Source organism: Peromyscus leucopus, chromosome 14 (assembly GCF_004664715.2).
Source record: "Peromyscus leucopus breed LL Stock chromosome 14, UCI_PerLeu_2.1, whole genome shotgun sequence".
NCBI lineage: Eukaryota > Metazoa > Chordata > Mammalia > Rodentia > Cricetidae > Peromyscus > Peromyscus leucopus.
This window is the reverse complement of record NC_051075.1, coordinates 79,631,590-79,700,677: the sequence shown is the minus strand read 5'-3', so window position 1 is coordinate 79,700,677 and position 69,088 is coordinate 79,631,590. Positions and strand designations below refer to the sequence as shown.

General features: G+C 53.9%; 2 protein-coding genes and 1 long non-coding RNA gene across 24 annotated transcripts; 2 read left to right on the top strand and 1 right to left on the bottom strand.

Annotated features, from left to right (window-relative positions):
* Window positions 1-8,367: 8,367 nt before the first annotated feature.
* On the top strand, window positions 8,368-20,620 carry Tmem179 (transmembrane protein 179). Of its 2 annotated transcripts, XM_028883704.2 has the most exons (4): window positions 8,561-9,019; window positions 16,214-16,354; window positions 17,432-17,510; window positions 18,884-20,620. In XM_028883704.2, exons 1-4 carry the CDS (start codon window positions 8,715-8,717, stop codon window positions 19,061-19,063), a joined length of 705 nt encoding a protein of 234 aa, XP_028739537.1. In that variant the 5' UTR covers window positions 8,561-8,714; the 3' UTR covers window positions 19,064-20,620. The 2 variants fall into 2 exon arrangements, with proteins under 2 accessions (XP_037066779.1, XP_028739537.1); XM_037210884.1 differs by lacking the exon at window positions 18,884-20,620 and having other exon boundaries at window positions 8,368-9,019; window positions 17,432-18,872.
* Window positions 20,621-20,880: 260 nt separating this feature from the next.
* On the bottom strand, window positions 20,881-30,978 carry C14H14orf180 (chromosome 14 C14orf180 homolog). 20 transcript variants are annotated; one of them, XM_037210885.1, is made up of 7 exons: window positions 30,670-30,802; window positions 29,223-29,524; window positions 26,892-26,933; window positions 25,255-25,381; window positions 23,471-23,600; window positions 23,047-23,082; window positions 20,881-22,602 (listed from the first exon to the last, which is right to left on the bottom strand). In XM_037210885.1, the coding sequence occupies exons 4-7, from the start codon at window positions 25,363-25,365 to the stop codon at window positions 22,367-22,369; spliced, it is 513 nt and encodes a 170-aa protein (XP_037066780.1). In that variant the 5' UTR covers window positions 25,366-25,381; window positions 26,892-26,933; window positions 29,223-29,524; window positions 30,670-30,802; the 3' UTR covers window positions 20,881-22,366. The 20 variants fall into 20 exon arrangements, with proteins under 20 accessions (XP_037066780.1, XP_037066786.1, XP_037066784.1 ...); XM_037210891.1 differs by lacking the exons at window positions 29,223-29,524; window positions 30,670-30,802 and adding an exon at window positions 30,809-30,978 and having other exon boundaries at window positions 26,892-26,936; XM_037210889.1 differs by lacking the exons at window positions 29,223-29,524; window positions 30,670-30,802 and adding an exon at window positions 30,809-30,978.
* A 1,110-nt stretch (window positions 30,979-32,088) lies between these two features.
* Window positions 32,089-33,596, top strand: LOC114703098. Of its 2 annotated transcripts, none has more exons than XR_005092922.1 (2): window positions 32,089-32,177; window positions 32,990-33,596. It is a non-coding gene; the product is annotated as an uncharacterized LOC114703098 (long non-coding RNA). The 2 variants fall into 2 exon arrangements; XR_005092921.1 differs by having other exon boundaries at window positions 32,089-32,211.
* Window positions 33,597-69,088: the final 35,492 nt, after the last annotated feature.

Here is a 69,088-nt window from a genome sequence, read left to right as displayed (position 1 = left end):
TCAGGCCTCTATGGGCACCTGCATACGTGCGGCATATACTCATTTTATGCTGTACATAAATAAAAATAGAATAAATCAAAATTTAAAAGCCTAAAAGAACAGAACATAAAGCCCTTCACAAGTGGCCTGGGGCAGAGCAGACAGACATGGAGAGGCAGGCTGGAGATGGTGCCGGCATCCCAGTAGGAATGTGGTCCAGAGAACAGAGTTTGGGAATGCCACAGGTCGGCTGAAATGCAGAGGGTGATTTGGGCAATCCCCAGGCCCTTGAGACAAGGGCAAGGAGGAAGGGGAAATGGTACAAATAAGTTTTTATAGTTTTTTTTTTTTCCAGAAAAAAAAAAAGCCTATGTATCTGTCCCGCTGTCCCTATCCCGTTTCTGTCCTTCTGTCTGTCTCTCTCTCTCTCTGTGTTTATCTCATTACATGGCATGTGAATCCTTCTTCCACATTGTCATGTGGCAAGGAGGCCCTCCCCAGAGGCAGCTAGCTGTTCAGCACTGGACTTCATAGCATCCAGAACTGTGAAAACTACATTTCCGCTGCCTGGGTTCCCAGCCCGTGTCTTGTGTTGCAGCAGCAGAACTCTCTGAGTCTCACCACCATGCTGAGGGCCAGGTGCTGCTCAGGGTGCCGAGAGGAGGAGCCGTCCAGTGTTTGTACACTGCTGGACGAACACAGGCATCCACACGAAGGGTGTTAGTCTACAGCCGAGGATGTCTGCACCCGTCACCTTGACACTTTAGGTTTCGCTTTGAGACAGACAGACCTCTGTGCTAACTTCCGGAGGTCTGACTGCCGCTCAGTAGTGCATGATTTCCGTCCTAAGGATGCCCAGAACCTCGCCAGCCTCCTGGTTCTGGAACAGTCTAGCAATTTCCATCACTGGCTACAACGAATGGAATGAATACCCGTGCTCATGTGTTTCTACACAATGGAGCTTACACGGGCAAGGCGCCCCCCACCCCCAGAGAGGCACAGTCAGGTCAAGGGAAGGCCTTCCAGCCCAGACTGTCAGTTTATCTCCAGACCATCTTCCTGGCAATGCCTAAGAGCCCCAGCTTCCTCAGGCCAGGATTGGACAGGGCCACCCTTGCACAGCGGCTTTTGTGTGCATGTCTCAATTGAACCAGAACAGACGCCTTTTGTATTCTAGGACGCACACTCGTTCCTCTCCCTTATCAACGTGCAGAACACACTGCACAGTCGAGTGATGGGACCGCCTGTTCAGACAAGTGTAAGTGTTTTCTCTCCGCCTATTGTTCATCCTCTGCTTCTAATCATAGCGTATTCCATTTTGCCACAGAGGGCTCAGAATTTTGTAGAGCCTAATCTTTTTGTCTTTTACTTTATGGCTCTTGGTTCTGCGTCTTGTGCGGCAGGGTCACCCACATGTGACTTTACAAAGTGGTCCCATGACTTGTGAAATCTCATGGATTTCACTGGGTACACCAGACACCGGAACATACGAAGTTCATGCTTGTGGGTCTGAGGGGGGCAGCAGGTACAGTAACGTGACTGACTGGGCTGCAGTTTCCTGATATCTGGATAACACGATTCCAGCCAAGTCCAAGGCTGCTCCTGGTGAGGAGAGCAGTGGATGAAGCCACATTCAGCCCCTGATTCATTTCGAATACAAAAGTCTACTCCCCCACCTTGTTCCCATGGCAGTGGCTGGTCTCAGTTCCCCGGGTCTGTACCTGGTGTGCCTCCTTCAGCCCATCCAAATGTTTTTGGTGACCATTGTCCCTCCAGGCTCCCATGCTACAGCCTGTTTCATAGCGCCATCCCAAATCAGGTTTCTAGGAAACACCTGACTGATGTTTGTGGGCAAGGGGATTTGGGGTTGGACCAATGCTGTCGGGTCAGCTGGCAGGGCTGCCTCCCTGGTGACAGAGTGACACTCTCAAATGCAATGAGACACAGCCATCACCTAATCAGGGATGAAAGACAGTTGCCATTTTAATGTCCTATAGCCCAGTTTCTGACTCTCATAGGGACCTCAGCTGGCAATGGCCAAATGTGCCTGGTGGCTGGTATGGATGAGTTCCTCAGAGACTGATTTCTTTGGATTGCTGCAGGTTAAGCAGCCTTTGTCTCCATTTGTCAGCTTCCACAGCCCTCAGACGGATCCCTCCCATCCACATGTCCCACAGTTTTGCTCAGTTTCTTTCATTTTTCATTTAAAAGTCTTCCCTGGTTCATGCAGTTCACAGGCAAAGTATTCCCTGATTATCACGTTTCCTCCTGCACGGGTTGTTATGAAGACCTCCGATGGAGTGCTCAGTTGTGGACTTCCTCTTCTCTGGCATTAGAGGTCAGACTGGTCTTCATTGCTGCTATTTGTTCTCCCTCCTCTTTCCCCCGCTGTCCTGCCGACTCAGAGGTGAGTGTGGAGGATGCCATCCACATGCCTCCCTCCCTCATGGAGGCAAGTTCTTTCTGGGCAGGTAGCTGAGCCTCGGTTGCATGTCTTACTGTCCATCAAGACCCTACAGCTGCCGTCGTAGCCTGCTCACTTACCGTCCTGTCCCGTACTCCCACGCTCAGATCTTGCAGTACATTTTCTAGTTAATTAGGCATCGAAGAAATGTCCCAACACTCACGTGGCCATCGAGGAAGCATGCCACTCCATGAAGCACAGGAGAGGGTCCCCCAGAGTCTCTCTTCCTGGACATTCTACCTGCAGATGGGGCAGCCTCAGTGGCATGTCTATCACCCATAGCAGGGACACTATGCTACTGCCGTGACAGCAGGAAAGCATGTCATTCCATGCCACATAGGGAAGGATGGTCACGTCCCTTTCCATGGATGCTTAATCCTTGACAGCTTAGCCTCAGTTACATGTCACATCACTCGTGTGTCATGTCACGGGGCAGTGTGACTACTCCTTCCAATTCATTTATTTGGTTCTGTCAATCTCCATTGGGTGCCAAGTGTTTTGTGACTTTTCCTGGGGAGTCTGTTTCTATTCATGCCAGAGAGCAATAGACCAAAAAAGTGGTCTGCCCAAGTGTTGTTGGGGGTTTTTACTCTTTTTTACTTTTTTGGGGGGGGCCTGCCACCCAGCTCCCAAGTAAATCACACATGGAGGCTTATTCTTACTTATGAATGCCCAACCTTAGCTTGACTTAGCTTCTAGCCAACTTTCCTTACCTTAAATTATTCTGACTACCTTTAACCTCTGGGCTTTTCTGGTTCTCTTACTTCTATGTATCTTACTCTTACTCCGTGGCTTGCTGTGAAGCTGGGTGCCTGGCCCTGGAGTCGTCTTCCTTTTCTGGCTGCTAGATCTCAGATCCCTCCTCCCAGTTTTCTCCTTCTGTATCTTCTCTCTGCCTGCCAGCCCGGTCTATTCTTTCTCCTGCCTTGCTATTGGCCAGTTCTTTATTAGACTATCAGGTGTTTTAGACAGGCACATTAATGCAGCTTTACAAATGCAACTATATGAAAGTAGCACACCTTAAAATAATATTCTACTATACCCAAGTCCAGCTTGGTGAAGCCATGAGTTTAATTGGGGTTACTCCGAGGAAGAATTGTTAATCACTTGCATATCCTTGGGGAGGGTAGAGAACTCTGAGTCTCCCAAGCCCTTGAGCCTTCACTTTCCATGAGAGGATGTTAGCAGAATCAATCTTGGAAGAGTCATGTGCAGGTGATCACGACTGGTCTGATCCACAATGGCAATGACCTTGAGAAGACAGAGCTCCCAAATGCCTCTCAATGATTGAATCTACCAGTTTAGAACCAAGCCTTTAGTACATGAGCCTTTGGGGACACTTCATATTCAAACTGTGTGGGGCTCTGCAGATGTGACTGAAGTAAGGGCACTGAAAGGCCACGGGTGGGGTATAGAAGGAGAGCATTGCCTGGCTCTGTAAGAAAACCTAGGGACTTGGAGGGTGGGAAACATCCTGGTGGACCCAATGTCAGCACAGGCCACCTTTTCACCTGTAGAGGACCACCGAGGTGAGCCCAAGAGGGACCTGAGCAGGCATTGCTGGCTTCGAAGATGGAACTAGAGGGTCGGGGACCAAGTATCTAGAAATTGGAAAAGGTGAGGAAAATCCTCCCTTAAAACCCCCAGAACGGAGGCCAGGCGGTGGTGGCGCATGCCTTTAATCCCAGCATTAGGGAGGCAGAGGCAGGCAGATCTCTGTGAATTCGAGGCCAGCCTGGGCTACCAAGTGAGTTCCAGGAAAGGCGCAAAGCTACACAGAGAAACCCTGTCTCGAAAAACCAAAAAAAAAACAAAACAAAACAAAACAAAACAACAACAACAAAAAAAACCCAGAATGGAAGCATAACCCGAGTTTCAATTCTGTGCCTCCCGAGTGTCAGGGAGTAAGTCTGTGTTGTCCAAGATACTCAGTGTGTTGTAATTTGTGGTGATAAAAAATGCATATTACTATCTCTGAGGAGCTTGGGAAACAGAGTCTACCCTATGGGAGGTGGAAATACCAGAATGGCCCAGGCAGACTGGGGAGGAGGGGCCGAGGGCTCAGCCACGGGATGTGCAATGGCTTTTGGAACATGCAATTGAAGCCTATGTACCACCAGGGTGGCTGCAGAGGCGCTACTTACCAGAGCTGTGTGGCTGCACCACAGAAAGACACTTGTGGTTGATATATTGTGCACCCCAATAAACTTATCTGGGGGTCAGAGAACAGAACAGCCACTAGATAGACACAGGGGCGAGGTGAGGTTAGCTGTGGCTTGTTCTGCTTCTCTGATCTTCCAGCATTCACCCCAATACCTGGCTCCAGGTTTGTTTTTATTAATAAGACCTTTTAAGATTCGTGTTACAGACACCTGCATCACTGAGAAGCCCAAGGGCACCCCTGTAGGTGCATGGTGTCAGCACTCAATTCTCAGGTACAAAGTGGGCTCAGGTACCCCCAGGAGCTAGAGTGTGAGAGGAGAGTCAGAATGAGAGAGAGCACAGGGAATAATGGAGATGGTCTGCCCAGCAGCATCTCTAACATGGCTACTGTCCCTCCATCCTCCTTAGACAGGAGGAGCAGGACGATTCTGAGTGCAGACATTGTGACTCCTCATTTCTGGACATGAGCTAGCTTCAACCCAGAGCCATGGGCTAGAGACAGGGAAGGACCAAAGAGAAAGGAGTGTGCCTGTTGCAGCTACCTCACAATGGATCCCTCCGGCCAGGACTGCACCATGCACCACCACCACGTTGCTGCTTGTGACCTCTCAGTCTGTTTCCCAGGAAACACGACTCACTCGCTCATTTAGAGAAAGGCTATTGAATTTTTATGTTTGTCTTGTGTCCAAGCATCTTACAAAGTCTTCTTGGAAATTCTAATTATTGTAGTAGAGTAGCTTGAGAGTTCTTGGTGTAAAGTCACATGATCTTCCAATAAAGATAATTTCACTCGTTTCCATGGATACACTATGAATCTTATTTTCTTGTCTCCGTTCACTAGATAGAACCATCAAACAAATGGTCAACAATAGCTGTGACAGTGAGCATTTCTGTCTTGTTTTTTACCTGAACAGGTACAAGCTTGATGTCTTAAAGACAGACTATCATATCCTGGTAGTTTCCTTCTGTTTTTACACAGGATTGAAAAATTGGAAAGGGACACTCAGTGGTACACAATAGCTTTCAGATATGCCTTCACACAGAATGTAGGCCTTTCTCTTTACTTGTTGACAAACCTCCTACAGCTTAGCTCTTCTTGTACTTGTAGGATAAATTTTACTTATCCGTATTTTCTTATTAACAATTTGAGTTGAATTCAATTTACTTTTTTTTTTCAAATCGGCATCAAGATTTGTAAATGCAATTTACTATTACTTTATTTCCCACAGGGTTCTGATGAGGTTTTTCCAATAATATAATATTGGCTTTACAAATGAATTGTGAGGGCTGGGTGTGGTGGTGCCACATCTTTAATAATAGCACTCAGAAAGCAGAGGCAGATGGATCTCTATAAGTTCAAGAACAGCCTTGTCTACATAGTGAATTTCAGGCCATATGGGGAAACATAAAGAGACCCTATGTCAAAAAAAGAAAGAAAGGAAGGAAGGAAGGAAGGAAGGAAGGAAGGAAGGAAGGAAGAAAGAAAGGAGAATTGTAAAGTTTTCCATAGTTTCTATAGATTGAAACTATTTCAGTAATACGATGGTTAATTTTATAGGTTGACTTAGTTGGACAAGATGCCCCGATATGTGGTTAAACATTATTCTGGAAGTTTTTGTGGGAATAGTTTTGGATAAAACTAACATTTAAATCAATTGTGTAAATCCATTTTCCCTCCATGCTGTGAGTGGTCCTCATTATCAGTTAAAGGCCCGTATAGAACAAACCTGGTCTATTTGGGGCAAGAGGGAATTCTGAATCAGAATGACCTTGAACTTGAACCAAAGCATCAGCTCTCATCTTGGTCCGCAGTTTGACAGCCAACCCTGCAAATTGTGAGCTTGCTAGTTTTCACAGCCATGTGAAATATTTCCTAAAATAGCACACCTGCTCTGTCTTTGTCTCTGATGAAATAGGATGCATATACATTGGCACCACATTGCACACATTTCTGCATGTATGCACCCTGGTGATCCTGTTGGCTCCGTCTCTCTGGAGAATCTGGACTGATACAAATATTAAGGGAATCTCTGATTTTTTTTAAAAATTAAAATTTTATTATTTTATTTTATGTGCCTACGTATTTTTGTCCGTACTGATGTCTGTGCAACACTTGTATGTTTGGCGCTTGCAGAGGCTAGAAGATGATACCTGATCTTCTGGAGCTGGAGTCAGAGGTGACTGGTCTCCACCATTGACTATGCTCCACCAAATCCCAGTGGGAGCTGGGAATTGAACCTGGGTCCTCTGGAAGAGCAACCAGTGCTCTTAATTACTGTACATCTCGCCAGCCCTGATTTTTTTTTTAAAGTTTAAATGGAACTCATATCTGAGTGTCAGAGCTGCCCCTTTGGATGCTGGTATTTAATCACCCCTCTCATTTAATTGGCTTCCTTCTCAGTTGCCAGGATCTTTTTATTTTGACCAAAGCCTCCAAGTACTTATGAAAGGATAGGATTTCCACATGTGTTCAGCTTGGGGCAGGCTGAATTTCCCAAATGTTCCCTCTGGTTTGGATTGGAGGACGTCATGGTGGAAGAAACCCTGGATGAATTCTCTGAGAAAAGGGTAGCTGCTGCCGACCTTGTGCCTGGTCTCACTTATATGTACTCAGGAGATTGGAAAATGAAATTCTATGTGCAGAAGTGGATAACAAATGGTGGTGAGTGTAAGGAGATATTTGACCTCCCAGTGATAAGCAGAAGACAAGTTACAAATCGATGAGCTGTCTTTCCCATGTAAAACTAATCAAGTGGAAAGCCTTGCTTGGGAGAAAGGTCTGCAATGTGGGTATGTGGACTACAATATTGCCAGAGATGAGTTTGGTGATCCCTGCCAACACCACTTCACATGTTCATACCTCATGACCCAGCCACTCCTCTTCTAAGAGTTCCTTGGAGACTCGTGTGTTGCCTGCACGCCACACAAACACAGACCCCAGGATGTCACACAGCAGAGCTGGGAACAGCAAACCCTGGAGACACTCAGTGTCCCCCAGAGAGGCACAGTCACACACATTATGGAATGTTCCACAGTTACCTGTGCAGACAGGCAATAATGCCTACTGTACACTGTTGGATGAATGAATCACCTGTGGACACGGGCATAGTGTGAAGCTTTTTTTTTTTTTTTTTTTGTAAATTGTGTGTGCTGGTGTGCAAAATGTCCGGATAAGTGGACATCACATTGTCACGAGTGGTGACGATGTGGCAGGGTGGACGGAAGAGGAGGGAACTTGGTGTCTTTATATTACACATATTTCTTATTGAAGTGAAAACCAAGTGCATATTACTTCAGCAATAAAACAAAAAGAGCTTTTTTAGTGCCTGCAGCCAAGAAGAAAAAAAAATGCTGATGTAATCTATATCCAGAAGCAGGGCTCTAGGTCTTGTTCATTCTGGGAATTGGACTAACGGTTACTTGGTCTTAAGGGAAACTAGAAAAGTCATTAATTCTATTAATTAATGCACCAGCAGTTCCATCTCAGCAAAGAGGTCTTAATGAGGTGCTCAGGGCAACCATTGTTTATCTTACAAACACAGACTGGAGGGTCCCACTGTGTGGGGTTGAGGGCACAGACAGATCACAGGCCACTCCAGCCAGGAGTCCTGGACCATCCCTGCTTTCTGTCTCAGTTCCTATTGACCTGACTCTGTCACTCTTCACCTCCCTCCTCCATACTCTTCACAAAGGCCTTGGCAAAGAAGTCACGGCAGTCTCCACCCCTCTCCTCCTTAGCTGCTAACTGCTGGTACCCTTACTGACAGAGTCGGGTCTCCCCAAGCTGACTAAGAGATGGTCGTATCCTTGCCACGTTCCCATGGCGCATCTCCATCTAGGCAGTCTGGCCTTGTCCAGTGTGGCGTGCAGCCAGGCTGCCCGAGTTGCGGCGGGAGCTGTCCGCGGTGCTGACCGCAGGCGCGCCCCACGCTCGGCCGGTGCGCACGCGTCTGCGCGCAACGCTAGAGACCCGGGGGCGCCGTCACTGCGCAGCCTCCCACGCGGTTCGGGCCAGGCCTGTGCGGCGCCGGCGACTGGCGGCCCGGCTCCCGGCGCGGTCTCGTTCCCCCGCGGCCTCCCTGGCCGCTCCTCACATCCCGGCACGGCCATGGCGCTCAACAATTTTCTCTTCGCGCAGTGCGTCTGCTACTTCCTGGCCTTTCTGTTCAGCTTCGTGGTGGTTGTGCCGCTGTCCGAGAACGGCCACGACTTTCGCGGCCGCTGCCTGCTCTTTACCGAGGGTATGTGGCTGAGCGCCAACATGACGATGCAGGGTCGGGAGCGCTTCACGGTGCAGGAGTGGGGTCCGCCGGCAGCCTGCCGCTTCAGCCTGCTCGCCAGCCTCCTGTCGCTGCTGCTGGCCGCTGCGCACGCATGGCGCACGCTCTTCTTCCTCTGCAAGGGACACGAGGGGTAAGTGGAGGCCTCTCAGCAGACCAGCACAGACCGACACAGCACTCATGCGCCTCGTGGCACCCTACCAGGCTCTCCCCTCCCGGGGGACATGAGTCCCTCCACCTCTCCTGCTGCAGAGGCCTGCAAGTGTCAACACTGAGCCTAGCCACTTCCAAGCAGACTGCCCTTTGTCTACACACAGGCCCAGGGGCCATGAGGCTGTCTGTCCAACCCTCGTGACCTCCTTCTGTTCCTAGAGCGAGCATCACTCCAGCTTCCTGGCCCTGACCCCTTTGGGGTACAGATGTTGCACTGTCATGGCCACAGGCCCCGGGCTCTGTGACTCAGCTAGGCCACACTCGCTGGGAACCTGGGACCACTTGCAACAGTCTTGGGCCTACACCCCTCTCCTGCGGATGGGGAAGAGAACACACTTTGGAAAGAGGGGGTAGTCTTCTATTCCTGACACCCTATCTTTGGAAGAGATAACAGAGGATGTCTGGGGAGTTCCTTAAGCTCACACCTGGTACTCTGGCCTTGGCTGAAGGCATGAACAGTGTGTGTGTGTGTGTGTGTGTGTGTGTGTAGGGGATGTCGGTGAGGATGGTCCTATTTTGTGGTCCCAGTACCTCCAGATTTTCTCCATCCTTTCCTGCTTTGTCATTCTGCTGGAGTCAGTGGAATGTGGTTCACCTGGTGTCCTCAGCCAGCAGTAACCAAGAGCCCACTCTGTGCCTGCCTGAGGCTTCTTGAGTCCTGGAGTAACAGTGCTCCTGCATGCAGAGGGGATCCCCAGATCCAGCCCTTCCCAACCTGTGTTCCACCTCACACATGTTTTTAGTAGCTCCCCTGCACCTTGCAGGGAGGTAGGTGATGAGCACAGGGGTCTGAGGATGGATGTGAGGGTGCAGGAGGTTAAGTGAAGGGGATTCTGGCTAGTACCTCGGATAAGGAACTGGAAACAGTTACATTCTCACCATACCAGAGGCTGGGAGTCTAGAATCGAAGTGTCGTGAGAGTTGGTCTGCAGATGTCCTTCCTCCACTTCTGCTCCTGGTGGCCCCAGCTCTGCGTGTTCCTCAGCATGGGGCTGGATCATTCCAGTCTCTGCCTCTGTCCTTGAATAGCCTCTTGCCTGTTTCTCCCAAGGCAGCTATGTCTACGGGTACCAAGGTTAGGACTTGGATGTGGCTTTGAGGTGATAGTTCAGCTCACTATGCTAAGGTTTTCCATGGGAGTCTACTGGAAGCCAGGGTCCTAGGAGCCTCCAAGTGATGTGGACCAAACTCCTGTCTGTGAGGCTGGGCTTCTGTCTAGGGCGAGCCCATGTCAGCTGCAGCACAGAGCCCTGTCCCTCTTCAGGACCCCTCCTTGGCCCTCAGTCTTTCACGGTCCAGATGAACTTGAGAGCTCTTGTCACCAAACTGGGAGTCACCCCACTGTGTGCAGATTGGAGCAGGTGGTGGCACCCTGAGACGGGAGACATGGCAGTGGTTGATGGGAAGATGGGGCCATGATTTGATGGCTCAGACGCATCCTCTGGCCTTCTGGGTTTCCTTGCAAGAGAGGCAGCCTCATGGTGCGTATCTTCTAGCCAGGTGGACCCCAGGGCAGCTCTCTAGAGAGGATGCAGATGTGTGGTCTGTGTGTGGGACCATCAGAGGCTGAGATGAGGAGGTGAAGACCCTCAGGCTTGCAGGTTGGAATCTTGGTTACACAACCATTGTTCTGTACCAATTAGGCTACAGACCCGGGACCATCAGCTTCTTCCTTTGTCACTGTAGGTGACATCTGCCCTGTGAGTGGCCATCGCAAGCCCATCTTAGAGACGCAAAAGTGAAGCCTGGAGTTTCCAGCTCTCCAGGGCTCCTTCAATGTGCTTGCCTTCCTGAGGAATGCCTTAGGCTTACTGATGTACCAGCAGGTGCCATGGCCTTCAGTCACACCCTCAGCTGAGGCCTGTGGCAGGATTTAGGAGACTGTAGGTGACGTGCCACACCGTAACACTTTGGAGAGAACTAGCATGGTCTTGACCCACACCAGAGGCCAGGTCTGGGCCATTCACACTCCCTCTTGTGGAACCATCGGGGTCCCTTGTCCTCTGCTTCAGTTCTTGGTGCTCACCTGTTTTTAACCATGCATGACCTCTGTTCAGGCTTCTATAGACTAGCGTGACTATGTCTAGCCTTGTCTTCTCCCAGGATGTCTGACATATACAGCCCTGCTTGGCTACCAGGCATTATTGGCAAGGGCCATGTGGCTGTCTGGCGCTGTCCTTCCCTGTCCCCTGTGCAGTCCAGGTGGCAGTCAGCCCCCTGTGCTGTCAGTGCTCACCAGAGTCCAGTTTGTGTAGACTAGGGGCACAGCTCTGGCGAGCCGCCCCAGGCCGTGTGCACCCACCACACCCAGGGGGGTGAGATAACTGCAGACACACCGTCTCAGTCTGTCCCTCAGGCCAGCGCAGAGCCTGGGCTGTCCGAGTTGCCGCACAATGGAGAGGAGCAGAAAAATGTCTGGACCATGAGGCTTGCCATTTTGTGGCCACACTGCTGGCTCTACTGTGATTATAGACTCACGGCCTGGCCAAGAGTTGAGTCAGCCCTTCAGTTCCCCTGAGGAGGTTGGGTCTGCAGAGGCTGGCAATGGGTACGGCGCCCTATGGAGAGAGCGTGGTGATTCCAGCACAACTACCAGTCAGATGGTGTAATGGCAGGTCATTGGAGGGGACTCGGGAGACTCAAGGAGGTAGGGCAGGCATTTACAGTGAGCTCATGTGGTACACAATGGCTTGTAGGGCCACTGGATATACAGCCTGTGGAGGATAGATACAAGGCTTGCCGGTCCCTGGATTTAGAGGGCTTGTTTGGTTATGTTCCAGACACTCTCTGATTTTGAAATTAGATGCCAGCCCCAGAGGCCACTGAGGTACCTCCCAGTCAATTCTGAGGTGGAGTTTTTGCCCTGTAGCCTCTTCAGGGACTCTCTTGGTTGGTGCTGAGCATATGGGCCAGATGCTATGGCAGAGGAACCAGCCTTTCCTTCTATAGGGTATGTCTGCCTTGCTAGGCAGGCTCTGGCTGCTCACGCATAGAGGTGGAGAGAGGCAGGGTCCAGGGCAGCATTGCAGAGGGTAGTGTACCATTTCAGTGAATGATCCCTAGCACCTATGGTTTCAATGATGGTCCCTCAGGGAGATGGGGGGGCCCAGGTGAGCTGTGTGCCTAAGGCTTTGCTCAAGAGCAGCCCTTTGAGCCGGGGTTGGTAGCAGTCTGTGAGTGGCGGACTGGGGGAGCACTGGCTTAACACACCCCGCCTGCCTGCTCACACCTGTCGCTCAGCCTTCAAATTGCTCCCAGGGCTTCCCAGGATAGCTGTCGCCATGGAGACAGCACATCCAAGGCTGGGCACACTGAGAGGCAGTGAGAGGAAGATGGGTTAACCCTGTGTGCGCTGTGCCTTTCCACCCATTGTCCTGTCCTTGGTGTGTGTGTTCAGGGACGGGGAAGGGTGGCATTCTAAATCCAGGAAACAGGACCCGGGTATGGCTTTGGGCACATCAAGTTCTTCAAATACCAGAAGGTCCAGCATGTTACATCAAAAAACAAAAAACAAACCAAATCCAGAAGAGCTAGAGACTTCTGGCTGGTGGTGACCCAGCTTGGTGGGCTGGCAGCTGGGCTCAGAGCTCCTGGGTCTCAGATCTGCTGTGCTAGTCTCACATCAAGGACATGGGCTAGCCAGATGCTGCAAGGTGTGCCCTTGCACTATCTAGAAAGCTCGGAACTCTGCCTTACGCGCTCTGAGATGGACAGGACGTGATGCTGGGCTGTGGTCGGTCCCACCTTACTGCCCACACCATGGCCAGCTCAGCCCTCAGAAAGGCCAGTGTCGGGGGGCAACAGTTGGGAAGTAGGAATGTCAGGCACTGAGGACACTAATGATGAACAGGGACCTTGGGAAGACTGCAGGAGGCTGTCCAACAGGGGGAAGGACAGATGTTCCCTAAGAGGGGTGCTCTCCAAAGTCCTCAGTTCTCAGCTGTCCCATGAGATGGATTTCTGTGCATGGACAGGCTTGTGTCCTTGCTTCTGCCCATGGGAGCTTGGCTCTGGCTGCCTTTGATCACCTCCTGGTGATCTTGGTGGGGCCAGCACAGCCACAGTGGACCCTGGGTGAGCACTTGCTATCTTCTACTCACGGGCTACCGGAAAGGAGAGTTCCATGGCTGAGGTGTCCTTTCCTCTTTGTGGGTGGGCATGGAAGTACCCCAGCTTCAGTCTCTAGGAGTCTAGTTCCCCACTCTGTATGCCCTAAGTTCCTGGCAATAATATCAACTTTGTGCCTGGATACAGCTGCAGATGAGCTCACTGAGGATCTGGGAGGGCAATGGGTCCTTCTCAGCCCAGTCTAGTCCAGGTCTGTCTTGGGACAGGATGGGGTGGCCGGTGAGCACTTCAGAGTGTATGGGCTGCTTGCTCACAATCCTTCACCTGCATAAGCTCCCCCAGTTTCCACAGTGATCCACAGGAGGGGGATCTTAGTACCCAACTCAGGCGGAGAAAGCGAGACTCAGAGGAACAGGTTTATTTCATTTTACAGCTTTTAGTTCACATGGAGGCAGAAACTGAAACAAAGGCCATGGAAGAATACTACTTATTGGCTTGGTACCCATGGCTTGTTCCATCTGCTTTTTATACAACCCAGGACCACCTATCCAGAGGTGGCATCATCCAGAGTAGGCTGAGATTCCCATATCAATCATTAATCAAGAAATACTTGCCGGGCGTTGGTGGCGCACGCCTTTAATCCCAGCACTTGGGAGGCAGAGCCAGGAGGATCTCTGTGAGTTCAAGGCCAGCCTGGGCTACCAAGTGAGCTCCAGGAAAGGTGCAAAGCTACACAGAGAAACCCTGTCTCGAAAAAACCAAAAAAAGAAAGAAAGAAAAAAAAAAAGAAAGAAATACTGCACAGATTTGCCCACAGGCCAATTTGGTGGAGCCATTTTCTCAACTGAGGTGCCCTCTTCCCAGATGACCCTAGCTTGGGTCAAGTTAACAAAAAAACAAAACAAAAATAACAACAACAACAACAACCCCTCCCCCACAAAACTAGGCATCACAGGACCACAGTGACCTTGTCAGTAACCCCGGTCAGGGGGGCCTAGGGATCCTGGAGAAAGGGTCAGGCTCTTTTGCAGGGACACGCTAGCCCGAAGCTTCCCCTGGAAACCGCCCCCCTTCCATTTCCCTGTTCTCACCTGGAGCAAAGTGTATTGAGTCTTTGCTCAGATCCGTGCTGGGAGAGGAAGGCACCAAGTCCCTGCTCTGGTCCACACGAGAGCAGTGGACGTCAGGTCCTGCTGTGGTTCCTGGGTCAGACTTTGGGCAATGATGGGGGGCAGCTAAGAGGAACACCAGTGTAGGTGTGGGGTGGGCAGGGCCAAGAACTGCCACGTGTGCCAGGAGGATCCATGGACAGGCACAGCAAATGAGCCCAGGGTTAGGAGGCAGGGCACGTAGCCGCTCACAGGCAGTGGGGGTGCCACACAGGTCTTTGCCCACTGACACTCGATCTTCAGGGCCCTGGGTTGCGTAGCGACAGCAGGGATTCACTCCTTGCCTGCCCTTGATGCTGTGACTAGCCTGTCACAGCGCATGTCTGGGGTTTTTTGCTGTCAGCCCAATAGTCACCAAGACTGGGTGTCCTTCACAGGAAGCCCTGTGTGATCGATCCCGGGAGACATCAGGTGGCTCCAGCTGCTGACAGCTGGGTGTCACCGGTGGTGAGTTGGTGATGTGACCTGAGTTACTCTTAGCTTATTTATCTTGGTAGTCGGGGTTACACTGTTCCTATGCCTTGGTCCTCCGCGTCCAGCATGGAGTTGGCATATGGTCAAGAAGGCTTGTGGAATGGTGCATCAGTGAACAAGCCCGTCAGCAGCTCACGTGGTCAGGGCAGGGCAGCCACTCCTTAACATCTCATCTGCTGGCTTCCCATTGAGAGGCCGTTTTGTAGTGACAAAATCTAAGCACAGCTGGCCTGGACCCAGTGTCACGCCTACCACAGGCTGGAGGCCTTGCAGCAAAGGGGCAGGGGCCTGTATTGGCTGCGCTGCTCTGTGCTGTGGACCTTCCACCTTTGGGTGACTCTGGAGAGTATGGTGGGGTGATACCTCCCACACGCCCTCTTTCTCTGGGTTAACACGTGACTTGGAGTCAGGCTACTGCTGGCCCCCAGGCAGCAGAGGGGAAGGGAGGAGGGGTCTTCTTGTAGCACAAGTTTTTAGAAGGTCTTATTAATAAAAACAAACCCAGAGCCAGGTATTGGGGTGAATGCTGAAAGATCAGAGAAGCAGAACCAGCCACAGCCACCTCACCTCGCCAGTTTCTCAGCGGATCTCGTTTCCTCAGACTGAAAGCCTCTGTGTCCTCATCCGAATGGATCTCAGCTGAACTGCTACTCAAAAGTCTAAAAGCTTAACCCACTCTAGTTCCTGGTCCTCACGCCTTATATACCTTTCTGCTTCCTGCCATCACTTCCTGGGATTAAAGGCATGTGTCACCATGCCTGGCTGTTTCCAGTGTGGCTTTGAACTCACAGAGATCCAGATGGATCTCTGCCTTAAGAATGCTAGGATTAAAGGTGTGAGTGCCACCATTTTCTAGCGTCTGTATCGAGTGGCTGTTCTGTTCTCTGATCCCAGATAAGTTTATTAGGGTGCACAATGTATTGGGGAACACAATACCACCACATCGTCCCATCTTCTTGTACCCTTCTCTGCTTGGGTTTAGAGGCCTGGTGCTCATGACGGGGTTTGGGGTTTCAATCTATGTATTTGAGGGGACACAAATCCATAGCTGTGACTATGTGAGTGGGTAGCCTTAGAAGGGGCTCTTGTGTTTTCAGTGTATGTGCTGGCTCCTGGACTTTGGGACTCATGATCTTGGGTTGTTGGCGTGGCCCTGATTTCCAGGGACAGCAGTGGTGTCAAGGCCCCGACTCTGGGTCTGTGAGAGAACAAGACGAGCCGCTTTTGCTGGGAAGTCGGTGGAGGGGAGGGAAGCAGGCCCTTGGAACCCCATTCCCTCCCATCAGGACCCCGGGTGCTCGCTAGGAGACCTGGGAATTTGTCCCCTTCCTGTGTCAAGGGGAGCCTCTGGGGGTGGGACCCTGAGTGGCTTGCTTAGCATCCCTCTCTTGGCCTCGCCGCAGCTCCTTCTTCTACGCCTTCCTGAACCTCCTGGTCAGTGCCTTTGTGGTCTTCCTGGTCTTCATCGCCAGCACCATCGTGAGCGTGGGCTTCACCATGTGGTGTGACACCATCACGGAGAAAGGTGATACTCATCGCTTCAGGTACGCCTGGACCCTGCTCCTCAGCCACCCCCCTACAAGACCCACCCCTGCCCAGGACCCCAAAATGTGTCTCTTCCTGAATCCCATTCCGAGCCTGAGGCTTTGCCCACCTGTGACCCCCACCTGTGGCTGAGACCCTCCCGCTTAGCATCAGGCACCTCTTTCTCTGGCCTGGTAGCCTACAGCATCACACAGGGAAGGTCCTTGTGGGCCGGGAGGCATCATGCAGCAGGATGTTGTAGTCGACATGGCCTGCTTCAGCTCCTGTTGGCACTGTGTGGCAGTGGCAGTCTGTGGTTGGTGAGAAGAGGCTACCCTCAGGGTGCCCCCCCCCCACACTTGTGCAGGACCACTGTGCAGTGTGACCTAGGGGCATCACTTCCATCTTAGACTGGGGAACTGAGGGACTAGGCAGAGCAGCCTGTGGCCCCCGAGGGCCAGACAGACAGTGACAAGATAGCTGAGGCTGACTCTTGTGTTCAGGGCCAGTTGGAACGATTTGCAGCTCCCCATCCTGGAAGCCACTGTTCCACCCAATGAGGGGTCAAAACTGACTCTCAGTGGAGTTTCTAGAGACATCTGTTTCTAGTCCCCTTTGGGGACTGCTCCCTCTGTCTTAGGGTGAAACAAAGCAACTTGGGGAGGAAAGGCTTTATTTAATTTACATTTCCACATCACAGTTCATCATCCAAGGAAGTCAGGACAGGAACTCAAACAAAGCAGGGACCTAGAGGCAGGAGCTGTTGCAGAGACCATGGAGGGATGCTGCTTACTGGCTTGCTTTATTATAGAACCCAGGACCACCAGCCCAGGGATGGCACCACCCACAATGGGCTGGGCCCTCCTCCATCAATCACTAATTAAGAAAATGTCTTATAGGCCCGCCTGCAGCCTGATCTTAGGGAAACATTTTCTCAGTTGAGGTTCCCTCCTCTCAGATGACTAGCTTGTGTCAAGTTGACATGAAACACCCCTCACTGTTTGGGGGAGGTACTCTCTGCTCCCCAGCTAGCCGCTTGCTGCCTTTTGGCTCAGGGGCTCACAAGTCACCAGCCACTTGGCATCATGCTATTTTAGCTGCGAGAAGTACCAGGACCTGGACTTGGAGCTGAACGTGGACAACTCTGCCTTCTATCATCAGTTTGCTATCGCCCAGGTAGGTGGTGTTTTAGGCAGGAAGAGAAGCAGCCATGCTGGGGATAGGGATGGGGACCATAACAGACAGAACCGACTCCTGATCCCAGGCAAGGAAATCCTAGATTCAGCTATGGTGGGGCCGTTAGGGGAGGTGCAGGCTCGGGGAGCGGCAAGAGATTCCCCCCCCCCCCACACACACACCTCAGGGTGGGCTGGGAGAGCTGGATCTCTGAGCAGGGGTTGTAGGGGGCAGGCAAGAGAAGGCATGGGCAGACATGCGGAGTGAGCTCAGGAGGCAGGGGGTGGGAAGTGCTGAGTGGGTGGGAGGAAAGAGGAGGGCATGGGAGGGCAGGAGGTGCAGGAAATGGGGCACAGGATCTGGGGTTGCCAGCAGGACAGGGTTTGGATTCTGGCGTGGCTCCAAGGGTTCAGAGAATGCTGGAGGGTCCCTGAGCCGCCTGGTGCTGTGTCTGAGGGTGAAATGAGAGACCTGCCCTAGGAAGATCGAGATCCCACCCTGTCCTCCCTTTCATGTGACTTTTAGACTACGGGGACACATTGGTAGTTGAGGGCCCTGGGGAAAGCTTTAGGATTTCCCTGTCCCCTGATTTCTGCATCTGTGCCCCAGACGGGTGGTGCAGGCTAGGGGCACCTAGGTGGGGCTGAGCATGGACGCCTGTCCTTGCTGCATGGGGCTTTCCCCTCCGTGGCTTCCTTCCGTGCCCCAGTCTGGCTTCCGGAGGCTCTGCTTTCTCAAAGGCTGCACTGAGATGATTCTTGCCACTGACAAAAGCCCTTGGAAGTCCCAAAGTTCTTTGCTGAGATGAGCTGAAACGGTCAGAGAGACCTTCACGCAACTTTAGCTTAAGATGTTTTAGAGCTAATTTGGACCAATTAGACAGAGGCATGCACAGTGTGAGGACAAGCACGCTCAGATGAGAATCAGTTTGATGCAGAGCAGACCTGGAGCTGATTTCATTGTTTCTCCTTCAGCTGTTTGGAAACAGCTGATAAAGGTCAATTTATCCCCCCGACTGGAGGGGCTCCCTGATCTATAGGCACTCCATAGAGCCCAGTGGGTCGGGGTGGGAAGAGAGAGCATTGCCCGGGTCCTGCTTCTCCTCGGGGAACCTCAGCAGGGCAGGTGAGAATGGCTGAGCACCGCAAGCCTCTGCGAAACCTGGCTTCTTGTGGGCAATGGACCTAACAGCCACTGCAGAGGGTAAGCCAAAGGAGGGTGTGCATGGGCTCTCAGGGGCATGACCCCCCTCTGGCCTTAGTGTGCCCTTCCCTTCCTGCAGAGCTAGAGCTAGGAGGTGGGTAGGGAGCACACTGGACAATGAGCCCCCCCCTTACACCACTACCCCTGATGCTGCTCTCTCTGCCCTGCAGTTTGGCCTGTGGGCCTCGTGGCTGGCCTGGCTGGCGATCACCACCCTGGCGTTCCTGAAGGTTTACCACAACTACCGCCAGGAAGACCTGTTGGACAGCCTGGTTCACGAGAAGGAGCTGCTGCTGGCCAGGCCAGCCTCCCGCGCCTCCTTCCAGGGGGAGAAGAGTGCTGTCATCTAGGCTGTGCGGGGGTGGGGTGCGGGGGTGGCCCCCTTTCCCGAGGCCTGCCCTGAGGGGTGGCTGGGGCCCCACCCAGGCTGGCCAACACAGCTCCGCATGTGTCTCTTGGCTCTGCCCTCCATGAGCAGAGCGCTCGTGTTCCCATGGAGAGCCCGACAGTGGTGGCACAGAGACCAGAGACCTGGGGATGGGGTGCCTTCTGGCTCCTGTCCCGGCCTTGCTTAGTGTGATCCATGCTCTGCCTCTGTGTGACCATTGGCCCATCCATGTGTGTGGATGGGAGTGTGACTGCCGAGCGGAGGTGATGGCGCTGGGTTGGTGGCCTCGGCACCGCCACAGGCTCCGGCACTCCTGAGTCCCTGCCCCTCCTGGAGGGGCTCTCTTTCCATCCCATAGCATCTTCAGCTAAGGCCCCTAGAAGGTAATGTCACCCCTCCCCCAAAGCAGCAGGAGGAGGACCCTGGTAGGAATGTGGGACCCTGGGCTAGGCTCTGTCTTCTGCTCTGTGAGGATATCTGGGGCTGTGTCAGGAGAGCCCCACCCTCCGCCCTTTGAGGCTTTCTGGGTGGCATGGTTCTCTGTGTCCCAGGGGTGGGGCCCCCATGGCGGAAGAGGCCCAGCCCCTCTGGATCTCAGTGAGTGCACTCAGCGTTCCTGGCCCTATTCTGAAGATGTGCTCCAACACCGTTCCTCCGTTCCCAGGCAAGGTGATCCCGACCTGTGTCAGCTCACTGTCCACCATCAGTGGCTGGTGTCTTCCAAGGTGGAAGGTGCTGGCTCCATAAAGGTGTGGCCTAGGCCCCCTGTGAAGGCCTGAGGGGGATCACTTGGGCCCTAAGAACTGAAGCCAGCTAGCAAGGATGGTCAGGGTGCTGTGTAAGGGCGTGCCTATCTGGGGAGGTCAGAGCCAGGCAGACTGACACTCCAGCCTTCTCTGGGGGCGTTGGCTTGTGGCCTGGCTGAGGTCTCCACCCTGACCTGGTCTCTCCTCCAGACCCTCACACCAGCCCTAATCTGTGGGACACGGAACTCTGTCTAGCCCTGGGTCCCCTCTTTTGTCTCCCTAGGATTGGCTCCTTCCTCATCTTCTGCCCCACATCCCTACTAAGGCTGTAGCCACTTAGGACCCAGAGGAACAGGAGGCCGGCTGGGGCCCCTGGGACCTAGGACCTGCCTCAGGTGTGGGTCTGCCTTTGCCGCTGTCTCTTGGGGATTGGGACCTGGTCAAGTCTAGAGAGACCTTCATTCACCTAAAGACGCCTAGACTTCCCTGGATGTCAATGTCCCAGGGACTCGTGGGGAAGGGCCTCTGGCCTAGGAGCTCTGTTGGCTGTAGCCATGGGCAGGGGTGTCTGTCCAGGAGAGGCCTCTCCGGATGTATGGCAAAGAGGCAGGCAGAGGATGCAGCATGGTCCCCAAGATGCCCCTGGTCCTCCCCAGCTTGTTTCAGGGCAACCCTTGTTTCTGTCTTCCTGGTAAAGCTGATAGTGGTGAGTCCTAAGCCTCCACGTGTCGGATTCTCAAGTCAAAATATCAAAATAAAGATGAAACATCTGAGATGCTGTGTGGATGAGCTGTTTGTGGCTTTGCCAACCAGCCAGCCCAGTCCGGGCCTCACCTCCCACCCCCTGACTCTCAGGCTTTAGCTGTTTGTTTATGATTTAAACCGTCTTGTCCTGTTCGGTTCCAGGTGCTCATGGGCAGTCCTTCATGCCTGGGCATTTAAGGAGTTTGACTCTTGGGGCCCCTGCTCCCCATCCCTACACCATCCCTCAGACATGAGTTTGGGGTTTGGTGATATCTCTTAGGCACATGTATCTCTGTGTATGTCTTTGGACATTTATTCTGGAACAAAACAGGACTGGGGATGTAACACGGTGGCAGACCGTTTGCCTAGCAGTGCTGGGTTAGCACTGTGAAAAGGAAACAAGGCAAACGGAAAACCCAAACTAGCTAGGGTAGGGTTCTGTGGCCCCTACAGAGCTGGGCACACTTTTTCTGTGGCCTCTGAAGCAAATGCTGGCTGTGGGGTGGGAAGCCACGGTTCTCTGTTGTAAAACATGGGGTGACCAATCCCCTTCCTAGAGGGTATTCACTCTCAGAGGCAGGGACGGAAGGGTGACCTCAAGGTCTTCCATCTCATCTCTTAGTGTCTGTTTCCATAGCTGGAATCACAGGCCCGTAATGAGCCTGTCTTTTCCAGAGTGGGATGAGATGATTGGGGGCTGGGGCAGCTGGGCTGGGGCAGGCAACAGCAGCCACAGTGATGGCTGATCCTGGTGAGTGGCTTCCCAGGCTGGTCCTCTCTAGACCACTCCTGGAAGCAGGGTTTCTCTCCACTGGCCCCTCCCTGACTGTGCCCTCAAACTTTATAGCTGGAGACCACTGTGTGGAGTACCTGAAGGCCAGAGAGGAGCAGATGGCATCCCAGTGAGCTAGAAATCTGGGCACACCTTTCTGGGGAGGATGTGGTCCTGGAGGCATGGTGGGGCCCCCAAATTCTCATGAATGACAGTTGCAAAGGACCTGTGGATTGTAGGGGTGGGTGGAGGGTATGCTCTGTTGTCTAGATGAGCATGCTTGGCCCTGAAGGGATTCGACAATAACTGTGTTACGTCCCTCATTTCTGTAATAATCCTGAGGTGAAGAGGGTGTGGGTGTTTTAATATGGAATCTGTTTCTGCCCACACAAGTAGGGAGACACCTTAAGAGGACAACCACAAGCCTCCCCCCCCCCAACCCCTGATCAGAAGTTTATTCCAGGGTGGTGCAGGGTCCCCCTGGTGGATCCTCCTGGGTCTGACTGGGCCTCCTCACTGTGTTCAGGGCTCCCCCTCCAGGCAGGTCTAGGGGGTCCTGAAGTTCAGTACGATGTGCTTGCTTCCCTTGACCTTGCAATATGCACGACAGAACTATGTCTCCAGGGGTTCAGGAGACAAGGCAGGCCTGATGGCCTTGGACTTGTCTGTGGCCCTGGAAGTGGGACTTCTCAGAACAAAAGTATTTATATATATACTTTTCTTTCTCTGGTACAACCTTAAAGCCCCAAGATCCCAGCCTGTGCTGACTGGTGTAGGGGCTACTTGTAGCATCAAGCCAGAGGCACCCCCTTTCCCCACTTAATCCACAACAGCAGCCTTTTGGAGCCCCTGGGTTTGTCAAGCACTGGATAGCAGAGCTCTGTCTTGGGGCTAGTCTTGGTGCCTGGGCTATACCACCATGGCCCCCAAACCCCCCTACCCGCCCCACTCCAACATCACCCTCCGGCGATGGTCAGAGGTGTAACTGCCATTCAGCCACGTGTCAGAGCCGCAGGAGGCAGTGCCAACAGGCAAGGACTACATGCCACAGGCGCAAGACGAGGACGAGGAGCCAGCCCCAGAGGTCCTCCAGGGCTACTGTGACGTGACTGGCCTGGCCACAGTACAGGCCTAACACCACTCCAAGCAGAACACACAGAGTCAGCCACAGGAATAGGGAGCCACTGCAGGACGCTGGCTGGAGCAGAGAGCCACCACGGGAAGCTGGTCGGCTGGGCACTGCAGGAGGGCTGTAGGTCAGTCCAGGCAGCTCCCCCATGTGGCCCTGCAAGGCTCTCTCTCTCTCTCTCTGCTGGTGGGGCTGGTATGGAGGGAGACTTATGTCGCCCGGCTGTTGACCTGTACTTGGCCATCAGGATGATGGTCAGGTAGGGTCCTGGGGTGAGTCTCATGGAATCCATGGGGCATGGGCTCTTGTCCTTGCCTGCCTAAGGAAGACTGCCCCCATTTAGGGATGCTGCTGCTCACCGACATATCAGGGATCTGGGGAGTGGCCCTGTGGGGATGGGGTCACTTCTAGGGCGACCAGGGGAGACAGAGTCAGGATCTAGAGTGACTCGGGATGTGGGGACAGGGGTGTGGTTGAGGCTGTGCCTGGTTCTGCCCTGTAGAGGTGGAGGCCCAGGACCTGCTGGCAGATGGGGCCTCCTTCTCAGAACTCACCCTTGACAGCAGCTGTGGTGTCCTTGCGGGCAATGTCTGGGAAGGAGACCACGATGGTTTAGTTAGGAAAATGTCCCCAAGCTCTCCCACCCCACCATACAAAGGTACTGAGACAAGCCTCACTGGCCTGGCCTGGCCTGTGAGATGAAATTATCTAGAACCCAGCCCCTCCAAGAGAGGAGGTGATGGTCACCACTGCATTCTCCCCTGTTGGCTGCTGTCCCACTGACCATGGCTGACCCTCATGACCCCATATTACAGGTTTATTGGGGCTCTGTCTGGGAAGGCAGAACAAGGACCGGCTTTTCTTGATGGTCCCAGACCAGGCCAGAGTTGCAAGGGCACCTGCCCACCCCACCCCACCCCACCCCACCCCACCCCACCCCACCCAGACCCTCGCACCCAAGCCCCTGGCCCCTCTTACAGTGCACAGCTACCTCCAGGGGCTCTCGGAAGCGCACGTGCCTTGAAGTTCTCTGTGGCTCAGCCCCATGGCATCCACATTCCTGCCGTCTGGGTCTCAGGATAGAGGGAGGGCACTTCCTGTCACCACCCTAAGGTGGAGATGGAGAACAAGGATTGTGAGCCCTTTCTGTTCAAGCCTGGCACCCTGGGCTGTGCTGTGTGCTGATTCTTCTGTGCTGAATGGAGAGGACCTACTGTGGAGGACCAGAGAAGGACAAGGAGACCTCAGGACCAGCCATCCACCTTGCCCAGCTTCTCCAGTGAGGTTCCGTGGAATGAAGCCTCAACAGTGGTGAGTGGGTGAGCTCAGTGCCTAGAAGGCCCATGCTTCTTCCCAGGCTGTGCCCCCTGCCAATCCCGGGGGTTCTGAGGGAAATTCTTCACACCCAGAGGAATGGCAGCAGTAGACAAGGGCAAAAACCTCACCAACCGAGGACGGCCTGTACAAAATCACGTGATCCCTGGGAACACTGTCAGAGGCCGCGAGACTCAGGCACCGAGAGCCCAGTGGCCAGGGAGCGTGACTGGCAAGGGCTGGGTACAGAGCCTGACAGCATCCCTGAACCATGTGCTTGGCTTGAGACACCCTGGGGTTCTGACTCAATTCCCTGGATAGGTGTTACCAGAAAACTCAGACCTGGCTTTGCAGTCTCAGAGGTTGCTGGGCCCTCTTCTCTGAGAGGAAGTGTACCAGGCAATTGTTCAGACCCCTGTAGGGATTGTTAGGGGGAACCTGAGACATGGGGGGGGGTCCTTGGTTTAGAGGGCCAAGTCTGTACACTCTTCAGAGTGGGGCCCCAGCCAAGGTTGATGGACGGCTGTGGGCAGCTGGCAGGCTGGGGTCTCTCCTCTATGAATCTCCCCTCCCTGCACTTAGGATGCACTTCAGGGTATCTGGCAGGTGGAGGAAGGCAGCACTCACATGCTACACACCCAGAGGCTACCTTCCTGCCTGCTTCAGTCACCCTGTGAACCTCAGCGGCTTCATCCATGACACGGGACAGCAGGCTGTCTGTGGGACAGAGCGCAGGGAAGCCGGGGCTATTTCTAAGTGGTCCGTGGCAGGATACTGGACTCTGCACAGCTTGATGAGGAGCTCTGGGGGGCTGCCCTGCTCCACCCACAGCTGCCTGTGCTAAGGTTAGCCTGGCATATCTCTGCCTCTTCCCTGGCCTGGCAGCAAGCGCCCCAGGTCTGGGCTCCTCCCACTTGGAACCCCTCTCTTGCTCCTTGAGTCTCTTGCCTTCTTGTTTACTCCTGGATGGAGCTGCTAACAGGCTCCGCCTGCTGTGTCTCCACCCCTTCAGTCGCTCTGACATCCTTCACTAACCAGCTCTGTAGCCAGCCAGGGGCTCTCTCCCCCTCCCCATCGTCTCCACCCACCATCCTTCCCTGTCCCTCCAACTTCTTCGCTCTGATTGTCATACCTCCCTGTCCTTGCATGCTGATCCCATGCTGTGACCCCTGGAAAGGTGCAGAGCAGACCCCTCCCCCCCCAGACCCGTGTCATCTTCTTTGTGCCCTTGGCTGTGCTACACCACACCCGGTGTTTTGGCCAAACCAAACCCTTCACAGTGGAACCATTTCCCGGTCTCCCACCAAGTTCCCGGTCATATGGCTTCCAGAGTTCCAGGGACAGAGGATCTCTTGAGAGCAAGGACAGGGACCCCCTGCCTCTCTCCCAGCTCACAGCAGCAGCCTGTATCTCTAGAGTTAGTGTTTCCGGCGGCATCGTGGCTTTACCCTCTCAGTCCGGGGAGGTTGTGAGCCCCACGTGGCCCCCTCATTCTCTCTGGTTGGTTGGCGTGTCCGCGGGTGGGAATCAGGGCGCAAGACTTGAGCTGCAGACCTCATTTACTGGCACATGGTCCTATGATAAGGAAGACGTTATTTATTGCACAAGCCATGCTTACAGAGATAAAGATAAAGGGATGAGAAAATTCCCCCTTGGAAACCAGGCTGGCTTCCTTAGCCCCCACCCTTCTCACAGACCCTCAAACACCAGCTTCCTTTGCAGGGATCACGGTGCAGATAAATCCTGTGCCCCGCCAGCTGCAAAGCCTTTCTGTCAGCAATTTTCTCTGCGGGCATAGTCTTCACAATTATCACCTTGGATGGCTGTGTAATATTCCTTTGGGCGCTGATGCCCTGAGATTTACAGCTGCCCATCCACCCACTGTCATGGGCTGCTCAGGAAGACGGTGGTTTATTGCAGGAGTTTGCAGTGCTCCGAGATCATGGATAAGGCTGCGTACAGTAGACGCTCTGGCTTCGGTCAGTCCGCTAAGCCCCCTTCGCAGACGCTGGGAGCGGATGACAGTAGGGCTTCTCACTGTCAGGGATCCCCCAGCAAGGAAAGGCTTTTCTGGAAGGTGTGCTGCCTCCTCAGTTGGCCCTTGTGTTGGGAGGGATGGGCTACAATCCGGCCCCGCCCGCTTGTCTCCGTCCTTCTCTTTGTCTCCATATCTCTGCTCCTATTTGTCTCTGACTGTCTCTGCGTGTGTGGGCAATTCTCAGCCTGTCTCCCTGCCAGTCTCCCCGTCTGCTGCTCTTTCTCTGAGTTCTCCTGTCGCATCTCACAGTTGGGTGTAGTGGCGTCCCTTCTGCCTGTGGAGCCGTGCCCCCTGTCACCCCCCACACACACACACACACTCCCTACAACAGCCCACCGTGTGATTATTTTCCATAGTTTCAGCCATGCCTTCTGATTGGAGCCTGGGGGTGGGGGATGGCTGGGGGAGGTAAGAGACCTCCATCATCCTCCTCAGAGACACAGATCAGAGAGAAAGGAAGTGTCCCCAGGCTACTGGCAGGGTGGCTCTCCTTCCTTTCCCCAGTTGGAAGGGACAGTGTGAGGCAACTTTCCTCCTCCACCCCACCTAGATTCCCCCAGATCTCTGCTCCGGAGAATGCTTTGAAATGGGGGCAAATGCCTGTTTTCATGAGACGTGGCTCTGGCTTTCATAGACTCCAGGGGCCTTGCCCTTGAGAACTGAGAGTAGATAAGAGTGAGGAGCTTGCCCTGACTCCAAGGAGGACCCCCTCAAGGTCTCCCCAGAAATGGCTGCTTTGAAGGTTGACCCAGGGGCCTCCATACAGTCTTCCATAGGAGATAATGGAACAGGCGAGTCTTCATGCTCAGCGGGCGTAAGTACGGCAGGTGGCTGAAGCCCTGTTAATGTCTGCCTGGATGTGTTTGCATGGCTCAATTACTTCAGAAGGGAGCACATTCTCCTATCACAGCATCAGATTTTAATGCAATAGGGTAGAAAAGGGGCTGGCCACAGGGAGCAGAGAAAGGAGGAAGGGGAGGGGAGGGGAGGGGAGGGGAGCGCCTTAGGCTCCAGGCTCACTTTCAGGGAAGGGGCCACGTACTGTACCTTTCTGCCAGCACTCACTTTTTGGTCCTCCGCGGCCAGGATCTGCTAGGGGATTGTGAGACAGTATGTATCAGTGTTTTTTAAATGTTTACTTCACTTACTTAATGTGTGTGAGTGTTTTGCCTGTGTGTATGCATGTGTGCCGTGGATGTGCAGGTTGCCCACTGAAATCAGAAGAGGGTGTCAGATCCCATGGATGGTGGTGAACCACCACGTGGATGCTGGGAACTGAATCCTGCCCTCTGCAGGAGCAACAAATGCCCTTAACTACTGAGCCGTCTCTCTAGATGCTCGTGTGTGTTTGTATACACATAACAGCATGTATGTTTGTGGGTGTGCATGAGTGTACCTGGGGTCGTATGACATGAGTAGACACTTGTTTGTGTGAGCATGTGAATACTGACCTGTGGAGAATCCATGTGTACACATAAAAATGTAACTGTGTGGCTAATGTGTGCTAGCATGTGAGAATATGCATATGCATGTGATCTGTGTACACACAGGCATGTTTGCACATGCATGAACGTACCCGAACCACATATGTGTGCATGTGTATATGTGTGAGTGTGTTAGTATGTGGTGTGTGTGTGTATGAGTATGTGGTATGTGTGTTGTGTGATTGTGTTAGTATGTGGTGTGTGTGTGTGTGTGTGTGTGTGTGTGTGTGTGTATGAGTATGTGTTTTGTGTGCTGTATGAGTGTGGGGGTGTGTATGTGAATGTCTATAGGGGTTGTGTGTGTGGTGTGTTTCTGAGTGTGTGTGAGAGTGTGTGTGTGGTATGTGTGTGAGTGTGTGTGGTATGTGTGTGAGTGTATGTGTGGTGTGTATGTTAGTGTGTGTGTGGTATGTGTGTGAGTATGTGTTTGTGGTATGTGTGAGTTTGTGTGGTATGTGTGAATGTGTGTGGTGTGTGTGAGTGTGGTGTGTGTAAGTGTGGCGTTGTGTGAGTGTGTGTGTGAGTGTTTGGTATATGTGTGAGTATGGTATGTGAGTGTGTGAGTATGGTGTGTGTGTGTGTGTGTGTGTGTGTGTGTGTGTGTGTGTGTGTATTTGCCTTGGATCCCTATCTCTGTGGCCTCAATCAAGCAGAGAGCTCTCAGGCTTTCACACTCCCATCAGGAGTCCAGAGGGGGGCATCTCTGGCTCACGTAGTGGACGTAGTGGACGTAGTGGACACAGGCAAGCCTGCTGGTATCCCCTCCCACCGGCCCCAGAGCAGAGGCCTTGGCCCAGCAGGGACAGGCCGTAGCTCGTAACCTGAGTGCATTTGCTCAGAGGCCGGCTCGTGACAGATGGGTGATAAAGGGTGGAAAATAGTACCAGGAGCCTGGGGCCCGGGGAGTGCCATGGCTATGCCACGCTCATTGGGGAGGGCTGGTATCTGGGGCTCCGTCCTTCACTCAGGGAAACAACCCAGCAGCTGCCCCGTTAGCATCAAGGCCCAGTCCCTCTAGTCCAGGGACAAGCATGGGAGCGCGGTGCCCCTAAGAGCGGGGAATCCTGACCCAGGTGAAGAACGCCACCAGACAGGCTCAGAGCCAAGCTCGGACACGGCACCCTCGAGTCCAGGCAGGCGAACGTGGTGTTTGCAGACAGCTGGAGCAGTCACACAGAGAGAGAAGGGCCGTGTCCCCAAGTCAGCCTGGTGGCCCCAACCAGGGGCTCTTTACCAGCCCCAAGTCTAGACAGTCTTCCAGGCTCTATCCAGAGGCCCCTTCTCCCTCTCCTTATCCTGGAGTTTGGGGAGTCAGCAGTGGCCCACGCCCCATCCCTCTCACCAGCCTGGCTTCTGTGCTTTGCGCCTGCCACCCCTTCACACACCTCCTCGGTCTGCGATGTGTTTTGGAGAGTCTCTGGGGGTGGGCAGGGTGCCGAGTGCAAGAGCTGGCACATGGGTAATTTCAGTGCCCTGCCAGCCCTGCCAGCCCCCACAGGGAAGGTCCTTCCTCAGATCTGACCAGTGGCTGGCACTGTGCTTGGCAGCCGTGGCTGCCCTCTGCCCACCCTCACACTTGTGCTATGCTAGAGACCTGAAGAAGGGGCAGGGTGTCCCCACCTCTGAGCAGAGCTTGATTTCCTGCTGCAAAATCACCTCTCTGGAGATTCCCCAGAGGGACTGGAGGTGGCCTGGCCTGCTGGGAAGCCAGAGCCTCGGGGGGGGGGGGCTTTCCTTACATGCACACAGACACAGGGGCCGTGTGCCCTAATACACACACACACACACACACACACACACTCACTCACTCACTCACTCACTCACTCACGCACACCAAGGCCTGCCCTACCTGGGTTCCTGTGGCACTGTATCTGCCTTGTGTGTGGTGGCTCACTTGCCTTGTCCTGCGATCTGCTGCCGATCAGAGCCCACATGAGGCAGGAACTGGAGCTCTTGCTCACAGAGCAGCTGAGAAGTTTCCATTACAGAGACATGGGGGCAGTGGCCTCAGCAGCCTTGAGGGTTGGCGGCCCGCTGGCCTCTAGGCAGCCGGATCTCTAGGGGGGCTGCTGTGTGCAGGGCCTAGTGGCTCCCAGTGGAGTTGAATGCCACCCCAGGCACCTCAGCAGCTTGGCCACAGGTCCGTGAAGGGGCACGGACAAGGCAGAGGTTGCTGCCTGCTGTTCCTCCTCCCAGCTAGAAAGGAAACAGGAAGCCGTGGACACCCCTGCCCCTTCACCTCCCTTTTGCAGGGCGGGAGGCAGAATGCAGGCCAGGCAGGCGATGGGGTCCCTGGAAGGGCTGGTGTTACTAATCTGGCGCTCCAGCCAGGAATAGTCTGGAAGCTCTCCAGATACCAAACATTCCTGACTTAAGTGAGAGAGAGAGAGTTCTAAGGAAGGCTCCCAGCTAGGCTGGTCCCTGCTGGCTTTGCTCACGCACCCTTGGCCCGGAACCAAGGGGTAGGAGCAGCCCCTGGACTCATGTCCCCGAGGCCTCATTCACGTGAGCTGTGGGGTCTGCACAGCTCAGTAGCATTTGGTTCATGAGGTTACCGAGGCACAGGTGATGGTGGTGTGTTGACGGGGTTCGGGGGGGCCTCAGAGTGAAGCAGGCTTGGTCTAGGCCCTGAGAGCCTCTGGTAGGCAGTGTGGACTCTCCCCTAAGCAGGGCCTAAACTCAGGTGAGCCCTGGGGGCTGCGAGCCACTTGCCGGCTGCCTAGGTACCGGGCGGGTGAGAGATGGACTCTGCAGCAGTGCCCACAGAAGAGGCCATTGTTCTAAGGAGATATGCCCATGCGGGGAGGCCTGACTGGCATGCTGACTCGGCCCCTGCTGCCCTGGGAGCAGGCCCTGGTTCTGTGCGCTGTCTGATGCAGCACTTACTATCCTGTGTGGCTAGAGGACAGTGCTCCAGCATTTAGGTTTAAACAGCTCACCTCTCTGCTTCTCCCAAAGATGGCTTGGCCTTGGGCAGGGGATGGGCTTGGGGCTATTGCAGCCCTAGGCCCAGAGCCTTGGAGCATCAGGTACCTGGGTGTGAGGTGCCTGGTGACTGAGCCTTCCCTCTGCTCCCTCTGCATACAAGGACACACGGCGTTCTGGGATTCCCAGCTGCTGCGTTTTGTCTGCAATGGTCCCCACTTTAGGAAGCCCCTCAGACCTTGTGGGAAGGAATGGTGGCCGCCCTGGAGTGTCCATGGTGACTTGTGCGATCTCTGCCCAGACCGCATTCATCCCGTTGCCCACCACAGTTGGCTCCTTGCCTACACCTGTTGCTGGAAATCCTGATCCCAAGTGGGAAGGTCACACAGACCTGGTCCCCAGAGCTGGTTACTTACCTGGCTGCCTCCTGGGTCCACGAGGGCCAGAAATGACCATGTTCTGCAGGACGACTGTGGGGCACAGTCCAGTAAGGCCCTGGTGGATTTCAGTCAGTAGTACTCCCTGTCCCCTCAGGAGGGAGGCCCTGGACAGTACCTGTAGGTCACATTGGTCTCCACAGAATTCCTTCTGATGGGGCTGCTTAACTGTATGCAGGGTACAGTTACCGCCGGTCTGTGTTGCCTATCTGGGCCCTCGTGCTGAACCACAGGGCCATCCAGATAGCAAGGCCTGAGCTCTGACCGCCTCCCCCTTTGACAGAAATTGCGACAAACCCGCAGCCCGGCCACTGGCTCCAGATCTGGGAGGTGCCGTTTCCCAGGGCCCCAGTGGACAGTAGGCCAGGCCTGTAGACAAGGCCAGGGGTCAGCACCTCTTGTCCTGCCCATCTTGGCCCCATTTGTTCCCAGCAGGTCAGTTCCAGGACTGTGAATCTCTTGGAAAACCTATATTGTGGAGTTAAGGGCAGTGTGGCTGTGTGAGGGTGACATGGGGGCTGTGGAGATGTGGGGTGACTGTAGAATCCGGCCCCCGGTCAGGCTTACAGTAGAGCTTTGAGGTGGAGATGGCTCCTAGCCTGTCCCAGACCTCCTGCTTCGTAAGGTGCCCTGCCCTGGGAGTACAGGGCCCAAGTTACAGATTGTAGGCGTGCTGGCTGAACCCCAGTAGTATCCTGAGATGAAGGGTTAGAGGGGCAGCTGGGGGGAGGGACTGCTTTTCCTAGGGTCTATCCTGGGCTGGCATGAAGGGCTCTCTGCTGCATCTGCCCTGGCTGACAGACGTTGAGCTTGCCCCTCATTTGTACATGACAGATGTGGCTGTGAGGGATAAAGCAACCTGCCCAAAGCCACATGGCCAGGAGATGGTGGGCTGGCCCCGATGTGTGGCCCCTGCTGAAGCCCCTATCAGCTCATGACTGGCTCTTCCATGGAATGAGAGGGAGGTCCTGGGACCAGAGTCTGTGAGTGTGCAGGCCTCCGCTGGGTTGAGGGCTACCTGAGGTGTCTCCACCTTGTGTGGTTGCCTGTCAACCGTGGCCTCTCTTCTGAAGGTGGGAATGACCAGCCTCATGCACCGGACTGTCTCCCCCTGCTCTTAGCTCTGTGCTACACTGCAATCTTATGTCATCACCCGAGTGATGTGGAGCAATAAGCCCCTGGCCTCATGCAGGATTAAGATTCCCTTTGGCCACAGGCAGTGAACACCGAGAAGGAGCCGGTGCTGCCTTCCTGGGAGGGCGTTGAAAGTCTCCAGCAGGAGGTGACCTACGGGACCGAGGTCGTGGGGGCTTTATAGTTTCAGCTCCTCTGGCCACACAGTAAGGCCTGTGACTGCCACGGTGACCTTTGTTTTATCAGCCCTTGGCTGTACCATGCTGGCCTAGCTGCCAAGGCTTTCTCGTCCAGATGGAAGGCAAAGGTCCCTTCCAGAAAGGCGAGGCAGGCGGAAAGAGCACAGGCCTTGGGTAACCACACGCTGGTTCCTGGGATGGGCAGCAGGTAGTGGTGATGGCGGTGAGGGACTCAGGTTGACGGGAGTTACCGATGGGTCTGGGGCAGGGTTGGGGGTGGGGCGCAGGACCCTATCTGCTACAGCAGCAGAAGGGTCTCCCAGGTAGGAAATTTCCCACTGCCTCAGTCTAGTGGGCAGAGCTGCAGCCTGGAAGTCATTGCTGCTGCTAAGACGCAGCCTGGGGACGCTGTCAGTGAAGTCAGGCTTCTGTAGATCCATAGCTTTGGGATGTGGTTCGGAGGTGCTCTCTGTCCTACTATTGTGGCCTAGACTGCTGGGGTGAGGGGTTGTGACTCTGGACCACAGGGCCATGGGTGTCCCAGGACTTTCCGTTTGTAGGGGCAATGTTGTCTGTTACGTCAGCCATCACCCTCGGGGCTTCTGAAAGACTCTGAGGTGGGGTTTGCGCGCAAAGGGTCTGCGGATAGGTGTGAGCATCAGGAAGCAGGACAGAGAGGCGAAGGGTTGGGAGTGGCTCAGGGAGGTGGGTGAGAAGGGATATTGACTGATTAGGTCTGATGGATCCCTCACTGGATACAGGGAAGAGCTTGGGTAGGAAGAGGTCAGGCTGGCTTGTTCCTATAGGGAAATGTGGGTGGGGGCGCCATGAGGAAGCAGGAGGGCTCCTGCTGAAGGCAGATGGCCCAGGGGGCTGACTGAGGACCTCTGGGTCAGATATTCATTGGCTAGGTATGTGAGCGGGCACGTGTTCCTATCGTCTCTAGAACAAATGCCGCTGATGTTAGCCCTTCTTCCTTCCTTCAGAGTTGCGCTGTGGGCTGAGAGCAAGATGCAGCAGGGCCAGTACCTTCAAGGCTCTGGGGAAGGCCCCTCTATGTCCTTTCCCAGCTCGTAGAGATCCCTGCACACCTGCTTGTGTCTTTCTCCCCAGCTTGGAAGCCAGGAATAGAAGAGGTCATCTGAACCACTTCATCCTTCTGATGGGTAAGGACCCGCTGAAGCCTCTCCCCCAACATTCACGACAGTCTCTTGATCTTAAAGATCCCACGTCTCCAACAAGGCCAGTCCTGTCTGTAACCTTTGTTTTCAACCAGCCAATGACCACGTGTTCTGTACCTGTCTGGAGAATGAGCTGTTGTAGCCGTGAGTGAATGACTTCATTAAACACGTAGTAGACAAAAGGCAAGAAACAGCAGGCGGCCGATAGAAGCAGCCAACAGACGGCAAAGAATGGTCAAATCAGGACTTTACTGATTTGATTGAGAGAGTGAATGAAGATAAAAATCACTAAATCAGCTTACAACAGCCAGCGGAAGTTGACTGGAGAAACCGAGGCAGTTGCCTGCTCTTTCCCACTGCAGGTGTTTATATACGCTGTAATAAACAATGGTAGCCTCCTTGAAATATTTCACCTTCTAGCTGTTTGCTGTTTCCCTCACTCATTCCTGATCCAGAGTCCAGGCTGACCCAGAACAGGGGGCTTTGGAAGAGACAAGAGAGAGACTACTCGCTCTCAGGTCCTCTTTAAACAACTTAAACTGCACCTGGCAATTTACTAATACACTGAGAATGTCTGAGCTCCGGGGAGTGAGGATGGAGATGTCTTTGGGGCATTATTCCACTTTCCACAGGTTATAGATGACGTTTCCACAGGCGGGAGATGAGTGAGTTTGGGATGTCCTAGGGATTAGAAAATGAGATCTGGGTGGAGATGGATGGAGGGCTGGGAGGCCATGTACATGTATTAGGATTTTCATGGTATCCAAATGGAGGTGAGTTTGGGGTTACCCTGTGTGACAAGCTGAACAGTGGTACCCCAAAAAGATCTATGCGAGGTTTCTGGAGTCTATGAATGCAGCTCATCTGGGAGAGTTTTTGCAAGTATGATATGGACCTTGAGATGGGAAGGGGACATGGGACTGTGTATCCTGTGGACACTGAAGGTCATCACATAAGTCCTAAGAGGCAGGGGTCAGGGGTCAGATGCAGGAGAGGAGATGGTGTGACACACGGTGCAGACTGATGTCACAGGCCATGAATGTCAGTGGCCACCAGAAGCCAAAGACGCGGGAAGGTCTTCCCATCGCTGGAAGCCCCTGAGCTACCATGGTCTGCCAACCATGCCTGGGTTTGGACATCTCCTTAGGTCTGAGGCTACATCTGCTTGTTCTGGTGCATTAATGGAACCTGGATGCTCAGAGATAGAGGCACACGGAGATCCCATGGGGTCCTGGGTGCTGTCGCATGAGGGGGGTCGGGCTGGTGAGAAGAAACCAGGGATAGAGCTGTCTACTGCATGTGGTATGCTGGGGCTCCAAGGCCAGAGGGAGACTGGACGTGGCTGAGTGGGTAACAGGGGGTGGGAGGTAGGGGCGGGCTCGTCGGTAGATGGTGGGTGTGTGATATGAGGGTAGGGACCACAGTGGAGAGAGGGAAAGGTGACAGGGTGGGGTGAGAGCAGGCTGTGGAATGCTAGGGCTGACACAGGACTCCAGTGAATATGGTGGGAGCCTGGGCTGGGTCCACAGGCCCGGGGGGAGGGGGGCGTCTTGTGGGGCAGACTGGGGGAATTTTTCCAGACAACTGTCTGAGGGAAGAACTTCCAACAGTGAGGTAGTGAGTCCTCCATCACTGGAGGTAAGCAAAGGTGCTTCTTGCCTCTTGCAGTTCTCAAGGGTCTCACAGGCCTTGGGACAGCACATTGTAGGGAGAGGGAGCAGTGGCGGGGACAGCGTGTGCCATGCGGCATCCTGGTCACGTGGGAGTGATGTTTCTCTGTCGTGCAGTCACAGCCTCGCTATGGGGCTGACACGTGCTAGTCTCTGGCTGACGCAGGGACCCCTGACAGACAAGCCTGGCCACCCTTCACGAGCCTAGACCCTCAGTAAGACAAGGATGCTGGGCAGTGTCCCTGGCCCCCGACAGGGTGGGCTCCTGGTGTCAGAGGCTGGTCCCCTCCAGTGGGACACTCAGAATGACCAGCCACAACGCCACCCGCAGCCAGGTAATGGGAACCTCTGGGCCCAATTGTACACTAACAAAAGCACCCTGGTTCCATTTTCCTAAATTATTCATGACCTCCAAGAGGCCGTAAAAGTCCTCAGCTCTCTCCAGGAACCATAATTACAATGATAAATTTTGTTTATAAAGTCAGCCCGTCCCCACAAGCCCGCCGCCTGGGGTGCTGTATATAAGCCGTAACGGAGACGGGGATTGCCTAAAGCCGCTGTGACAGCTGTTTCTCCAGCAGGGACTTGGGGGCTGGTTGGAGTAGGCCCAGGGATGTTGGGGGGCCAGAGGCCTCAGTCTGCCACCTCCAGCCTGCTGAGGGTACACGGCTCAGGACGGGCAGTCTCAGGGTGTTCCGGCTGTCACGGCCATTGCAGAGCCAGGCTCCTGCCCACAGCAGGAGCTTTGGCAGGGGTCCTGTGTGGGCTTTGCTGGCTTTCCATCCTTGGTCTCTGGGCCCCAAGGACCCATGGCAGGAAGATGGCTGTGTCTGTCCCAGGCAGAACCTTCACATGCAGCACACGGACTTCAAGTCTCGTGCAGGGACATGAGCAGGTGCGTGTCCACACGTGAGCCATGCTGTCAATCACAGAAGTCCTTGTGGGCGGGGTAGAAACTGGGCCTTTGCATGTTTTCTCAGAGCCCCACTGGGCTCCAGTGGTGGCCCCACTGGCTGACAAAGACCAGGACTCTGAGGAGACAGTGTCATGCTCAAGGCACAGCGGTGGCACCTGGCACAGCCACACCAGAACCACACAGCTGCTGGAACAAGATACCGTAGAGCAGCGGTTGTCAATCTGTGGGTCTTGACCCCTTGGGGGGGGGGTCTAATGACCCTTTCACAGGGGTCCCCTAAGACCATCAGAAAACACAGATATTTGCATTATAATCCATAACAGTAACAAAATTACAGTTAGGAAATAGCAATGAAAAAATTTATGGTTGGGAGTCACCACAACATGAGGAACTGTATTAAAGGGTCATAGTGTTGGAAAGGTTGAGAACCATTGGCCCAGAGCCTGGGGCGGGGCCCAAGATCACCACTACTTCATTGTGTCATGAGGTAGTCAATGCCCAGTGAGCTCAGCTGACCTTCCTCTGTGGAAACGCTTGCTTTGCTGCATATGGTACGTGCTGAAATCCAGGAGGGGTGGGCAAATGGACACCCAGTCTGTGCTATCATCATGGCAGCAGCCAAGAGCTCAGAATAGGGTCTCTGGTGGCTCAGATGTGCCTTCTATGTGTGCTTCCTTCCTTGGACACTGGCTGGGTCCCTCACTGGGGTCCCTAGCCCAGGTGGGGGGTACAAGTTCTCCCGACCCTTACACCATCCACAGGGGTAGCCTCACTGAGGCCGCACAAGGCGAGGCAGTATGAGAGACTCAACAGTAACTATACTCAGGGAGGGAGGCATGCCCAGATGTTCTGACAGCTGCTGGATTCAGAATCTGAGTTGCTCTTGACATTAGGGGATCGATAACACCACCATGGTGAGAGTGAGGGCTTAGAACAGCTGTTTTCAGCCTTCCTGACGCCGCGGCCCTTTAATACAGTTCCTCATGTCGTGGTGACCCCCAACCATAAAATTATTTTCATTGCTGTTTCATAACTGTAATTTTGCTACTGTTATGAATTATAATATAAACATCTGATATGCAGGATGGTCTTAGGCAACTCCTGTGAAAGGGTCGTTCAACTCCCAGAGGGGTCATGACCCATAGGTTGAGAACCACTGACTTAGCAGCTCAGTGGTAAATGAGCCCAGTGGTAAAACGTCTCTGGAGCAGGGCAGTGGTGGCGCACGCCTTTAATCCCAGCACTCGGGAGGCAGAGCCAGGAAGATCTATGTAAGTTCGAGGACAGCCTTGTCTACAGAATGAGATCCAGGACAGGCACCAAAAGTACACAGAGAAACCCTGTCTAGAAAAACCGAAAAAAAAAAAAAGTCTCTGGAGTCAAACCCAGGCTCCTAGTGCATAACTGGGGTTGTTTTCACTTAGGGCTGGGATAGACTTCACATCAGCTTCCTGGCCAGTGGAAATAAGAGCCACTGGGCATGATGAAAACCAGAGAGATGGCCAATTCCACCTTTGGCCAAAAAAGTAAGACCATATAGCCCATAAGGGACTTTACAGAAATTAGTATCACTTCAAGACTCAAAGGATGCAGGCTGTGGTCTCACTGCATCCCTACTCCGCTCTACTGTGTGGGATCTGATGAACCAGATGGGTCCTGGCAGGTGGTGGTAGATCATCTAGTCCATGACAGATGGGGATGGATCACCCAGCCTGGACCAATGGCAGATCACACAATGGATCACTTGGCTTGGCTCAAAGGCAGATGATGATGGATCACCCAGCCTGGACCAATGGTAGATCACAATGGATCACTTGGCTTAACTCAAAGGCGGATGATGATGGATCACCTGTCTTAGTCCAATGGCAAACGAGGAAGAATGACTCTGTCTAGCCTAGAGGCAAGTGATAGTGCGTACCTGGCCTAGCCTAGTGTCAGCCTCCACTGAACCTGCTCTTGTGGGTGTGGTACCCGATGGAATGAAGTCTCTGTATCCTCTCCCGTGGGCTGTTCTTGCTCAGGACGCAGCAGCGGAAGAGTCACATCTTTTGTTTCTCACCTTGTGAGCGAGGGCAGTGAACACAGCCTTGCTGCTGTCCATCCCTCCTTTCTTCTTCTTCTTCTTCTTCTTCTTCTTCTTCTTCTTCTTCTTCTTCTTCTTCTTCTTCTTCTTCTTCTTCTCCTCCTCCTCCTCCTCCTCCTCCTCCTCCTCCTCCTCCTTCTTCTTCTTCTTCTTCTTCTTCTTCTTCCTCCTCCTCCTCCTCCTCCTCCTCCTCCTCCTCCTCCTCCTCCTCCTCCTTTTTCTGTCATTGTCCGGTCTCTGAGACGACTCCTGGTCTACACAGAGTCACACGGGTCAGCGCTATTCACACCACCACAGTTGGCCTGGCCAGTGTTAGGTACCACAGCAGAGTCAGAGCTGCATGGTGTCTCTGATAGACCCTAGTGAGAGATGCGGAGCACGGTGCCTTTAGGAACCGCATTCTGCTTTCCCATCAGAGATGGAAAGCTCTGGTCCACTGGGTCTGCCCATCACAGACCGAGACCTGTTAGGACACCAGACTCCACCTAGGCAGAGGACGTTATTCAGTCATGTGAGCAGGTAGCTTAGGTTGCCATGGACCTAGGTTACTCTGTAGCACTAAAGCACTCAGTTGCTGCTGGAGCTGGTGAGAAAATCAGAAAGGCCTAAAGTGACCGATGTCCCCTCAGAGCATAGAGGAGGGGCCCTCTCAGTGGCGAGGGGTAAGCACCGCCTTTGGTACCCACCGTGTAGACGGCCTTACGGGAGAGTGGCACAAACTAACGGATGCGGGTGGTAGGCTCAGATGACGGCGCAGGGGCTGGAAGGAGCGGGGTCTATGGGGATGGCTGCTAGACCTCAGCATGGACACAGAGCATGCGCCTTGAGTCTGTGCCTGCTGGAGAGTATAGGCTGGAGAGGGAGGAGGTGAGCCAGGTTGACAGAGGTCTTGGGACGTGGAGAGAAGGAAGATGTGTCCCTATGGCACTGTGTCCGCTTCTCCTTCCCCTGTCCAGTGCTTACCTCTCACCTGGAGAGGGAGGGCGGGGCCGGGGTGAGCTGGGAGCAGCACCTTTCGCTCTCTCTGGCTTCCTGGGCTCCTGAGCCTGCAGGGTGGGTGGGTGGATAGCACAGGTAAATCCTGCAGGAGGCCAGGGCAGGGAGCAGCACAGATGAGAGCTCAGAGAAGGAGGGAGGGGCTGCTGGAACAGCCTAGAACGTTCCGAGTTGAGGACCTCACAGACAAAGCTAGCTTTTCCTTGTCAGGTCTCGTTTCTAATCTTGCTAACAACAAAATTGATTGGCCGTGCCAGGAATTTTCATCTCAGCACTGCTCCTCGGCTTCTCCAGTCTCTCTGTCTGTTCACCTGTCTGCAGGAGAAAAGCAGTCAGGCAAGTTCCACAGGAAAGGTAATTTAAAAACTGGCCTGCGCCAGACCCCTCTGAGGACCTCTGGCGAACGACAGTGACAGCTTGCCAGGAGGACTGTCTGCTTAGTGTGGGTAGGAAATGCAGAACAAGCAATAAGGCTGGACAGGGAACAGTCAGGGTCAGAGCCAGGGGTGGCAGGGAGGATTTGGTCCTGGCAGAAGAAGGCACAGCTGTGCAGGGCTTTAAGGCTAGGGCATGGGGTGAGGCTGCGGGTGGGGACCCTGGGCTGGGCTTCTGTCTCACACAGAAGTAGCTTTCTGTATACTGCAGAACACTGAACTCTCTCTCTCTCTCTCTGTCTCTGTCTCTGTCTCTCTCTCTCTCTGTGTCTCTGTCTCTGTCTCTGTCTCTCTCTGTGTGTGTGTCTCTGTCTCTCTGTCTCTGTCTCTCTCTCTGTGTGTCTCTGTCTCTGTCTCTGTCTCTGTCTCTCTCTCTCTCTCCCTGAGCAGCACACAGCACTCAACGCACTTTTAAGATGAGCACCTAGGTGTACTCATCTTTGGAGGCTGAATAGGTGCAGGTGTCACCGCCTAGGGCAAGGTCACTTCTGCCATTGCTGTGGGCATTGTACCTACATACCTACAGAGTCACATGGGTGTCACTTTAAGATCCACCGACTCGAGTTTAACTGGGCGGAGGGTACATGCTCCTTCATGAAATAGTTGTGAGTCCTCTTGGTGCATGGGACAAGCAAGAACTTCAGATGGCCAGTCAGGCTCAGGACTGGACCGCTCTGTTTGCAGGTACTGACAGGTGTGACTTTGCAACAGGTCTTGTGTGTACTCCACAGCCAAGCTTGTGCCAGACAGGTGTACACACACTGCCTTATGCTGAGCTCACGGTGGCTAAGGTGTCTCCTTGGGTTAGTGTGTCCTTCCCCTCCTCTGCCCTTATGGATGGGGACGGTGCAAGGGGAAGGGGTCCAGGAGAGTAAGAATCTTATGCCTCGGGTGTGTGTGTGCGCACAACCAGGCAGAGCTGGGAGCTATGTTTGGGCCTTGTCTAATGCTCTCCAGGCAATAGGCTCTGGCCCCCAATTTGCAGGTCTTGGGGACCCATGGACAGTGGCCGTGTATAGTTAGTTATTCAGATTCATGATAATTATCTGGCAGATTTGCTAGAGGAAGGGACAGAGGCACCGTGAGGACACTTGACTGTGAGGAGAGATACTGGTCAGAAGTCATGTGTGGGTTGTCAGGGGAATCTCTCCCAGCCTAGCCCAGCCGTGTCCATCTGACCTCGTCCCTCTGGCTTTACCCGGCTGTGTGCCCTCCGGTGCCACCTCCATTGCCCCTTGCCGCTGTGCAGTGTCCGGGGTAGCCCTGCTGCCCGCCTCTCAGACCCCCTCGTCCTGCAAAGTTGGAGGAGGCTCAGCACTTCCATGGACCAGGCAGCCCTGAGCAGAGGCGTCCCTGGGTCGGGAGAGGCAGACTGCCAGCTCCCGCCTGCCAGCTCCCGCCTGCCTTCTAGCTCTGGCCTTTCCAGTCCACGGCACTTGCCCACTCCCCCAGCTCCATCCTGCCACCGGGCACTGGCCCCTGTGCGGACGCTGCTGTGTGAAAGCAATGCTTGCCGTGGAAACAGACTGCCCACTGCCCACAGTTCTGCTCTGGGGTGCGGGGAGGTGCCCGCACTGGTGACACAGAGTTACCCGCTTTCCCAGGTGCCCACCTTGCAGTCACCCCCTCAGCGGCTGACATGGCCCATGCCTGTGGCTGGAACAAAGCCCTCTCAGAGCACATGCAGGGGGAGCATGCTAGTTTTTTTCCCCCATGCCAAAATAGCTGAGGAAATGACTTGGGGGGGGGGGTTATTTTGGCCCGTGATTTCATAGGTTTCAACCCATGCTGTGCTGGCTCCACTGTGGGCCAGAGTCCTGTCTGAACATGACAGAGGCGAGGCCATGATGGGGCAGAGTCACTCATGTCTCAGCAACTGGGAAACGGTGGTGGCTGTGGCGTTGGGGGGGGGCATGGAAGAAGACATCCTTCATGGTCCTCTTTCTCTAGCTAGGCTCTACTTGCTAATATTTCCACTTCCTCCAAATAAGCATCCCTCGGTGGCAAGTCATGGAGAAAGTCAGACGCCTAGGGATCCAGTTGTTTCCCATCGCCCCACCTCTGAGCTCTGCTTCATAAACCTACAGGGAAAACTTCATATTCAAGCCACAGGAAAGTGTCCTTTAACCCCCAATATCAGGACACTGGGCTGGATGGGTCCTGTGCCCCTGCCTGGTGGGAGCAGGGAGCCCCCAATGCTGACTTCAGTGTTCTGACTTTGTGCTCATGAATCCACATGGATCCTGCCTGTTAGGGTGAGAGGCTTCCTGGGTGCTATCCACACAATTGTGGCCTCAGCAGCCCGAGAGCTGATGGGTCTAATTAAGTTCTAGACTTTATAGTTCTTGGGATCGGGAGTATCGTATAAAATCGCCACTCGATGGGAGCTGTGCTCTGTCTGTGCGAAGATGGCTGTAAACACTTCCTGACAAGGCAGGCAAGGAGAGAAAGAGACAGCCTGGAGTATGTAGGGAGTTTATGGCTCTCCGCTTGAACAAATAATGGAGTCATTAAGAAAAATACCTTTTCAGAGCATTAAAATTAGAGGTGAATTGATTCTGTGGTAAACGGCTGGGTTTCCCTTTTGGGGAGTTATTTAGGGCTTTTAGGTGGTATTCTCCGTGTAATAGTGTCTAAGAGCCTAGCTGTTGGGAAACTGTCAGCTTCCAGAGCTGGTTTGGCCCCTTGGGAGGCAGGACCACACGGCGGCGGCGGAGGTGGTGGTGGTGGTGTGGGCTGTGGAGGGAGGAAGAGAAGCCTTGGAATCTGTATGTCAGGCCCTGCCAGGGATACAGGCTTCCTGCATGGACTGCTCACCAGCATGCAGGTGCCCAAGGTCCCACAGGACCCTGACAGATAGGGGGTGAGCCCAGAGAGGCTGCTTCCTGAAGAGGTCTCTCACATGTAGGTCTCTCACGTGCTTCTCCCTGGCAGTCGCCTTCCTCCCACTGATTTGTGCATTTCATTTGCCAGAGTGAGCCTGGTACTTACGAGGTAGCATCCATGCCATAGCTTCCACAGCCGTGGCAGCCACATTGAGGTGGTGGTTGATCAAGTCTAAAGTGTGTAATGGGGGAATTCCCTGACTGTGAGCAAGGAACTCTGTGTGAGCTGAGTATACAATGCTGGGTGGGCTCGAGTCTGGGCTTCTAGAATGTTCCCAAGAAAACGAGCTTGGAGCAGGTAGCACTTTTGAGCAAAAGGTCAAGTCTGGAACTCCCTGGACATGGTTGTCTTGTAGGGATCCTTGGCAGGACCTGGGTAGGTGTATCTTCAGGGTAACCTTACCATGACCCCAAGCCATCAGATTCTGTCCATACTGATGGCAAACACTGATGAGTTCTGACCCAGTTGGTCTGTCCTTCCATAGACCAGGCAAGCACACAGGTTGCAAAGGCCTCTGAAAAACACCATGGTAACCTGGCCTCCATCCACGCTATAGTGGGTGCTGGTCAAGAGTCTCATTTTCTAGTCCTTCCCCCTCAACCCCAAGCAGGTTGTTAGAAATAAAGGGCCCAGCGGAAGGCCATAGTGGGTGCCCTGATTCTCCACCACTGTCAGCCCTGGCCACAGCTGGGAGGATGCTGTGGTGGGCCACCGCTTTCCGGCCCCACGCAGAGTTTATCTGGCGCGCATCTTCACTGAGTTATGGCTCATTTCTGCAGCGAGGGACGGCTCACTTTATTAGCCCCATATCGAAAGATCGTGCATTTTAATCTCTGTGGCGGTTGGGAAGGCCGCCTGATGGATTTCTCCCATCCTATCTTTGTTCTCTTCTAAGGGAGTGTTTCCCACGCATGCCATCATGAGGTGGCTTTTAAGGCAGGTGTGGACTCCAGGATCCCTGGGGGGAGAGAATTGGAGCTCAGGGAGGTAGAGTGAGTGGCTGCCTTGCCCCGCTCCTTCTCTTACCCGCCCTGGTCTCTGCTCTGGTTCCTGTCTATCCTTATCTGCTCCATGGCCTGCTGTGGCGCTCTCTTACTCATCCCCCACCTCCAGGCCCCCTCCTCCTGTTCACCCCGCAGCACTGCAGGACACGCTCTCCTCCAAGCCTCTCTGTCCACTTCCTTTTTGGACAACTCTTCCTGTTAAGAGGTTTCCAGGAAGCACCCCAGCTCAGAAGAGGAGGCTCTGGAGTTTGGGAAATGCTGAGGACTGCGTGCTCCTTTGTTGTGGGAGCCCATCTGTTCTCCCGCTGGGGTAGAAGAAAAGAACCAGTGGGGGGTGGGGGGAAGGGGGGGCAGCCAGGCACCTTAACACGTGGCTGCTGTTCCACAGCTGGCTCTGTGGTCTCCAGTGCCTGGCCCAAGTCCCATCACAGGCCGCCTTAAGCACAGCCCCCCTCCCACCCCAGGAGAGCCCATGCTCCCCTCAGACCGTCCTCCTCCTCCCGATCTTATCCCAAGGCTGCTGGGACTTCAGAGCACAGTGGTCCCTCTCTGGAGACCGCCCCCCCCGCTGGCCCCTTAAAGGTGCCCTGGCCCTGGTCTGACAGGTAAGCATGCCTGGAAGATTTCTGTCTGTGGTCAGGGGGGTCCAGGTTGTTTGCAGTCAGAGTGGATGCAGGGGAAGGACTCAGGTGCTTCCTGTCTCAGCAGCCACACAGAGTGGCTTCCAGAGGGAGGAGCCTGTTTGGGGGATTGCGAGGCCCTTGAACACCTGCTAGTTCACGCCTCCAGGGGCCCTGGACACCAGGACCTTCACACTTCGCACACCTGCTGTGGTGATGGCAACCCTCCTGACATGGCAAAAGAATGCTGTTTGGGATGGTCCTTAGCGTTCTAGGAAGGAGGAGGGGCCACGCGTACCCCGAAGATGCTGTTGGCTCCCGGGAAACAGACGCCAGCTTCATGGGCCCCATGGCCTCACAGGCCTGTCTACGACACTCACAGGCACCACCTCCAAACATTGGCTGAACTGTTGGCCGGGGTGAGACTCCAGGAGGCTCAGCAGTCACCCTGAGATATGCCCTGCATTCAGTGTCCCTCTGTCCCTCTCTCCTGGGACATCTCAGACTCACGTCTTGAGGTGAGGAAGCACCTTCAGTCCCCAGCGGCTCCCTGGGTTGGACTTCCTGTCACCCGGTGCTCCTCCTGTCCATCTGCCCAGACCTGCCGTCCTGCAGCTGGGGTGCACCAAGGAGGCAAAGATGTGCTTGGTGGCAAGCAGCCTGTGGGGACGTCCTTAGCATCTGGGATGGAGCCACGCTGTCTGTGGTGAACGGCTCCTCAGCAGGGTCTGTGCCACTCAGGCTGCCACAGCTCTGCCTGTGGCTGCGTCAGGGCATGTACAACTGTACCTGCCTCTCACATGGTATCTCCCAGCACTACCGGGCCCTGCAGTGTGGGATCCAGGCCCAGAGATGCCAGCAGACAGGTCAGGCAATGCTCAGGGCAAGACTATGGCCAGGAACTGCCCTGAACCCCATTGTTACCACCGCGATTCCTTGAGGTCCCGAGGAAAAGGGCCTGTGGTCTGTGCTGTATCAGCCAGCGTGGTCTTTGGTTTGGGCTGTATCGCATGATCAGGGGCCCCAACACCCTGCTTTCCCACGATCCTCCCAGGGACAGGCTTCTCCTGACTGCAGGAGCTGCCACGGGTACTGGGTACACGGTCAGCTGAAGGTCAGCCCCAGCCTGTGGCTGCCGTCCGCCTGCACCTGCATTCATCTGTGAGCACCTGAGGCCCAGGCGAGAGTCTGGTGCATGGCTGACCTGGTGCGAGATGGTCTGGCTTCAGGTCGTATGGGTTCCTGAGATGGCCCAGGCTGGACACGGGCCATGTTTTCCATGGGCCTGTCCTGAACACAATCTGAAGGTACACGTGGCACCTCATTGCCCGGGCCCTTAGCTGCTTATCCACTCACACGTTGGCTGGCCTCTCCGCTGTGTTCCTGGCCTCCTTTTGTGTTAGCCAGCTGAAGCAGGAAGTCAGGGTGACGCAGAGCTGCTCTGGCCAGGGGGAGCTGGGACCACAGCGCGCGCTGGCATCAGGACTCCCAACTTTTTAAGGGCCTCTGGTCCTGGCTGCCTGAATATAGGAGTGTCAATAACTAACTACAGCCCCAGGCCCCATCCTTAACACTTCAGTAGACAGCAAAAGCAATGAGGTTGAAGGGAGGTGGCGAGTGGCGCCTCGTAAAGGCCTCTCATTTTCCCCAGACCCGCACAGGAGGAAGCAGCCAGCATGCGAGATGGTTCCGTTTAAGACCAATGTTGATTAGAATTTTTATAAGTTTTTTTTATAAGAGTAATAACAGCTCTTTGGAGACAATAATGTGGCTCAGGAAGGGTTTTAAAGAGCTACAGGAATGAGGATGTGATTAGCAATCAGGAGCTGCTCTGCCTGGGCCGGTTGATGTCTTGCATTTGTGTTTATTGCCATTTGCCCTCCGGGGATGGGGCTCCTGTGACAATCAGGACTCCTCAAGAGCGAAGGCGCTTTTGTGCCAGAAGCCAGCCCGGTGACTGGGTTCCTCAGTTTCCCCAAATGCTGATCTCTGCAAATGTCTGCAAAGGCCAGTCAGGATGGTGGTCCTGCCTCGCCAGGGGACGGACAGGCATCCATTGGTGCTGCCTGAATCATGTGAGGATATGGCCACCAGGTGGCGTAGGAGGACTGGCCAGAGAAGGTCAGGATGCACCCTTACCTGGGCTGGCTCTGGGAGGCTGTGCCACAGTTGGTGTGGCTGTTCTAGGCCATTCGAGGTCCAGGAGCCCTTATATCCAAAGGGAGCCCTGCAGGGGCAATGTGTTGCTCAGAGGCAGGACCACCAAGAGCGACTTGCAGGTCAGGAAGGAACCACACAGGTGCCTGGATGAAGGCAGCCTTTGTATTTGTAAACTACAAATTCACAGGTGCCATACTAGGTCGGTGGGGTGTTACAGCCTTGTGGGGTTGGGAGTACCTTGGTGTTATGTGCTTCCTTAGAGACTTAGGCCCTGCTCTGGGGTACCAGTAACCCTCCAGGCTCATCAAAATGCCCTTACCTGGTTGGGACCTAAAGTGAACGGTATCCAGTCAGGGCCTTCCTAGCAGGGGGCTGCAGACATTTTTTGGGCCCTGTGGGCTTCTAGTGGCCAGGGTTCTGGTTGTCCTCCCGTGGTGCCCAGTGACAGAGAAAGCTTGTTGGCCTGGGTTATGCCCAAGTCCATCTTTGTTAGACTGGGCCCTCCTTTCCCATCACTTCCCAGGGGTCAGATGGGCACTTCTGCAGCTTTAGATGCAGAACCAAAGACGACCTGCACTTGCATAACTAAGTAACTGGGCTGGATCCTCCTCTGGCCAGCTGAGGAAGAACAGTGGGGTCTGGAGAAGACATCAGCCTCTGTGTCACCGTCTGTGTGACCGTGAACATCACCACTCTGAGCCTGTGTCAGGGACTTTTGGCTCAGTCCGGAACTGGTCCTAGATCCCAGCACACATGGATTCTTGATCTTACCTCATAGCACTCAGATCTCAGCCTCATATTTGAATCCTGGCTTTTGTCTACATGAGCCCTAGTGCCAGCCCTAACTGAGCCCTGATCCCAGCCCACATGGATCTTCAGACGTCACCCGCAGAACCTGGCTCCAGGCCGTGATCTGAGAGTCGTTTGGAGAGACAGGCATTGTGGGGCAGCACATCTTTCTACTAAAGGAGATGGCGATCTTTAAAAATGTCTAGAGGAAGCCTTTAACTTCCTCCTGGACGTGGGGCCAATCACCTGTGACTTGCAGGAAGCTCTGGGCTCTTGCCTGGGTGTTTGAATCCCGCCATTAGCACGTCCCCTCCCCATGCCAAGTGTTGCCTGCCCACAAGGACGTCTGGGAAGGTGGGGGAGTCCAGACTCAGAAGAGAGCTGTGCTGTGGGTTGTGTCTTTGTCACAGGAGGAGGTGGGCGTTAGCGCCATCAGCTGGGTGGAGCCCCAGGATCGGGAAGACATCTGCAGGACACTCTGAGCCTCAGCATGGCCAGGTTAACCATCCACTGCCAGCATCCTCACCTCCAACTCCGCAAGCAGCCCCGAGATGATGACAGCATTGTTATACTGTCAACCCCATCTCAGTTCATTCTCCCCCCACCCCACCCGCGATCCTTGCATCACCACGCCGCTGACTGCGTGTGAGTGTGGGGGAGTTCTGAAAAATTACCTGCCACCAGCGCTTGTTTAAATCCCGGGTGATTTATGAGTGTGGACAGTTTTAAGGCCACCATGGAGCAGGTCCTCAGCCAGACTGCTGAACTGACAGTTTCCAAAGTGAGCGCAAAGGCACTGGTGGCCGCTTGCCACTGCTGGCTCCTGAAACCCTGAAACCCAGCCCCTGTCCACTGCAGCACGTGCTCAGGCCAAGCCACGTGCAGAGACCGTGCAGGGGCCCTGAGCGTGTCCCCACAGAGCAGTCAGCCTGGGGAAGGTGGAGCAGGCGACCCAGGTGTGAGCCGACAGTGCTGAGTGACAGGTTTGGGTAGGGTCAAAGGGCAGGGTTACCCTAAGGCTCAGATCATACCAAGTCCAACAAGGCCGATTTGGTAGGACCCCTGGCACATGCTCACACAGACCTCATAGGGATGGGCTCAGTGTAATCATGGACTTACGCCTACCCTACCCAAACTTTAATCCTGAACAAACCTGATCCCTATGCCTACATCTAGCCATACATATAACCTTAAACCTAATATAAGCCCATTCCTACTCATAAGCCTAACCAAAATTTAACCCTACACCTTGATCTATACCTAGCCTGAAATCTAAGCCCAGTCATAAGACTAATCCTAGCACCGGCCCTAACCCTTCCCATAACTGTAATCCCAACTGCCCTAGCCTCAACCCTTGTTCTAGGCCGATCCTAGGACTAGTCACAGCCCCAGTCCTGGCCCTGATCCTATCCCTGCCTCTAGCCCTGACCCTAGACCTATCTGTAGCATTCAGACCTTTCTCTGGCCAGGATGCCCTGCACGAATCTTTCCCCGCCTCAGGCTCAGGACAAGGAGCCCTAGGGGCACTTCCCAGCTGGGCCTCATGGATGAGACCCAAGAAGGCACCAATGTTGGGACCCTTTTGGGTTTCCCTGTGGTCATGTGCATGTGAAGGTGCATACTTACATGTGAGTGACACTGTTGTGTACACATGTCAGCAATACTTGTGCTACCACACGTGTGTACAAGTCAGCTCTTGTATTTATGGGTGTGGCGCGCGCGCGCGTGCGTGCATGCATGTGTGTGTGTGTGTGTGTGTGTATGTATGCTTGTGTATAAATGAAGACATGTGTGCAAATGTGTAGGAATATGTACATGCATATGTGTGTGTGTGTGTGTGTGCTCACACACACACGGGTATGTGTGCATGTGTGAATATGCTTGTGTGGTCATATGTGCATGCATATGTGTGCATGAGTATATGTCTGTATGTGTATGCATATATGCACGTGCGTATATATGTATTTGTGTGTAGGAGGGCAAAACTGGTCCCTCTGCAAGGGAGAATCAAGCTGCCTATATGTATGAGGTTGGCTATCACTCGGGAGTCTCTGTGTCCCATGCCTCCCATGGCCGTGGTGGCAGTGAGGGGTGTTTGGTGAGTGGCCAGCCACTCCCATCACATTTTGGTCCCATTGTGGATGTTACTTGGGAATGCCTGAGGAAGGTACCTGGAAGTTATCTCTAGCTGCGCCAAGTTGGGAGCTCTGTTGCTGGGTGTTGGTGGGGGAGGTGGGGGGAAGCCCTCTGGCCAGGAAGCTGGGTGGGTAGAGCAGGATGGCTCTGTTGCCTAGCGCCCTAGGGGTGACCTCTCCCTAGCTCTCTCTTCAAGTGTCAAGGACAAGTCAATGAATGTTGGTGGCCTAGAAAAGAAAGGGGCTGTTGGAGGGTGGTGGTGGTAGGAGTGGGACCCGGGACAGCTGGGACCCCTGCTGCAGACAGGCCTGGCCTCCAGGTTGTGAGTCTAGACCATGGGTATAAATGGGGATTCAGCTCCCACAGGACAGAGTGGGACAAGTGGGACCCTGGGGTGGGTCCTCATGACACCAGGGGACAAGTAGGGTCCTGGTATGGCTGGCACAAGGGTTCTGGCTGTCCTTAGAGCCAGGGCCACAGACTCCAGGGTAGCTTGGGGACAGCTTTAATAAATAAGGCATTCAACAGCCTAGAGTGCTCCTGGCTTCCTTTGAATGTCAATGATGAGGACACAACCTGGACAGAGCACCCAGATTTCTAGAGGAGAGACCTGGAACTTGGGCCTGGAAGATCTTGGGGTCTTCTTGGTTTCATATCAGGGCAGAGAGCAGGGAGAAAGACTGAGACCCAGCCACTGGACGTGGACATCTGGGGGGAGGGTAGAAGACTGGGGTGGGGGTGGGGAGGCACTGGGCCAGCCGCCCCAGGTTAACTGGCATCTGAGAGCTCCGGCAGGCTCCCGTGGTTGCTCCTCACACTGCGGCAGCCCTGGATGGGATGAGCTGGGCTGTGTGGGTTCGTGGCCTGGGAGGCGGCACCAGCTCAGCAGTATGGAAGCCCTGGTACAGTGGTCTCAAGATCAGCACCCCCATGTGCCTGGACCTTGAGGGCCACCACTGCTGCCCTGCACAAAAATGAGCAGTGGGTCACCAGTGCAAGCCCACAGCTAGTGAATATTTAACGTCTCCTAACAAAAGCGCATGCATAATTAACCAGGCGGCAGAGGAGCTGGAATAATCTGTCTTCTTAAAGGGGATTTGGTAATTTGTTAAGCTGTTTTGAAATCTGCAGTCTAGCTGCGGGAGCTGCTCTGATTTCTAAATTAATTTGTGTGATTTAGAAAGTGTGAGCCTCCTGCTTCTGTAGGGGCTGCTGGCGGCGGGGCAGCCTCCGCTGGGCCAGCGCTCAGGTTTGCTGTTGACTGACCAAATGATTGATGCCTGTGTTTATGGAGAACCCCTGCTAGGGTCTGTCCTGTGCACCCCCTTTCGGCTGCCACCCTGGTTTCCATTTGCAGGGCCCAGCGGCTCCCACTTCCCAGTGGGTTCTTGTATATGCAGATGCTGCGGTGGGGGGTGTGGGGTGGCCCAGCTTCTCCCTTTTCTACTTTGTCACCTACTTCTTGCTGTGCTGACTGAGTGCCTCTGGGGCATGAAAGGGTGTACCCGCCCACCTTTGTGCCCTGTAAGTACCAGGCTGAGGCTGGTTGGCCCATCTATGAGTTAAGGACCAAGCAGAGAGTATCTCCAAAGTGAATATTGACTTAGAGACTGTCTTACCTAGGGTTTCTATTGCTGTGATGAAACACCATGACCAAATGCAAGCTGGGGAGGAAAGGGTTTATTTGGCTTACACTTCCGCATGGCTGTTCATCCCTGGAGGAAGTCAGGACAGGAACTCAAACAGGGCAGGATCCTGGAAGGAGGAGCTGATGCAGAGGCCATGGAGGGGAGCTGCTTACTGGCTTGCTCCCCATGGCTTGCTCAGTCCACCTTCTTATAGAACCCAGGACCAGCAGCCCAGGGATGGCACCACTCACCATAGGCTGGGCCCTTCCCCACTGATCACTAATTGATAAAGTGCCTTACAGCTGGAGCTCAAGGAGACATTCCTCAGCTGAGACTCCTTCCTCTGCTGACTCTAGCTTGTGTCAAGTTGACACACAGAACTAGCCATCACAGGGAGTCACTGCGGGTAACTAGGAGAAACCTCCCCATCCTTAGCTTTAGGGTGGAACCGTGAACACCGGCTGTGGCCAGTGAGGAGGAACCTGCATCACATCCTGGAAGTTCCGTCGTCATGAGCTTGTGTCTCCAAAGGCCATGCTGCTGCTTCATCAGCTGCAGGATGGCGGGAGGTATGTCTTTGTTTCTTTCCTTGTTGGGATAAACACTCAAGAGCAAGGTAAGGGAGAAAGGGCTTATTCGAGCTCATAGCTGAAGGTCAGTCCATCATGGTGGAAGTCAAGGCCACAGGAGCGTGAAGCCATGGTGGTATTACGTCCATGGAGACGTGGTCAGGAGAGGGGACAATGAATGCATGCTTAGCTCCCCTTCCTGACTCTCTACAGTCCAGGATGCCAGTCAGGGGATGGCCCTACCCAAACTAAGATGAGTGCTCCCACGTTAACAAACACAATCAACACAATCCCCCACAGGTAATGAGCATGGGCTCATCTGTTGGAAGCCTGGGTCCACTTTCCCAGCTAAGAGCGGACTTGTCTGCCCTGCTCAGCTCCCCTGCTAAACCCGGTTTTCCTCCCATGCTGAGCCTGGGTCCGTGTCCTGTGTTGAGTTTGAGTCTGTCTCTCTTGCCAAGCCTCATGACAGTACAAGTGAGAGGGGTCCTTGTTCATTCCCAGGCACAGCTGCAGAGGGCCAGGGTTTGTTCTTTGGGGTTGTGGTAGAGACTTGGGAGACATCTGGATGTGAAGCACAGAGAGTTGGGTAACTCTCACCACCAAGTCTAGCTATGGGAACGGACGCTGTGGTCCACTCTGCACAGGCCTGGGACCGCAGATCTTTGAACTCTTGTCTGCTGTGGTGATGCAGGCCACAAGAATATAAAATAGAGATTCAGCTGTATATGATATAGCTATACCTAGAAAGATCAAGGAGTCCTCCTAGAGAAGTCAAATATCAAGGAATATTTAATGTTATCCAGCTTTTAATATATCAGCTGTTTCCTGCTATTAATTTCTTGTGCATTCATACTCCTAGCCATACAGCAAACAGTATAAACTTCTCAGACCTACTGCTCACCTGAACTAGGTAACAACACCCCTACAGACACAATGCCTGTCTCCTAGGCCTAGGAGATAGGCGGATATGTAGATGCATAGCTTTGTTTCTTGTGCAAATGAAGCTCAGGCCATCCCTTTCCTTCAGGCCTAGTAGCATTCCAGAGCTACTGACTGAGTACAAAAGGTTTTCTTTCTTTCTTTTTTTCCATAACCAGGTGCCAGTGAAGACTGGGCAGAGTTCCTGACTCTGGGTTAGAGTTGGCCATGGAGTAAGAAGCAAGGAAAAGTTTTTGCAGATGGTAGGTGGATTTGAATCAGGTCAAGAGAGTAGGAGAAGAAGGAAAGATGGGGGACAGAGGAACGGAGGATGAAGATGAGATCGATAGCAGAAGAGCTTAGTTAGGGCTATGAGAGGACAGCAAACAAGGGACAGAGAGGAACTGAGTGTCAGAACAGAACTGAAGCTGTGTAGATAGAATTTTGTCTTAGAGAAATAAAGTGGATGGACAAAAGGGCCCCCGTGTACTTAGATTCTTTTCCCTCAGAATACCCCCACACCAGCTGCAGTGTCTTCCCCAGGACCCTGGGAGGAATCTTCTCAGGGCAGGTCCCTGGGGAAATTCTGAGATCATGGAATATTATTTTACCTAGGTAAAGATGTATCGCGTTTATTTATGCTGTGGAATATTACTTTAACTGTGAAAAGATGTGTTACATTTGTTTCACTTTGCCTGCCTAAGGCACCTGATTGGTTTAATAAAGAGCTGAAAGGCCAATAGCCAGGCAGAGAAAAGATGGGCGGGGCTGGAGGGCAGAGAGAATAGGAGGAGAAATCTAGGCTTGGGAGAAGAAGGAGAAGAGAAAAGAAGAAGAGTATGAAGAGAAAGAGGGGCATGCCCGGGGTCAGAAGTCAGGCAGCTGCCAGACAGACGGACAGAGACATCAGGAAAGTAAGACATACAGGAAGAAAGAAGGTAAAAGGCTCCGAGGTAAAACGTTAGATCAAGAGAAACAGGTTAAGTTGTAAGAGCCAGCAACAGACAGACCGAAGCTAGGCCGAGCACTCAAAACTAAGTCTCCATGTCATGATTTGGGAGCTGGTTGGTGGCCCCCAAAAGAAAGCCTAGTACACCAGCCCAAAGTCATCTCTGTGTATGCTTGTCCCTAATGGAGATATGGGCATCCTTGGCCTCTGTACCATGGCCCTGACAAAGTTCTTGGGATATCAGGACCACCTGCCACCTGGCCTCTCCCAGTCAAGACACCGGGAATCGAGAGGAAGAGGACAAGCTCCCAAATTCTTCTGCTAGTGGAAGGAGTGTGGGAATGGACCTCCCAGGGAACTTATGGCTAGTTCTGGGGTGGGGTGGGGGTGAGATTCTGGGGGAGCTAAAAGGCCAGGGATCCCCTCTGTAGGATGAGTGACCAGCCACGGTGAACAAAAGTGATCATGTCCTATTGTGGTCTGCTCCCTGATGCTGGGCAGGGCAAGGAGGCTGGCTGCATCTGGATTTCCACAGACCCCAGACTCCCACAGACCCTGGACTCCCACAGACCCTGGACTCCCACAGACCCCAGGCTCCCACAGACCCCAGGCTCCCACAGACCCTGGACTCCCACAGACCCTGGACTCCCACAGACCCCGGACTCCCGCAGACCCTGGACTCCCACAGACCCCAGGCTTCTGCAGACCCCGGACTCCCACAGACCCCAGGCTTCTGCAGACCCTGGACTCCCACAGACCCCAGGCTTCTGCAGACCCTGGACTCCCACAGACCCCAGGCTCCTGCAGACCCCGGACTCCCACAGACCCCAGACTCCTGCAGACCCTGGCCTCCCACAGACCCCAGGCTCCTGCAGACCAGCCATACTCACTTCGTATCTTTCCCTCCTCCATTGTCCTATTATGCTCCCTGTGGCCTGCGGCCTGTGGCCTGTGGCCAAAACTTAATGTAGGCTTTCTTATTCACTGGGTTAGGAGCCCTTGAGAGAAGGTCTTTAAGATTCTTTCTCTCCTTGAAAGGCCTGACCACTGGCTGCCAAGAGCCCTTAGGGTCAGGAGTCAGAGGGCCAAGACCAGGCCAATGACCACTTCCTCCAGACTCTGAGGTGAGGCACCTGCGGAGACTGGACAGGTGCATTGGGAACAGTGGCACGGGCCGGTAAGTGGAGCCCCAGCCTGTGTGCGGCACCCACTGCAACCGAGATGACCTCCTCATCCTGCCCAGAGCTCAGAATTCCCTGTAGGGGCTGGGAGAGTAGATGAGGAATGAAGGCTGGTAAGTCTTTGAAGCCTCGTCCTCTGGCCAAGCCAGGCAGAGGTACTGGCTATGAGTCTGTAGCTTTGAAGCTATGCCCCAAACGGGTCCTTCCCCACGACCATAGACCTTTCCCATCAGCAAACATTCCCTTTTCAAGCCCTGGGATTCAAAGCCAGCCTCACGGGTCCTGGTCAGACTTTGTCTGTGCTGACAATCATGAGGGGTGCAGGGACCTCGGGGAGAGGCCTCTCCAGCTGAGCATGTCTGAAGCAGCCCAGCCGGGCAGACCATGGACAACACAGCACCCTGGCTTTCTAAGAACAGAATTGGCCACTTGCTGCTGGCACACGGAAGGACTGGGTTCGAGGCAGAGCTGTGAGCCCAGGTCAGGATGCAGTTCCCTGGGGGAAGGGTGGAGGTTATCAGATCCCGGGAGTCTCCCTCTTTACAGCTGTGTACAGGGGGGGAAACTGAGGTTGGGAGAGATTTGCCCAGGGCTTCCAGGAAGTGGAGTCGGGGCTTGGGTCATCATGGGCTGCCACTTGGCCCTCTGCTGCCCACCAGGCAGACCCTCCCTGTTCCAGTAAGGGGGTCTCTCCCTCCCGGCCTCTTCACCAGGGCGGCCAAGCCTCCAGCCTCCCTTTGTTCCGCCCTCAGAGCCCTCCACGGCACTTTCTCCACGGCTGAGTGAGCCCTGAAATTCTCTTTCCATTAAAAATAAATGCCCCATTTTATCTGCCTGGAATGACTCTGCTCTGATTGTCTTTTCCATGAGGCTGTATATGGAGAACTATAAAATCATAATACAACTATTAATCCCCTGTATCTGCTTGTACCTAATTTTTATTAAAAATATCCTGTGCTCCAGCTGCCTTGTAAATTACAGTGAGGAGAGGGAGGGGGACGTGAACGGAGTGAGGCTTGTTCGGAGCCCTAGGCTGGACCCAGGTGACCTGGAGTGGCTCCAGGACCGTCTTGGTTGGGCACAACTCTGGTTCTTGGGCCTCAGAGTGCCTGTCCCCCTGCCCAGCACGATTCCCCAGCTCCGAGGGGTCAGATAGGTGTGGAACCCAGGGGCTCAAGGTTTTTGTAGGTTCAGTCTGATGCAGAGGGGTCCCCCTAGCCAACTTAGGCTGGGGCCTGGCAGGAAGCTTTGGTGTCATGTGACTCACAGTGGGCAGTCTGTTCTGTCAGAGGGTCCATGGTAGGCAGGGACAGGTGCACATGTCTTGGAGGTTCACAGCCTAGTCAGACAGGACCTGGGCTTCTTTCAATTTAAGTCCTGTGTGGTTTGCTGTGTAGGGGCAGGGGGTGCCATGGTGGCTGGGATGACTGGGCCACCCAAGACCACCAGCAGCATGGGGAAGCAGTCCCTGGGAGTCCAGGCCTTGGCTGCAGGCACAGAGGGGCTGCTGGGAACAGAGGTCCTGAATGTCCTGCTCTGCACTCTTACCTACGACTCAGAAGATCAGAAACAGTGGCCTCCAGGAAGGAGGAGGTGGAGGTTGCTGACCCCCACTGAGCATGCCTGGCTTCAAGAGCAAAATCAAATGCAACGTCTTCACATCGTTGCACCACAAGGCACACAGGACTCAAGTCTTAGCCAAGTCCCTGGTCAGAAGACTGCAGCTGTGTGGCCCTGTTCTCAGTCATGCCCGGAGCGAAGCCACGCTGCTCTGGTACTCTCCACTGGGCGGCCACACTTCCAGTCCACACCGACTGAGGTTCGTTTGTTTCATTTTGCTTTTGACCAGAGGTGCTTTTGGGGGGTATCTAATTTGTGTTGTAATTTCAATTGGCTCGGGGTGTCCCGCCAGTTCTGCACTGTTGGTGGGTTCAACGAGGATGGAAAGCCTGGAAAAATACTGCATTTGTAGGAATACCTGCCAACTTTTCTCACTGTTGTTACCTCCCCCGGTGCAGGGGGAAAACCTAGGACAGAGCGCGGGCATCAGGCCGGGCGTGCTAGCGTGTGGAGGCACACGAGTGCTCACAGAGGGTAGGTGTGTGTGTAGACATCTACCTGAGGACACTTGAGCATCTGGGGTCTCTGGGGATCTTAGACTGCTCCCAGGAAGTTCAGAGCAGGGTCTACATGCAAGGCCTCGGTTTGGGTCCAAAGCCTGATGCACCAGGCAAGTATACCATGCTGTGAGCATCTGCCTCTGCAGAACCCTGGTCACTTCGTTAGGCTTTAAAACTTTTCTCTTTAGGTGACAGGTGCACACTGTTAGGTTTCAAACCTGGGACAAATGGCTGAGGTGTCTATTTAACATATCAAAGCGGATGCATCCCTCAGTTTCCACCTATTAGAGGGCCATCCTGGCTGGCATACTGTGCCCCCTACCCTGAACTTCGGCAGACCAGGGGCTGGGCTGCCCTTCCCCCAGATGCCCTTCCCTATATAACCCAACCATTTTGGTTACCCTGTCCTCTTTTGGGCCTCCTGGATGCTGCACCTGACTCCCCCGACCCCACCCCACCCCTCCCCCTCTGCTCTTCACATGGCCCAGCTCAGTCTGGTCATGTCCTCTCTGGACTCTCCCAGATGTTCCCGCCTCTGGCCATGCTCTCCCTTTTATCTACAATAAAGTTTCTTCTCCACCGTACCTAGGACCAATCACGTCCCTTCCTCTCTATTTCGTTTTTTCATTCATCTGGTGCAGAAACCTGGGACTAGTCGTGTTCCTTTCCTTTCTTATTTCTTTTTTTCATTTACATAACATATAGATGGCTTTCACAACTGGCTTTTTCCTGAGACCTGCATTTGTAACAGTGTCCCGGCCACCCATAGGAACCTCCCTGGCTCTCCAGCCTCACCACTGCCTGCTCTACCTGGGAGACCCTTTGTGGCGACTACTGGCCCGGCTGACGGTGGCCCAGGAGTGATGAAGCCCACCGCGCTCTTCTTTGCCGTTAGCTGGACCTTGCATTGTGAAAGGCTGTCCTGGTCAGCAGGTGATAATTCAGCGCTGCCCTCGGGAGCCCCTGGAATGCTCTTCACAGTGGCAGGAGGAGCTTGCTGTCAGGTCTGAGTAAAAGGGTCATCTTAACTTTTGTGCCCCTCAAAACTGCCAGCCCAGTGGCCTCCCCACATCTAGGATCAATCCCTCATGACTCCCTCCGAGTGCAAACTTCTGAAATGAGTCCTCAAGAACAGGTGCTGAGTCCAGACAGGCTTTTCTGCCCAGATTGTCACCCCCTCCGTGTATACAGTGAGGCTGCTTGCTTTCTCAAGGCTCCTGTAGAGGGGGCCCCCACTGTTTCCGATGCAGCGCAGGGGTGGGGTGGGGTGGGGGTGGGTGGAATGCCAGAGGTCTCCCTTGCTTTCCATCTGTAGCTTTCTCTCACTTCCTGGGTTCCTAGAGAGAGGCTGTGTGTGGGGTGGGGGTGGGGGGGTAGCCTTTTGGAGTGTGGGGGCATCTGGACTCCCTCGAAACTGCAACTTCTTGAAGGCTTTCAGCTGTGGGCCATGGCCCCCCGCAAGTCCCCTGAGGCCTTGTGCCTGCTTCTCCTAGGCTCACATAGGGACATAAAAAGTGATTTCCCGCAGAAGCGGAGCCTTTAATCGACATTTGCCTTTTATGAACAGTTTTATTACAAAGTAGATTTCCTGCAGCCTTCTCCATCAGCCGACCCACAAGGCCCCAATGGCTGCCTGTGTCAGTGGGGTTTCTAATTGCAGGGGAGGGGACCAGGGTAAGCTCCTTCTGCCAAGACTGGCCCGTCTCTGGCCCAGGAATCCCCTGGGTTCTGACCTCCTGGACGGGTCCTCATGACAGGCAGCCTGTGACAGCATATTACTCTGAGAACAAGAAGATGCAGGGTGTGTGTGTGTGTGTGTGTGTGTGTGTGTGTGCGTGCGCACGCGCGCGCGTGCGTGCGGCAGCTGTGGCCTCAGTGTGTCTTACTGCAAGTCAGGACCTTCCTGGGATACCTGTACATGCCAAGGTCCTAGCTGCCTGTGGCCCCTCCTGCTCACAGTGACATTATCACAGACAAGGAAGTCTTTGAGGCCCAGCAATTCTCTGGAAGTCCTCAGGGGGGTGTGGTAGTGTGGGTAGGATTGTCTCCCTCCTGCACCTGAGTCCATGACTCTGCGGGCCAGCTGCCAGCTGTAGAGCCCTGGCCTGTCTGTAGATCTTGGGCAGAGAGGCTCAGAATCAGTGAGATGGGGGACAAGTTGGCCTTGAGGAAGGGAGGGTTCTCAGGTCTGGCCTTGGATGGTGTCTTAGTCGGATCTGTCCACGTGACAAGATATCCAAGGTGTCATCGGGAAGAAAGGTTCATTTGTCTCAGTTTCAGAGACCTCAGTCCTGCTCTTGGGCCTGTGGTGGCGCAAGGCACTGTGATGGGAAACTCTACTTCAGGGAGGATGGGACAAGAAGGGACGGGGATCTCAGTAAGACGACCCGACTTCCTCCTGCGTGACCCCACTTTTGAAATGTCACACCACCTCCTTATCACCACACATGTGGCTGGCCAAACCTTTGTCACGAAGGCCTTAGGAGAACATTCCAGAGCTAGCTGTAGTAGATGGTCAGCTGGGCTGGGGAGTCCTGGCTGTAGTCTGGGCCATAGTCTTGTTGAATAATGTCACCAAGTGTCCTCCCGGAACCCTGTTTGAACAGAGTCCCTAAAGAGACCTGCATATGACCAGAAATGGATGGTGGCCCCTCATTTCTGAGACTTACCTGCAAAACTTTTCTCCTGTGGGATGGACCTTCTCCAGAGCCGGGCAGGCATCAGCTGGACTCAAGGTTCGCAGGGAAGGCAGGAGACTCGCTGGGGGCGGCAAGCTGGGGGCTGACTTAGAGCTCAGCCCTGACTAGAACCTTCCACAGCATGCAGCAAAGCCCCTGCCTCCATCTGACCCCCCTTTTCTACCACCCCTTATTCCCTGCTCCCTGGGGGGAGGGCTTAGATCCCTCTTGAAGGCTATATGTCCCAGAGGTTAGAGGGACCCAGAGAAAGAGGTTGAAAGCACAGCTTAGAGAGGGAAATGGGGAGACATGGGGACCAGATGGGCACCTGGCCTCCTGATAAGGTGGTGACCGAAGAGGCCTTGCCCTTGGAGCCTGTTCCATTGGCTGATCTGACTTCCCCTTCACACTCATCCCGCACACCCTCGCTCTGACTTCTCCTTCACACTCATCCCGCACACCCTCACTCTGACTTCCTCTTCACACTCATCCCGCACACCCTCACTCTGACTTCTTCACCTTCACACTCATCCCGCACACCCTCACTCTGACTTCTTCACCTTCACACTCATCCCGCACACCCTCACTCTGACTTCACCTTCACACTCATCCCGCACACCCTCACTCTGACTTCCTCTTCACACTCATCCTGCACACCCTCACTCTGACTTCTCCTTCACACTCATCCCACACACCCTCGCTCTGACTTCTTCACCTTCACACTCATCCCGCACACCCTCACTCTGACTTCACCTTCACACTCATCCCGCACACCCTCACTCTGACTTCCTCTTCACACTCATCCCGCACACCCTCACTCTGACTTCCCTTTCACACTCATCCCGCACACCCTCACTCTGACTTCCCCTTCACACTCATCCCGCACACCCTCACTCTGACTTCTCCTTCACACTCATCCCACACACCCTCGCTCTGACTTCACCTTCACACTCATCCCGCACACCCTCGCTCTGACTTCACCTTCACACTCATCCCACACACCCTCGCTCTGACTTCACCTTCACACTCATCCCGCACACCCTTGCTCTGACTTCACCTTCACACTCATCCCGCACACCCTTGCTCTGACTTCACCTTCACACTCATCCCGCACACCCTCGCTCTTTTGGGTCACACTCCTTCAGTAGGTGCTGGGCCTTGCAGACTCCTGCTGAGATGCCGGGGTTAGAGAAACACAGAGCTTGGTCAGAGTGACCAGGCTGCCCAGACACCGGGGACAGCGGCTGACAGATCACAGCTGATGGATCATTCCAGGTGAAAATCAAAAGACAACCTAGTAAGTGCAAGGGAAGAAAGATACTTTGGAGAAGACTCTGACACCAAAGTCCAGAGGGGCCCCTAAGCCTGAGAGTAGAGTGAGCTGAAAGAGTGTTTCATTGAGAAAACAAACTAATAAAATCACAGCATGCATCCCCCATAAATGCTGACAAATCAACCTAGAGGTGCAGTTATAACCTAGCTCTTGGAACTGGAGAGATGGCCTAGAGATTAAGAGCATTGGCCACTCTTCAGAGGCCCCTGCTTTGATTCCCAGCTTGCAACTATCTGTTCACTTCAGTTCCAGGGGTCCAGAGCCCTCTTCTGGCTTCTGTTGGCATTGCATGGTATACATATGTACATGTAGGCAAAACACCCACACACATAGAATAAATACAAATCTTACACAAAACCCAAACTTCTACCTATTATAAAATGAAACCTACTTTATCTCACTTCTTTTTTTTTTTTTTTTTTTTTTTTTTTTTTTTTTTGGTTTTTTTCGAGACAGGGTTTCTCTGCGTAGTTTTGCGCCTTTCCTGGAGCTCACTTGGTAGCCCAGGCTGGCCTCGAACTCACAGCGATCCGCCTGGCTCTGCCTCCCGAGTGCTGGGATTAAAGGCGTGCGCCACCACCGCCCGGCTTTTATCTCACTTCTTAAGATACAGAGCTGATTAAATTTTTTGCCTCCAACATGTTGATTTCTGTAGCTTAAGTTTTCCTGTGTCCACCTGGCTCTGCAGCCACTCAGACCCAAAGAAACACACAGACGCTTATATTAATTAAAACTGTATAGCCTAATGGCTCAGGATTCTTGCTAGCTAGGTCTTACATCTTAAATTAAACTATTTCTATAAATCTATAACCAGCCACGTGGCTCGTGGCTTATTGGTATCTTTATCTCTTGCTTCCTCTGTATCTGGTTGGCGACTCTTGACTCTGCCTTCCTGTTCCCAGAATTCTCCTCTCTGCTTATCCTGCCTATACTATACTTCCTGCCTGGCTACTGGCCAATCAGCATTTTATTTATCAACCAAATCAGAGCAACACATTCACAGCATACGGAGCGATGTCCACAGCAGATTTCAGTTGTATCAGTCAGCGAAGAGTAGACTATGTCGCAGCAACAAACATCCCCAAGCCTCAGAAACATACCCTTCTCAGCCTGAGAGGGGTACCAGGGAGTCGTCCCCCCACCCCTACAAAAAAGCACAGCCTGAAAGATGTCCTTGTGGGATGATATGTCATGGCATCTTGGACCCTTGGAATTTGGAATCTGTTGTCCCTGGGTCCCATTATTTTTGAGGCAGAATTTTGGGCCTTGATTGCTTAGGCCTTGGTTCTTGGTCTATTTTTTCCATGGAGAATTTGCAGCTGGTAGACAGGACAGTGCCAGGTCTGCTGCCCAGGGAGATGATTGGGGCTTACCCTGTGCCACCAGCCGTGATGGCCCAGCTGGTACCTGTCCTGTCCACCCACCCTGACCCCTTGTGGACTAACAGGAGAAGGGTCAGGCTGTATGGAAGGCAGACACGGTTGCCCATTTGCTGACTCCCTGTAATTAACACTACCGCGAGCATGCTGGGAAGGCTGGCTGATTGGTTTTTTTATTAAAATAATGACGCCTTCGAGGCAATCAGGGGCAAGTACATGAAACTCAGCAGTTTTCCTGCTTATTTATGGGGCTTCCACAGTGGACAGCCTCATTACCGTCTGTAAATACCCTGGGCCATGTCCTTGCACTGAGATACGGCCTTCCTGTCCGGGGGCGTGGCTGTGACTCCTCCGGGACTATAAACCCCTGAAAGTGATTACCCTGTGCCTTCAAAGGGCATTTGACAATTTCATTTGGCATGGGTCAAGCCTCTGAGGAGCCTGAAGGCCTGGACACCATCTACGGTGGGGGAGTCAGAGATGGAGGGAACAGCAGGAGTGGAGGCAGGCTGGCCCCTCACTTCCCTGGGACTGAGCCTGGGGGGCGATTTTGCACTCTGTGAGAATGGAGACAGAGCCATAGCCTTCTGCAGATCCCACACTCTCCTGTCCTCTCAGGGGTTGTGTGGATTCAGAACAAGGCCAGGCCATCCTGTAGATACAGCTTGCTGCCCCCTCCTCTCCCACACAAGCCCTGGGTCAGAAGTGATGGACACGGATGGCGAGCTCTTTGGATGCAGGCCCAGCGTGTCCGTCTTTCCTGGAGAGGACACACGGCTGCTAAACTGCCTAGTGAACTGGTCACCTGGGAGAGTGCTCTGGGGTAGACTTGGTGAGGGGAAACGTGTGGTCCATGCGCAGCTCCAGGCAGACTGGCAGTCTCCCCAGGGCATCCCACCCACCACCAGCTAATTCAGAGCAGCCACCCCACTCTTGTGAAGCCCTCACCCAGTGTACCCACACCCTGAGATCGCTGCAGCAGGTCTGACCACCACGTTTTTCCATCTGGCCTCTGTTCTCTGCCACATAGCTCGTGCCTTCTCCAACGCAGCCATCAGCCACCCGTGACCATCCTTAGTCCATGGCTCCAAGTTGTTTTGGTTTATGGAAAGTGACTGTCAGGATGCCTGCAGGGCTCAAGTCTGCCTGCCGGGTGATGTTTATGTCCCCTGTCCTCCATGCCACTCTGGTCACGTCAGACTGGGAGGCACGAAGGAAGCCATAGGCTTTGCGGTGGGCAGATAGTAGCACTTTGGGGGCTGTCTCAGGGTGGTGGGGCTGACTGTGCCCACTCGGCCCCTGCCTGGGGGTGGAGAGCTCACACAGCCCCTGACTGGGGGTGGAGAGCCCACGCGGCCCCTGCCTGGGGGTGGAGAGCTCACGCAGCCCCTGCCTGGGGGTGGAGAGCCCATGTGGCCCCTGCCTGGGGGTGGAGAGCCCATGTGGCCCCTGCCTGGGGGTGGAGAGCCCATGTGGCCCCTGACTCGGGGTGGAGAGCCCACACGGCCCCTGCCTGGGGGTGGAGAGCCCACGCGGCCCCTGACTCGGGGTGGAGAGCCCACACGGCCCCTGCCTGGGGGTGGAGAGCCCACGCGGCCCCTGACTCGGGGTGGAGAGCCCACGCGGCCCCTGACTCGGGGTGGAGAGCCCACGCGGCCCCTGACTCGGGGTGGAGAGCCCACGCAGCCCCTGACTCGGGGTGGAGAGCCCACACGGCCCCTGCCTGGGGGTGGAGAGCCCATGTGGCCCCTGACTCGGGGTGGAGAGCCCACGCGGCCCCTGACTGGGGGTGGAGAGCACATTGCGAACACCACTTAGGTTGGGTGGCCTACAGCATCAGGTGACACACAGGTCACTTCAGGCTTTTGGCCACTTTGGTATTTGTGAACCATGTCCCATACCCACAGCTGCCTGGGTTGCCATCGACCACCACAGCCACGTGATGCAGTGGCCTCTGTGCCCAGTTTCCTCCCATCCCACGTCTTGGGCACTGGTGAAAGCCTTGGCTGCCCGGGTTAAGGGAAGGGTCTACTCTTGTTTTGCCCCCGGCCGTCTCCCAGCTCGGCAGTTTTCTCTTTCTCTGCTGAGGTCTTCCCTGGCACCCGGGCTCCATCTGTACTTGGCACTCAGGGTTCTGAGTCTGGCTTCTATCTCTGACTATCCTACAGTGGCAGTCACCTGTGGCCTGAGTCACCCACACCTGACAGGTCCTTCCCTATCAGCACAGCCCCATTTTGGAGACGGGATGGACGCTCTTCTGGAGCACCCCAGCATCACCCCAGCCGGGATCAGAACGTCATCATGCCAGGTGGCGTGACTCCTTTGAATGCCAGGGCTCCATGTCCTGCCCCCCTGCTGCAGGTCCACTAACCCACGCAGCCTACCTGTACCTCATGACCGCTGGCACCAAGGCCTGAACTTGTCTTGACCGGGTGGCAGCTCACTGGTCCCACAGGAGTCATTTCGGCAGAAAGGTCTTTATTGGCCAAATGTCGGGGAGCTTGAAAGGAGACAGGACATTGGAGAAAGATTGGAAAGGGAACGGTGGCTCAGATCTGTCACTAAGGAAACAGACCCGTCATGGACAGGAAGGTGTTAAGTCCTCCCAACACTGGGCGCTGTCCGCTGCTGCCACAGTCCGACACCGTCCTCTCCTTCACCTGTGTTTTCCAGATCCAGATGTGGGGTTCCTTCCAAACGAGAAACATGGAGATAGCTCCTGGGACTCAGATCCACAACTCACCTCCTTAGTTTCTTGTATTAAAAAAAAAAAGTTAGGGAAAATTTTTTTCTGGGGAAGAAAAATAGATTTATAGTTCAGCCAAGTGGGCAAAGAGCAGACCTGCTTCCTCTCTGTAGGGCTGGGACACTTGTAATTTACAGAGAACCTGGAGACGGAGGGGAGAGTGTGAAGGTTGGCTATGGGACAGGCTAAGGCTCCTCCCTGCAGTAGGTGACTAGGCTGGGTCTGTTCCCCACGTGGAGGGCACAAATATCTCTCTTATGCTGGATTTAGAGTCTGTCCCTTAGGGCCTACAGCCCATTATCTCTCACCTGGGATCTTGGTGACAAGGTGACTATTGCCTTTTGAAAATCTTCCTGGGGGTTGGGGACAGAGCTGTCCAATGTATCTTCCTGAAAGACCTCGGTCACCTTATGTTGTTCAAGACCTTCAGTAGTGTACATACAGCACGTTTAAGAAGTCTCACACACACGTGCACACAGATAAAAATACACCAGGGAAGGGAGAGAACGTAGTTACTATATGTGATATACTTGCATGAAAATATCTTTATGAAACCCGTCTCTGTGTACGATGAATATGAGCCAATGAAAACTGTATGTTAAAAAATAAAAGTAACTTTCAATGGCTCCCTGTGGCCTGGAAATCCACATTTGTGACTTGGAATGGGCGGGTTCCCAGGATCGGGCTCACTTCTGTTGCCTGGTGTGCACTCACACAGAGGCTGCTGCAGGCCTCTGTCAGGATGCTGCTGGCCTTTCTTGTTCAGGTGCGCCCTGGACTCCCTTTAAGGCCTCTCCCGCAGCCACAGAGACAGGGAAGCAGCTCTGTGCAATGCCTGGCCAACCAGGCTGCTGGAGAGTAAGAAGAACTTCTAACACAGTGGTTCTCAGCCTTCCTAACTCTGTGACCCTTTAATACAGTTCCTCATGTTGTGCTGACCCCCGGCTATAAAATTATTTTCATTGCTACTTCATAACTGTAATTTCGCTACTGTTAAGAATCATAAGTATCTGTGTTTTCCAGTGGTCTTTTGGGGGTTGCTGCCCACAGGTTGAGAATCATTGTAAGGAACTACAGGTATTCCCTCCATCTTCCTAGGGGAGCTATCTCTGAAGGTCACCTTCAGTCCAGGTTAACCCGTTTTTGTCCAGGTCCTGGGGACAGAGAACATGTTTGTCCTGGCATCTTTCTCCCAGCACGTGAAAGGCCAGATGTTCCTGAGAGACTCTAGTCACACCCCTGAAGCCTGATACATATGGATGGTAGGAGCTCCATGAGCTGTTAACAGATGCTGGGTGTGCGGAGGGGCTGTGGGCGGGTGCTGGGAAAGCTGAGGGCCTGTGGGCAGATGTTGGGAGCACTGAGGGCCTGTGGGCAGATGTTGGGAGCTCTGAGGGGGCTGTAGGAACTCTGAGGGGGCTGTAGACTGCACACATGACTGACCATTCACGTTGTTACTCAGCATCCATGGGGCAAGAGAATCCTTGTGGGTGGGCAGCCTGGAACTGTCCACAACTGATGGGTCCTATCTGGGACAGAGAATCCTAGGTATGGAAGGGGCCATGAGGGAAGGATAGGAAGGGACACAGGCTGGATCTCTCTGTGGACTGGGTGGACAGCCAGGCTCTACCTGGTTTGAGCTGGGACCTTGGTCACACTTCATATACCCCCAGGCTCCCTGAAGCCAGCTGTCACCATTTCACCAAGTTTTCCTGGTAAGATGGGGTCAGAGGTCAGCCTCCTTCATTGTTGGGGAATCTCTCTCCCCGGCTAGGTGGAGTGCACAACCATGCACATTGGTAGTCACCCGGGTCCTCCAAGAATGACTGCTGAGGTAGCTGGTGCACACAGAAGAGTGTTATCAGATGGGCGGGGGTCAGTGCAGGTCCCCAATTCCCCAGATGGCACTTTAGGGATGGATTGCCCCAAGGGCATTAACCCTGGCACTGCCAGCTCCTGGCACAGGCGAAACTTACCACGGTGGTGAGAAAATGTCTTGAGGAGATGTGGGCTGCCACAGAAAGTTGGGTGATCACATGCTCAGGGAAGGTGACAGCAGGGTGCCTGGAAAGATGTTTTTCTTCTGCTTATCCATGCAGCCATGGGGACTGGGATTAAGTCATCTTTGACCAGTCACTGTGGGGGATGGAGCAGCTGAGTCAGGGACTTTGTGTGACCCTGGAGCTTCCAGGGTTGCTGATGTGGAAAGGGGGTCCATGCACCCACCTCTTTACTCTGGAGGATCTTTTGTATGATAAGGACATCAAGGCTGGTGTCCACCCGGACTGCTCTGGCTGTTACCCTTGGCGGATGTCTCAGCCCCATTTGTCTGTTCTGTCACAGGCTGAGCTCTTGCCACAGGGCCGCCACGGCTCAAGGATGACACCTAAGCCCAGTTTCCAGATGTTCCTTCCCTCCCCCTTACCCTCTAGTATATGACAGCTTCCCAGAGGGGGCCGTTCCATCTGGGAGTCATGGCCTCTAGGGGCCTGCTCCGGCACACGGAGGTGTATGCCAGCCATGCTGTGAGGCAGCCAAGGCAGCCTGGATGAGTCAGAATAAATTAGCATGCTAACGAATGTGAACTGCATGGAACCATCTGGAACAAGGCAAGTTGTCATCTAAGAGCCAAATGGGTTCCAAAGCCATACTTAATGTTTCAAATTGATTGCTTCCCCCTCCCACAAGCTCAGAAAGTTTGGCACTTGAGATATGGGTTGGGGGTACTGCTCCTTCCTAAAGCACTGTGTCCCGTGCTGGCTCCCCCCTCCCTCTCTCTCTGGGACTTTTGGTGTAGCGGAGAGGATGCTTAGCCAGGTGTGGTCAGGAGCCATGCCTAGGGCATCCAGGTGGGACACCTTGCCTGAACCTCACTAAAGGGGAGTGAGGTGGCCACGGAATGGGAGGACAGAAACTTAGCACTAAGACTCAGGTACAGCCAGCCAGCCAGATGATGATAGACATATTCAGATACCTACAGACAGACAGACACAGATACAAAGACATAAAGGCACATACATATACATACACACACTAACACCCCCCCTCCCCAAATATACACATATATACAGAGACATAAAGATACACACAGGCACATAGACACACATAGACATAGACCCAGGGACTCATAGACCCACACACAGACAGCCACAGCCACAGAAACACGCAGGATGACATGGTCACAGGTCACACGTGCTCTCACATCTCCCTCTCCCTGTAAGCTGCTGGGCCAGTCTTCTCATGCTTGGGGCAACTCAGAGGCAGGCGGGCAGCCGCTGCCCTTGCTTGGGGCACTGACAAGAGAGGAAGCTACACTTTAAACATGGCTCTCCCTTGGTGCCACTGTTACTTTCTTTCGGATTCTGGCTCCACGTCTCCTGCCCCATCTTAGAATGACGGGCCTCTGCTCACCTCAGTTGTCCACTGGGTCACGGGTGGGAGCTGTGACGCTGTGCCCTGAGCAGAGCCTGTGCTGGCTTCCTGGAGGAGGGCTGCAAAGGGCAGGCTTGAGGACCAGGGAGGAGCCTTCGTTTAGGAAGGGCTGCTTTGGCTCCAATCTGGGGTCTGTGGACTCCCAAGTGAAGCACAGAGCGGGGGCCACAGACTGGGTCAGGAGCCAGGGGCCAGAGTCACAGAATCTTGAGAGGCACTGGGTGGCTTCTCAGGAGTCCTTTGGCTCTGCTTTGGGTTTACAAGATGGCCAAACCTGGTCTGGGTGGATGTCAGGATCTGTTCTTCCAACATCTTTGTTCCTTTCTTACCTGTGGCAGCTGCGGAGGGAGTACTCATCTCTGAATGCCTCAGTACAGGCAGCTATCTTGACAGAAAGACACTTGAGTTGAGGAACAAGCTAATTGCCCTTACACGCATGTATGGCAGGTCTGCCTGCTGGCACCAAAAGCTGCCAAGAAGCAGATAGCAGTCCCTCGCAGGTTAACGTGGGGAGGAGGTTCCCAGACTGGAGACCCGAGCTCCAGAACAAGGATGTTCCTCTGGCTGGATTCAGGAATGCAGTGGGAACACTCTCCTACCCTATCTCACCCCTAAGCCCACCGAGTCTCCTTTGCTGGTGTCCACAAGCCCCGGAGAGGGCTGGATGTGTAAGAGGAGAGCGCTCCTTCCTTTACAGTCACCGTTGGGGAGTGTTAACATTTCCCTGCTCACTCAAAACAATCTTTGTATTAAAAATGGAGAACTGATAGAATCAAACCTAATGTAATCTTATGTAACTTATGACCAGGGGCAACATTTACATATGAACTGTTAATTTCCTATGGCATTTCTCATATTGCTTTGTTTTCAGTTTTTTATATGGTAAGCTATTTGACCCTTAAAGGTTAGACATTCTATACCCTCTTGGGTCTCCCATCATCTCTCATGGTTAAGCTTCTCTGTTCCTTCAAGTACTTTTAAAACTTTATCTGATATTAATTAGAGTTTTAGTTATCAACTCTTTCTAATTTTTTAAATTTGTCTAATATTATGATTCATTTTGATTGTTAGTGTCTATAAGAAACACTGGAGAGGTTGGCTCAGTGGTTAGAAGACCTTGATGCTCTTCCAGGGGGCCTGAGTCTGGGTCTAGCACTCGTGTTGGCCAGCTCAGAACTGTTTGTAATGCCAGCTCCAGGGAGCGATGTCCTCTTCTGGCCTCTGAGGGCATCTGCATGCATGTGCACACATATGTGCACAAAGATACTCACAAA

Excerpts from the sequence above, each read along its gene's own strand:
- C14H14orf180 (XM_037210891.1), bottom strand. The coding sequence starts at position 25,365 with ATGAGGTCTGCAGCTCAAGTCTTGCGCCCTGATTCCCACCCGCGGACA. Across the intron at positions 23,083-23,470 it reads CCTGGAGGTAGCTGTGCACT|ACATTGCCCGCAAGGACACC; the intron begins GTAAGAGGGGCC and ends TCTCCTTCCCAG. Across the intron at positions 22,603-23,046 it reads CACCACAGCTGCTGTCAAGG|TGCCCAGCCGACCAGCTTCC; the intron begins GTGAGTTCTGAG and ends GCCCTCCTGCAG.
- Tmem179 (XM_037210884.1), top strand. The coding sequence starts at position 8,427 with ATGGCGCATCTCCATCTAGGCAGTCTGGCCTTGTCCAGTGTGGCGTGC. Across the intron at positions 9,020-16,213 it reads CTCTGCAAGGGACACGAGGG|CTCCTTCTTCTACGCCTTCC; the intron begins GTAAGTGGAGGC and ends GCCTCGCCGCAG. Across the intron at positions 16,355-17,431 it reads GGTGATACTCATCGCTTCAG|CTGCGAGAAGTACCAGGACC; the intron begins GTACGCCTGGAC and ends ATGCTATTTTAG.